The sequence below is a fragment of the Triticum dicoccoides genome, chromosome 4B, assembly GCF_002162155.2.
Source record: "Triticum dicoccoides isolate Atlit2015 ecotype Zavitan chromosome 4B, WEW_v2.0, whole genome shotgun sequence".
Lineage (NCBI taxonomy): Eukaryota > Viridiplantae > Streptophyta > Magnoliopsida > Poales > Poaceae > Triticum > Triticum dicoccoides.
In genome coordinates this window covers 182,194,170-182,266,208 of record NC_041387.1, presented here as the reverse complement: position 1 = coordinate 182,266,208, position 72,039 = coordinate 182,194,170, and the positions used below count along the sequence as shown (strand labels likewise).

Here is a 72,039-nt window from a genome sequence, read left to right as displayed (position 1 = left end):
CTCGGGCTCCCGGGCCTCGGCGGCGGCGATGTGGGCCTCGCCCACGTGGCGGCACCGGAGTGGTCGGGGGCGCCGGCGGACGTGTCCGGTCAGGCGGCGGACATGTCCGTCGGTGGCTGGGAGCTGTTTTTTTTTAGCTAGGGTTTGAGACGAGGGGATCCGGGATTTGGAGGAGGGGGTCTATATATAGGCATAGAGGGAGCTAGGAGAGTCCAAATGAGGTGCGGTTTTCGCCCACACGATCGTGATCGAACGCTCTAGGACATGGAGCAGAGTTTGGTGGGTTTTGGGCCAAATTTGGGGGGTGTTGGGCTGCAACACACACGAGGCCTTTTCGGTCCCTCGGTTAACCGTTGGAGTATCAAACGAAGTCCAAATGATACGAAACTTGACAGGCGGTCTACCGGTAGTAAACCAAGGCCGCTTGGCAAGTCCTGGTCCAAACCGGAAATGTTTAAACCCCACACACGAAAGAAAGGTAGAAATGACCACCGGAGGAGAACGAAGCGCCGGAATGCAAAACGGACAACGGGGAAAAGGCTCGAATGCATGAGATGAACATGTATGCAAATGCAATGCACGTGATGACATGATAAGAGATGCACGAAAAAGAAAAACAACACGCGGAGACAAAAACCCGAACCCGAGAAATAAATATAACTTAGCGCCGGAGACGGCAAGAGTTGGAGTACAATTAGGGAAATTATATCTGGGGCGTTACAAACCCTTTCTTGGACTGATCCATATTGAACTTCTTCAATATCTTATCAAGGTATGTGCTTTGTGAAAGACCTATGAGGCGTCTCGATCTATCCCTATAGATCTTGATGCCTAATATGTAAGCAGCTTCTCCAAGGTCCTTCATTGAAAAACACTTGTTCAAGTAGGCCTTAATGTTGTCCAAAAGTTCTATATTATTTCCCATCAAAAGTATGTCATCTACATATAATATGAGAAATGCTACAGAGCTCCCACTCACTTTCTTGTAAACGCAGGCTTCTCCATAAGTCTTCATAAACCCAAACGCTTTGATCATCTCATCAAAGTGAATGTTCCAACTCTGAGATGTTTGCACCAGCCCATAAATGGATCGCTGGAGCTTGCATACCTTGTTAGCATTCTCAGGGTCGACAAAACCTTCCGGCTGCATCATATACAGTTCTTCCTTAAGATGTCCGTTAAGGAGTGCCGTTTTGACGTCATTCTGCCATATCTCATAATCATAGTATGCGGCAATTGCTAACATGATTCAAACGGACTTTAGCTTCTCTACGGGAGAGAATGTCTCATCGTAGTCAACCCCTTGAATTTGTCGATAACCCTTAGCGACAAGTCGAGCTTTATAGATGGTAACATTACCATCCGCGTCCTTCTCCTTCTTAAAGATCCATTTGTTTTCTATCGCTCACCGATCATCGGGCAAGTCTGTCAAAGTCCATACTTCGTTTTCATACATGGATCCTATCTCGGATTGCATGGCTTCAAGCCATTTGTTGGAATCTGGGCCCGCCATCGCTTCTTCATAGTTCAAAGGTTCACCGTTGTCTAACAACATGATTTCCAGGACAGGGTTGCCATACCAGTCCGGTGTGGAACGTGTCCTTGTGGACCTACGAAGTTCAGTAGCAACTTGATCCGAAGTACCTTGATCATCATCATTAATTTCCTCTCCAGTCGGTGTAGGCACCATAGGAACATTTTCCTGAGCTGCACTACTTTCCGGTTCAAGAGGTAGTACTTCATCGAGTTCTACTTTCCTCCCACTTACTCCTTTCGAGAGAAACTCTTTTTCCAGAAAGGATCCGTTCTTGGCAACAAAGATCTTGCCTTCGGATCTAAGGTAGAAGGTATACCCAATGGTTTCCTTAGGGTATCCTATGAAGATGCATTTTTCCGACTTGGGTTCGAGCTTTTCAGGTTGAAGTTTCTTGACATAAGCATTGCATCCCCAAACTTTTAGAAATGACAGCTTAGGTTTCTTCCCAAACCATAATTCATAGGTGTCGTCTCAACGGATTTAGAGGGTGCCCTATTTAAAGTGAATGTAGCTGTCTCTAGAGCGTATACTCAAAATGATAGCGGTAAATCGGTAAGAGACATCATAGATCGCACCATATCCAATAGAGTGCGATTACGACGTTCGGACACACCGTTACGCTGAGGTGTTCCAGGCGGCGTGAGTTGTGAAACGATTCCACATTTCCTTAAGTGTGTACCAAATTCATGACTTAAATATTCTCCTCCACGATCTGATCGTAAGAACTTTATCTTTCGGTCACGTTGATTCTCTACCTCATTCTGAAATTCCTTGAACTTTTCAAAGGTCTCAGACTTGTGTTTCATCAAGTAGACATACCCATATCTACTTAAGTCATCAGTGAGAGTGAGAACATAACGATATCCTCCGCGAGCCTCAACGCTCATTGGACCGCACACATCGGTATGTATGATTTCCAATAAGTTGGTTGCTCGCTCCATTGTTCCGGAGAACGGAGTCTTGGTCATTTTGCCCATGAGGCATGGTTCGCATGTGTCAAATGATTCATCATCAAGAGACTCTAAAAGTCCATCAGCATGGAGCTTCTTCATGCGCTTGACACCAATGTGACCAAGGCGGCAATGCCACAAGTATGTGGGACTATCATTATCAACTTTACATCTTTCGGTATTCACACTATGAATATGTGTAACATTACGTTCGAGATTCATTAAGAATAAACCATTGACCATCAGGGCATGACCATAAAACATATCTCTCATATAAATAGAACAACCATTATTCTCGGATTTAAATGAGTAGCCATCTCGTATTAAACAAGATCCAGATACAATGTTCATGCTCAAACTTGGCACTAAATAACAATTATTGAGGTTTAAAACTAATCCCGTAGGTAAATGCAGAGGTAGTGTGCCGACGGCGATCACATCAACCTTGGAACCATTCCCGACGCGCATCGTCACCTCGTCCTTCGCCAGTCTCCGCTTATTCCGCAGCTCCTGCTTTGAGTTACAAATATGAGCAACGACACCGGTATCAAATACCCAGGAGCTACTACGAGCACTGGTAAGGTACACATCAATTACATGTATATCACATATACCTTTAGTGTTGCCGTCCTTCTTGTCCGCTAAGTATTTGGGGCAGTTCCGCTTCCAGTGACCCTTCCCTTTGCAATAAAAGCACTCAGTCTCAGGCTTGGGTCCATTCTTTGACTTCTTCCCGGCAACTGGCTTACCGAGCGCGGCAACATCCTTGTCGTCTTTCTTGAATTTCTTCTTACCCTTGCCTTTCTTGAACTTGGTGGTTTTATTGACCATCAACACTTGATGTTCCTTTTTGATTTCTACCTCTGCTGACTTCAGCATTGAAAATACTTTAGGAATAGTTTTCACCATCCCCTGCATATTGTAGTTCATCACAAAGCTCCTGTAGCTCGGTGGGAGCGACTGAAGGATTCTGTCAATGACCGCCTCGTCCGGGAGGTTAATGTCCAGCTGGGACAGGCGGTTGTGCAACCCAGACATTTTGAGTATGTGCTCACTGACATAACTATTTTCCTCCATCTTACAACTATAGAACTTGTCGGAGACTTCATATCTCTCGGCCCGGGCATGAGCTTGGAAAACCATTTTCAGCTCCTCGAACATCTCATATGCTCCGTGTTGCTCAAAACGCTTTTGGAGCCCCGGTTCTAAGCTGTAAAGCATGCCGCACTGAACGAGGGAGTAATCATCAGCACGTGACTGCCAAACATTCATAACGTCTTGGTTCTCTGGGATGGGTGCTTCACCTAGCGGTCCTTCTAGGACATATGCTTTCTTGGCAGCTATGAGGATGATCCTCAGGTTCCGGACCCAGTCCGTATAGTTGCTGCCATCATCTTTCAGCTTGGTTTTCTCTAGGAACGCTTGAAGTTCATGTTGACATGAGCGTTGGCCATTTGATCTAAAAGACATTTTTGCAAAGATTTTAGACTAAGTTCATGATAATTAAGTTCATCTAATCAAATTATTTAATGAACTCCCACTCAGATTAGACATCCCTCTAGTCATCTAAGTGATACATGATCCGAGTCGACTAGGCCGTGTTCGATCATCACGTGAGACGGACTAGTCATCATCGGTGAACATCTCCATGTTGATCGTATCTTCCATACGACTCATGTTCGACCTTTCGGTCTCTGTGTTCCGAGGCCATGTCTGTACATGCTAGGCTCGTCAAGTTAACCTAAGTGTTTTGCATGTGTAAATCTGTCTTACACCCGTTGTATGTGAACGTTAGAATCTATCACACCTGATCATCACGTGGTGCTTCAAAACGATGAACTTTCGCAACGGTGCACAATTAGGGGGAACACTTTCTTGAAATTATTATGAGGGATCATCTTATTTATTACCGTCGTTCTAAGTAAACAAGATGCAAAAGCATGATAAACATCACATGCAATCAAATAGTAGTGACATGATATGGCCAATATCATATAGCTCCTTTGATCTCCATCTTCGGGGCTCCATGATCATCTTCGTCACCGGCATGACACCATGATCTTCATCATCATGATCTTCATCATCATGATCTCCATCATCATGTCTCCATGAAGTTGCTCGCCAACTATTACTTCTACTACTATATCTAACGGTTTAGCAATAAAGTAAAGTAATTACATGGCATTAAATCATTGACACGCAGGTCATACAATAATTAAGACAACTCCTATGGCTCCTGCCAGTTGTCATACTCATCGACATGCAAGTCGTGATTCCTATTACAAGAACATGATCTCATACATCACAATATATCATTCATCATTCATCACAACTTTTTGGCCATATCACATCACAAAGCAATTGCTGCAAAAACAAGTTAGACGTCCTCTAATTGTTGTTGCATCTTTTACGTGGCTGCAATAGGGTTCTAGCAAGAATGTGTTCTTACCTACGAAAAAGCCACAACTTGATTTGTCAACTTCTATTTACCCTTCATAAGGACCCTTTTCATCGAATCCGCTCCAACTAAAGTGGGAGAGACAGACACCCGCTAGCCACCTTATGCAACTAGTGCATGTCAGTCGGTGGAACCTGTCTCACGTAAGCGTACGTGTAAGGTCGGTCTGGGCCGCTTAATCCCACAATACCGCTGAAGAAAAATAAGACTAGTAGTGGCAAGAAAGTTGACAACATCTACGCCCACAACAGATTTGTGTTCTACTCGTGCAAAGAGAACTACGCATAGACCTAGCTCATGATGCCACTGTTGGGGAACGTTGCATCAAATAAAAAAATTCCTATGTTCACCAAGATCAATCTATGAGTTCATCTAGCAACGAGAGAGGGGAGTGCATCTACATACCCTTGTAGATCGCGAGCGGAAGCGTTCAAGAGAACAAGGTTGAGGGACTCGTCGTGATCCAAATCACCGGAGATCCTAGCGCCGAACGGACGGCACCTCCGCGTTCAACACACGTACGGTCAGCGTGACGTCTCCTCCTTCTTGATCCAGCGAGGGGGAAGGAGAGGTTGATGAAGATACAGCAGCACAACGGCATGGTGGTGGATGCAGTAGGGATCCCGGCAGGGCTTCGCCAAGCGTCTGCGGGAGAGAGAGGTGTAGCAAGGGGGAAGGGAAGCGCCAAGTGCAAGGGGTGCGACTGCCCTCCCTCCCCCCTCTTTATATAGGGTCCCCAGGGGGCGCCGTCCCTAGGAGATGGGATCTCCTAGGGGGGGGCGGCGGCCAAGGGGGTGCCTTGCCCCCCAAGGCAAGTGGAGGCGCCCCCTCCCCTAGGGTTCCCAACCCTAGGCGCAGGAGGGGCCCAAGGGGGGCGCACCAGCCCACCAGGGGCTGGTTCCCCTCCCACTTCAGCCCATGGGGCCCTCCGGGATAGGTGGCCCCACCCGGTGGACCCCCAGGACCCTTCCGGTGGTCCCGGTACAATACCGGTGACCCCCGAAACTTTCCCGATGGCCGAAACTGGACTTCCCATATATAATTCTTTACCTCTGGACCATTCCGGAACTCCTCGTGACGTTCGGAATCTCATCCGGGACTCCGAACAACTTTCGGTTTGCTGGATACTTATATCTCTACAACCCTAGCGTCACCGAACCTTAAGTGTGTAGACCCTACGGGTTCATGAGACACGTAGACATGACCGAGACGGCTCTCCGGTCAATAACCAACAGCGGGATCTGGATACCCATGTTGTCTCCCACATGCTCCTTGATGATCTCATCGGATGAACCACGATGTCGAGGATTCAAGCAACCATGTATACAATCCCCTTTGTCAATCAGTATGTTACTTGCCTGAGATTCGATCATCGGTATCCCAATACCTCGTTCAATCTCGTTAAAGGCAAGTCACTTTACTCGTACCGTAATGCATGATCCCGTGACTAGACACTTGGTCACTTTGAGCTCATTATGATGATGCATTACCGAGTGGGCCTAGAGATACCTCTCCGTCATACGGAGTGACAAATCCCAGTCTCGATCCGTGTCAACCCAACAGACACTTTCAGAGATACCCGTAGTATACCTTTATAGTCACACAGTTATGTTGTGACGTTTGGTACACCCAAAGCACTCCTACGGTATCCGGGAGTTACACGATCTCATGGTCTAAGGAAAAGATACTTGACATTGGAAAAGCTCTAGCAAACAAACTACACGATCTTCTGCTATGCTTAGGATTGGGTCTTGTCCATCACATCATTCTGCTAATGATGTGATCCCGTTATCAATGACAGCCAATGTCCATAGTCAGGAAACCATGACTATCTGTTGATCAACGGGCTAGTCAACTAGAGGCTCACTAGGGACATGTTGTGGTCTATGTATTCACACATGTATTACGATTTCCGGATAACACAATTATAGCATGAATAAAATACAATTATCATGAACAAGGAAATATAATGATAATCCTTTTATTATTGCCTCTAGGGCATATTTCCAACAACTTCTCTCTTGAAACAAGTTACTATTGGGCAATTGATAGAAAAGTGCATAGTTATGATGTTATTCATGGCAATGATCATGTATATAGGCATTACGTTCGTGATAAGTATACCAAAATGATTCTGCGTCTACTACTATTACTCCACCAATCGACCACTATCGAGCATGCATCTATGGTATTAAGTTCATGACAAACAGAGTAATGCTTTAAGTAAAATGACATAATGTAGATAGAATAAACTCAAGCAATATGAATAAATCCTGTCATTTTACCCTTAATGGAAACAATGCAAATACATGCCTCGCTACCCCTACTGTCACTAGGTGAGGACACTGCAAGGTTGAACCCATTACAAAGCACCTCTCGCACTGAAGATAAATCAATCTAGTTGGCCAAACCAAATGGATAGATCGGAGAGAAATACAATGCTAACAAACATGCATAATAAAGTTCAGTAAAGACTCAATTACTTTCAATGAATAATCTAATCATAAACCCACAATTCATCAGATCTCAACAAACACACCGCAAAAGAAGATTACATCGGATAGAACTCCATGGAGATCATGGAGAACATTGTACTGAAGATCAAAGAGAGAGAAGAAACCATCTAGCTACTAGCTATGGACCCGTAGATCTGTGGTAAACTACTCACACATCATTGGAGGGTAGCAAGGTTGATGTAGAAGCCCTCCATGATTGATTCCCCCTCTAGCAGAGTACCGGAAAAGGTCTCTAGATGGGATCACGGAAGAACAGAAGCTTGCGGCGGTGGAAAAAGTGTTATGGGTGGCTCTCTGTTGGTTTCGGGATTTATAGGAATTTATGAAGTTGGAATTAGGTCAAACGAAGCTCTGTGGGTCCCACATGCTCAGGGGGCGCCCTAGGGGCGCGCCTGGTGAGCTTGTGGCGCTCCCGTAGCTCCCGCGGTCTCCTCCCAAGGCTCCTAGGGCCCCTTCTGGTCCAGAGAAAATGATCATAAAGTTTTATCGTGTTTGGACTTTGTTGGTATTGATTTCCTGAAAAACCAAAAAGATGCAGAACACAAGAACTCGCACTAGCACTGAGTTAATAGGTTAGTTCTCAAAAATGATATAAAATTGCATATAAAGCATCTAAAACTGATAATACAATAGCATGAAACAATAAAAATTATGGATACGTTGGAGACGTATCAGGTCCCGTTAAGGGGAAGCTCAATAATTGCTTTGAATGAAGTAGATTTTGGTTTTGCATGAAGGCTACCAAGAAAGGAGAACTTGCCTGCCAAGCCGATGTCTCAAAGCCGAAGACATTAGTCCGAGGAAGAGTGTTGACTCCGGCTTCAAAGACTAGTTCAGGGGCTACTAACGGTGTCCTAGACTAAGGGGTACCGACCTAGTTGGCCCACAATCCATGGGCCGAGCTTATGGCCCACCGATCTCGCAAGGAGGGACTTTAGATGCCTCGAACCTCGGCGTAATCAAGATGGGCTCTTCCGAAGGCTTGGCGTGTACTTCAAGGACCACTTCAGTCGTCCATGCATATATTCCTAGCTAGTTGGTAACCAACCATGTGTAACCCTAGATACCCCCGGTGCCTATATAAATCGTGGGGTTAGTCCGTAGAGACACAATCAGAATTACCAGCCTTAGGGTTTAGAACACAACATATGATCTCGAGGTAGATCAATCTGTACTCGATACTCCATCATCAAAATAATCAAGCAGGACATATGGTTTTACCTCTTGGAGAGGGCCCAAACCTGGGAAAATATAGTGTCCCTCGTCTCCTGTTCACCATCAATCCTAGATCCACATCTCGGGAGCCCTAGCCGAGATCAGTCGGTTTTAGTACCGACACCAACACACCCAATACAATAGTAAATTGTATAGGTGCACTAGTTCAGCGAAGAGATGGTGATACAAGTGTAGTATGGATAGTAGATATAGATTTTTGTAATCTGAAATAATAAAAACAACAAGGTAACAAGTAATAACAATGATCACAAATGGTATTGCAATGTTTGGAAACAAGGCCTAGGGTTCATGCTTTCACTAGTGCTATCTCTCAACAGTACTAACATAACTGAATCATATACTAATTCCTCAAAGTGTCTTATCAAAAAAGTAGGATGAAAACATGTATCAACCTCTATGCCTAGATTACCCCAATGTCACCACGAGAATCCGCAAGTTGATTACCAAAACATACATCAAGTGATCTCAATAAATTACCCTATTGTCACCACGGGTATCCACAAGCAAGACATACATCAAGTGATCTCAAATCAAAGTATTTAATTCGATAACAAAAAGACCTCAAAGAGTAATACTCACTTCACCACAAAAGATATAGAGGGGAAGAACTTCATATGATCCAACTATATTACCAAAAATCATGATACATTAAGATCGTGCCAAATCAAGAACACGAGAGAGAGAGAGAGAGAGAGAGAGAGAGATCAAACACATAGCTATTGGTACATACCATCAGCCCTGGGGGTGAACTACTCCCTCCTCGTCATGGAGGCAGCGGGGATGATGAAGATGGCCTTTGGTGATGGCTTTCCCCCTCCGGGTGGGTGCCGAAGCAGGGCTCCAGATGAGATCGCTTTGGAACAGAGGCTTGCGGTGGCGAAAAAACTCATCTAGGTCAACCTTCGGGGGTTTCCGAATATATAAGAATTTTCAATGTTGGATTCACGCCACGGGGTTCGTGAGGACCCCATAAGCTCATGTGGTACGTCCTGGGGGGCGCACCCCTTAAGCTTGTAAGGCCCCTGGGCACCTTCTAGTCCTTCCCTGAAGCTTCCTGGGTCTGTTCTTGTCCATAACAAAATCACTGTAAAATTTTATCGCATTTGGACTTTGTTTGCTTTGGTTTTCTGTGAAACAAATAAATAGGCAAAAAAATAGGAACTGGCACTGGGCACTAGATTAGGTTAGTTCATAAAAATAATATAAAAGTGCACTAAAACCTTGTAAAATTATCATAAACATGGCATGAATACTTCATAATTATAGATATGTTGCAGACGTATCAGCATCCCCAAGCTTAATTCCTGCTCGTCCTCGAGTAGGTAAATGATAAAAAGAAATAATTTATGAAGTGTGAATGCTAGAATAGAACAAAATGTTTGATAACATAGGCGATGATAATCTAATAACAAGTAACCCCATTCCAATAAGTTCAACATGTTATAATGTGGTAATGAAGTATCTCGCAACCTTTCAAGATAATATTGGAAACATAGAGAAAACAATGAATTGAAGATGACAACTAGGTACCCCAATTTAAAGACAACCAACATACTTATACAATGCTCAACAAATTTCTGTTAGAAAAATGCATGCAAAGCTAAGAGAGATCCCCATGCTCAGTATGTGGTGCCAAAAGAAAGACAGATGGAATTAACTCAACATGAAAATGAATAGATGGGTCCTTCACAGAGGGAAGCAAGGATTTTCTTATGTGCTAGAGCTCATTGCTTAAAACAGAGATAATTTCATAATTTGTGGAGTTACAAAAGTATGACTAAAAATTCCATTATTACGTATTGTTCTGTTTCAGACAGATTTTCTTTATTGCATAGTGTGCTTATTCTGATGTTTCTATGGATTGTATCGGGGGGTATAAGCTATAGAGATGATAAAATACAATAGGAATTATGTAAGAACAATTATGAATCTACTTATGACAGTACCTAAGTTAATGATTTATTTTATTATACTAATGGATCTCACGAGGTTTTGTTGAGTTTTGTGTGGTCGAAGTTTTCAAGTTTTGGGTGAGATGATGATGCAAGAAGATAAGGAGCGGCAAGACCCAAATATCGGGGATGCCCAAGGCACTCCAAGGTAATATTCAAGGAAGATCCCAGCATCTAAGCTTGGGGATGCCCTGGAAGGCATCCCCTCTTCCACCTTCAATATATCAGCAATATCACTTGGAGCTATATTTTTATTCGTCTCATGATATGTGTTTTGCTTGGAGCGTATTTTGCTTTTCTTAGGGTTTTTTTTTTGCTTATTTACACAATCATTGTTTCATGATTGCACCTTTTAGGATACACACATTCATCTTAAATTTATAGAATGATCTATGTTCTTCACTTATATCTTTTGAGCACGGCGAGAAATATTTTATAGAAAAAAATTTTGCACTCTCTTGCTTTACTTATATCTTTTTGAGAGTTAAATAGGAAGTGATAATTTGCATGAGCTATATGTTTAATCCAAAAATAATAGGTATATGACGGTGGTATAATAAAAACTTGCATGTAGATCACTGAATATGATGCATGTGATTAACGATATTAAGGTTATAATATGAAGGTTTACTAGTTGATAATCATTGGTTAGTAAAAATATCAATGCTAAGGTTCGTGATGTCCTATTTGTTAAAATTGTTGGAAATATGCCCTAGAAGCAATAATAAAGCTATTATCATATTTTCCCTTTCATGATAAATGTTTATTATCCATGCTAGAATTCCATTGACCGGAAACTTAAATACATGTGTGGATTCTTAAACAACACCATGCCCCTAGTGACCCTCTACTAGACTAGCTCGTTGATCAAAGATGGTTAAAGACATGAGTTGTCATTTGATAACGGGGTCACATCATTGGGAGAATGATGTGATGGACAGTCCCAACTGTAAGCTTAGCATCAGATCGTGTCACTTAGTTTATTTGCTACAACTTTCTTCATGTCAAGTATCTATTTCTTAGACCATGAGATCATGCCACTCCTGAATGCTGGAAGAATACTTTGTGAGTTATCAAACGTTACTTTGTAACTGGGTGATCATAAAGGTGCTCTACAGGTATCTTGGAAAGTGTTTGTTGGTTTGCATAGATCGAGACTGGGATTTGTCGCTCCATGTGACGAAGAGATATCTCTGGGCCCTCTCAGTAATATAACATCATGAATAGCTTGCAAGCATGTGATAATGAGTTTAGTCACGGGATCTTGTATTACGGAATGAGTAAAGGGACTTGTCGGTAACGAGATTGAACTAGGTATGGAGATACCGATGATCGAATCTCGGGCAAGTAACATATCGTCGGACAAAGGGAATTGTATACAAGATTAATTGAATCCTCGCCATCGTGGTTCAACCGATAAAGATCTTCACTGAATATGTGGGAGTCAATATGGGCATCTAGGTCCTGCTATTGATTATTGATCGGAGATGGGGCTCGGTCATGTCTGCATGTTCTCGAACCTCTAAGGTCACATACTTAACATTCGGTAACGCTAGGGTAGTATTGGGATATTCATATGGTGAAGTACGAAAGTAGTTCGGAGTCTCGGATGGGATTCGAGACATCACGAGGAGCTCTGAAATGGTCCGGAGGTAAATATTTATATATGGGAGGTCATATTTTGAGCATCGAAAAAGTTCGAGGGTATGTCAGTAGTGTACCGGAGGCACCGAAGGGTTTCGAGGGTCCACCGGGGGGTCCATTTGCCCCAGGGAGCCACATGGGCTATAAGGGGGGCTGGACTACTTGGGCCAGGCGCACTAGCCTCTCCCCAAAGGTATGTCGACACTCCCCCTCTCATTGCTAGCATCTCCATAGAATAGATCTTGGGTGTTTCATAGGAAAAAAAATGTTGGTCATGGCATGGCCAGGAAGTTGGAACGTAATTTATCCTTGATTGAGATCCTTTGTGTTGTCCAACTCAGGGGGGCATGATGGTTAACTCCTCCCAACCTCCTCCCTAGGGGAATGCAAGTAATACTCTGCTTCAAGGGCTTCTAGACTTTCTGAAAGTGCAACTATCCCTGGGTGGTTTTGGTAATTCCTAACAACATATATCTCATTGAGCTAATGCTATTTCAAGATAAATATTTTAGGAAAGCTCAATGATTGGCATGGCATGGATGAGAAAAGTGGATCCCTCAAAATGCTAAGGACAAAAGGATTGGCTCAAGCTCAAAGCACAATACTCTACATTTTCTATTTTAGTGATCCAAGATCACATTGAGTCTATAGGAAAAGCCAATACTATCAAGGAGGGATGAGGTGTTGCCTAATGGCTTTCTTGCTCAAAATGCTTAGTGGTATGCTCCAAAGCCCTCAACTACTTTCTCATATCCACATATGACCCAAACCAAAAGTCAAACTCGGCCCCACCGATTCTTTCTATCCGGCGCCACCGAGTTCAGATGTCATAGCCACTGCCACAAACCCTAATCAAATCGGTCTCATCGATAGGGATCTCGGTCTCACCGAGATGGGGTTGTAATCTCTCTGTTTCCCTTCGTAACATTTTGGTCCAACCGAGATGAGCGATCGGTCCCACCAAGATTGCAATGCAAACTCTCTGTTTCCCTTTCGTAACGTTTCGGTCTAACCGAGATGAGCGAATCGGTCCCACCGAGTTTGCCTGACCAACCCTCTGTGTGTCCATTACCAAAATCGGTCTCACCGAGTTTGTGTAATCGGTCTCACCGAGATTACGTTATGCCCTAACCCTAACCATATCGGTCCCACCGAGTTGCATGTCAGTCCCACCGAAAATCCTAACGGTCACATTATTTGCTAAATTGGTCTGACCGAGTTTGACGATTCGGTCCCACCGAGATTGGCAAGTTGTGTGTAACGGTTAGATTTTGTGTGGAGGCTATATATACCCCTCCACCCACTCTTCATTCGTGGAGAGAGCCATCAGAACATGCCTACACTTCCAACACACATTTTCTAAGAGAGAACCACCTACACTTGTGTTGAGGCCAAGATATTCCATTCCTACCATATGAATCTTGATCTCTAGCCTTCCCCAAGTTGCTTTCCACTCAAATCTTCTTTCCACCAAATCCAAATCCTATGAGAGAGAGTTGAGTGTTGGGGAGACTATCATTTGAAGCATAAGAGCAAGGAGTTCATCATCAACACACCATTTGTTACTTCTTGAAGAGTGGTGTCTCCTAGATTGGCTAGGTGTCACTTGGGAGCCTCCGACAAGATTGTGGAGTTGAACCAAGGAGTTTGTAAGGGCAAGGAGATCGCCTACTTCGTGAAGATCTACCCTAGTGAGGCAAGTCCTTCGTGGGCGACGGTCATGGTGGGATAGACAAGGTTGCTTCTTCGTGGACCCTTCGTGGGTGGAGCCCTCCGTGGACTCGTGCAGCCGTTACCCTTCGTGGGTTGAAGTCTCCATCAACGTGGATGTACGATAGCACCACCTATCGGAACCACGACAAAAACATCCGTGTCTCCAATTGTGTTTGCCTTCTCAAACTCCTCCCCTTTACCTTCATATGCAATTGTTTTACATTCCGCTGCTATACTCTTAGAATTGCATGTGTAGGTTGATTGCTTGACTTGTGCTAAGTTGCTAAAATCTGCCAAGAACTAAAATTGGGAAAAGGCTAGATTTTATTTGGTCAAGTAGTCTAATCACACCCCCCCCCCTCTAGACATACTTTCGATCCTACACTTTCACAAAAGTACTTGAGTTATTCATGACTATTGTGAGTTTGTGGACTATAAGCACTTCCACCCTTCCATATTTGTCTACCCTCTTCGGTGTCGTGCATTGCTCATTCTCACCTCGAGACTTGGTGCAAACTTCGTTGGTGCATCCAAACCTCGTGATATGATACACTCTATCCCACATAAGACTTACTATATATTTTCTCAAAACGACCACCATACCTACCTATTATGGCATTTCCATAGCCATTACGAGATATATTGTCATGCAACTTTCACGGTTACTATTTACATGATTTGAGCATTCATTGCCGTATTGCTTTGCATGATCATATAGAGCTGACATGGTATTTTGTGGCAAAGTCACCGTTCAATACTGTTATACATGTTATGCTAGATCATTGCACATCCTGGTATACTGCAGAGGCATTCATATAGAATCATATTCTTTCAATTTATCAAGTTGTAAGTAAATAAAAGTGTGGTGATCATCATATTAGAGTGTTGTCTTTACCTGTGAGGATATAAAAAAGAGAGGCCAAAAGAGCCCAACAAAAAATGAAAAAAATGAAAAAGAAAAAAATGAGAGAAAAAGAGAGGGGCAACGCTACTATCATTTTCCCACACTTTGCTTCAAAGTAGCACCATACTCTTCATATAGAGAATATTCATGATTTGTCGCTTTCATATACTAGTGGGATTTTTACATTATATAATTTGCCTTGTATATTCTTATGACAAGCTTCCTCAAATGCTCGAGGTCATCAGGATCAAGCAAGTTGGATGCACACCACTTAGTTTCATATAGAGAGCTTTCCTACAATAATAGCTCTAGTGCATCCGCTGCATGGTAATCCCTACCCCTCGCATTAATATCGATTGTAAGCCTCTAGATTGCCTAACAATCCGCTGAGTTGATACGAGACTTTCTCAAATTTTTGTCTTCCCTTATAAACCCCTATCATCATTCTCCTTGCCATCCACTAAGTCCATGGCTCACGTTCATATATTGAGTGAAGTTGAAAAAACTGAAGCAAGAAAAAGTATGATACAGTTGCTTGGTATGACACCGGGGTGATCATGATTTATACTTTATGTTAGAAAGACCAAGTTATGCCATGCTTACATGATTAAATGAGTAGAAATAACATTCTTTAGCACTTTATTTTAAAGGGTAATGGTTATTTCTAAGTCTTTCATACGTAACAAAAATGTTCTTTAGCTCTAACATTCTTTAGCCATGCCATGCTTGTCTAACACTCAAACATTCTTTAGCTCCCGCACATTTGTCTCTTGAATATCGGAATCTGGACGTCCGGACTGCTAAGTAGACATATGCAGGCCCCCGTTGGATGGCAAAAGTGATCCGGACACTGTGGTCCAAATATATAGTGAAGGTTTGAGGGTCCGCTTTGGTCATGCCCTTAGCACCCATAAATCCATAATCCAATCACACCACCAGCCACGTTGATGTTCAGACCAAAATGTTGACGCCTTATAATTCTTTTTAAAAAAAGTGGAAGCCACGGTCTTTGTGTGTTCACACCCTAGATGTGGAGTTCATCCCTTTCGCATGAAGCATTCAGGTGCACTACAGATCAGCAGTATATTCTCTGAAGGAATCAATATTCTTGAGCCAGAAAAATGGTAATAGCAACAAAAAATGTTATTTCAGCCAACCACAACTAGTCAAGTCACACCAACACATCTGCTTCGTTATCATAATCCTCCAAGGGTTTTACAGCTTCACTCCATTTGGTGTGAGCAGAGGCTCCATCTTTCTACACCCTTTTGATCACCGTCTTATCTTCCTGGTAACCAGCTCGGTAAAATTTCAGTCATTCATCCTGATTTGCTAATATTGCTTACTTCCGTTCAACTACTCTAGGATGGTTTGTTTAAACACTCTCCCACCTGAAACATCAAGTGATCTGATAAATAAAAAATAAGCCTAGTACAGAGAATAAGGATAGAAACAATGAGGTGCGCCCATTGGGAAAGTTTGTTTCAGCTCAACAGGAAGAGCAATGGCATAATGCGCAGAAATGCAACTCTCTTGATTAGGTTACTATTGAATCATGAATGCAGAGTTTCAGTTAACAAATACTGCCAGAGGATACAAAACTAGAAGGCCCGACTAATATAAACCTTATACTGTATGGAAACAAGCTCAATCAATTGAAAATCTCCAGAGTTTCAGGAAAGAGGCCCCATCGAAGATCTAAGAGCTCATAGTAGCATCAAGAACTACACTTCTGACCACCACAAGAATTACATATAGGATAATACCATCAAGATACCAAGTTTTCATCTGGAGAAAGATCATGTCAAGAAAAACTTATCCAAGTTCACAATCCCATATCAGAATTAAATATGGGAGTTGACTACCTTTTGGAGAATTATTAAACAGCCCTGTTTCTTTCGAGTTCAGCTTGCAAACTAGCTTATGAAGATATGCCACACATATACGTCCAGTTCAATCCACGTGGAGCAGTCAGAGAGCACTAATCCATATGGTGTGAGCTGAAGATGAAGGGGATGATTAGGAACGAAATCTCTTGCTCAGGTCTGTCGAGGTGAGCATGTCCAGTAAATCATATCAACCAATGTTGAACAAGTATGGCCTAGCAGAAGATGTTGGGTACATGCCGCCAACGAGAACCAGATGACATAGGAGTGGAGAGCCAGAATGACACTGACAAGCAGAACACGCCGAATGCGGAGGTGGAGAGCGATTGGCCACTTAGGCTCGGTTGGTGAATAGCCGGCACAAAACTATGGGACTAATAGGAACCACAGGTTGAAAGGAATTCAGAACAAAAACTTTCAGCCTGCCCAAGACCAAACTAAAACGTCCTCTTCCACAGCCTGAACCAAACCAAACTATTTCTCATCTGTCCACTCCAGCCCATCCAAATGAAACCATTCCCAAAACAAACCAGAAAAACTATTTAATTTTCAAAAAATGACAAGAAAAATCATTTCAGCCCGGACCATTACCCAACATACCCTCTCAAATCAAATGTATATTACCTTGTCAGAGCATGCACACTTGACTCACCCATGATAATGCTAGCCTTCCTCGCTACTCTCGACGAAAACAACACCCTTATCTTTCTTTTGCCTCTTAGCTCCATCACCACTGTCCTTTCCACTGCCAGTTTCTGACCGCATCACCTCAATGATGTCGCTACCATACTTGTCGGTCTTTACCTTCCCTATCAGCTTTTCTAGCTGCACGAGATAGAAAAAAAATGCACATGTTGGAGATGCACTGGCAATCTACTTAGCTGGCAATAACAAGTTAAACCAAGATTTACCTCGGCAATAGTGGTTGGTGTATGGCAGTTTAGCAGGGAAATTTGCTCCGTGGAAAGAACTGCATGCGGGAATATGCCCCCATTACGAGAAGAGATGGTTCTACGCAGGTCATCCAATTTAGCTTCCAAATTGCTCATCTGATTGCGCTTCGCACTTTTGAATCTATCACCACTATCTTGAGAGTGACTAGCACTAGTTAGCTTCACCGGTCTATTCCCTGCATAGTGAAAGCGTGTTCACACCATAATCCACAAGAATTTTTGTAATTCTTTTAGTAACAGGCCAGCAATGGAGACAGTGGCATGTGTGCCTTTACATGTACTCAATGACTTCCATGGAATGATGATAAAGTAAAATGGACTGTTGCAAGAAAAAGAATCATTTACCTTGCAATGCTGGCTTCCACAGTGGTCCTAAGACAACATATGCATTTGTTGTATATGCAGTATGCTGAAATTCTTCTTTCTGGGAGGGAAAAGGATGAATTTTAGCAATCGTTGCCAATCCAGGTGGGGCAAATAAAAAGATGTTTAACAGCTCAAACAACAATGTTTAGATTGCGAAATGCAGTGGCATTATATAGGTAATTCACCACATTGGAGATGCAACAAGTGGCTGCAGACGTGCAAAGAGCAAAAGATGTGTTGCACCAATTGTTTAAAAGCATAAAAATGTTTTCAGGTAATTTAATAATTTCCAACATTAAAATATAACGCTCAATATGTTTAGCATCATGGTCACAGCTATGACTGGTTTTCGTAATCCTAGTCATGATAGTTCTTATGAAGTTTTTACATATAAATAGACATTTAGCATTACCATGAACACAAAAAGAGAGTCCAGCAGGAGTGATTTGTCGACCAACATAAGATTCGAAAATGGAGATACACATACCAAAACACGGTCAAGTATAAGTTGAACTATCAGCTGCTCAATTTCCTCCTTCTTAAGATCAACTGCTTCATTTGAACAACCTGCTTGAGCATTCCCAATTGTAGTGTCAGCTCGGCTCAGAGGAGATACTTTAAGACTCGTGTGATGCAACATTTACCAGGAAAAGACATAAAATACAGAATTCACCAACTTACTGGAATCAAAAAAGTATTAGTCGAGGACATTTACCTGAATGTTTCCACTTTGTTTTGAACTTATCCACTAGCTGCAGCAATGTAGCTCTTTGGTCATTTTGTTGCATTTCTTGGAGAAGTGAAACAATGATTTTTGTATGGTCTGAACAAGAAGTCAGATAACCCATCATCGACAAGAGGATAACACACACGCACAAAAAACAATATCTCTATTTATTTATTTTTGCTATAATTAAAGAATGTGTAGTTCCGTGTTAAAATGGTAGAATCATCATACAGGTAGCATCTATGTCCTTGAGCTCAATACTGGAAACACAGTTGTCACACATTCCTGCAAGAAACTATGTAAATATCAAGATTTAGAAAGTTCAGATCTTGGATAGACGGAAGTACTGAGAAAATACCGTTGCATTCCTGCACGGCCTCTCCAAAATGTTGAAAGAAAGCACCACGACGGCAGTTTTTCTTAGACTGCAAAAATTTAACAAGCTTGCAATCAGAAATTACTGTCAAATACAACTTGACCAGCAGCAACAAAAGGTAGCACGACATTAATTAAGAAAATCAATATACCTTTCTATCCATTCAAGCAAAGGGGACTGAATGGATAATTTCTTGCACGTTTTTTTGAAATACCAACTCCACCTATGTTGTCTCAACATAGCCGGTCCCAAGCCCGGGTAAAGGAGGATTGTGATAGGCTTGGCGAGCCAACGTAAAATCTCAGCCACTCTTATGGAGATGAAACCCAAAAGATTTTCGTTGGGGCGTGACCCCCTCAGCGACGCGCCACATCGGAACCCGGGTGTGGTGTCAAATGGGCAAGGGCCGGGCCGTCACCCCCCCCCCCTCCCCCCCGGTGGCGCGTCGTACCTTGATCTAGATATGGTGGCAAGTGAGCAAGGATCAGGTCGTCGCATCCTTAGTGGCGCGCTACATCGGCGCCTGGATGTAGTGCAAAATGAACAAGGGTCTTCGCATTTGACTCGACGAGTGCGAAGGGTAAGGAAGCTAGCCGAGCCTAGGAGCCAAGGAGGATCCACTTAGGTACCTAGAACGTAGGGTCTCTAACAGGGAATCTTCAGGAGCTAGTTGATGCAGTGGTGAGGAGAGGTGTTGATATCCTTTGCATCCAAGAAACCAAATGGAGAGGACAGAAGGCGAAGGAGGTGGAGGATACCGGCTTCAAGTTGTGGTACACGGGGACGGCTCTAAACAGAAATGGTGTAGGCATCTTGATCAACAAGAGCCTCAAGTATGGAGTGGTAGACGTCAAGAGACGTGGGGACCGGAATATCCAGGTCAAGCTGGTAGTTGGGGACTTAGTTCTCAATGTTATCAGCGCGTATGCCCCGCAAGTAGGCCTCAATGAGAACACCAAGAGGGAGTTCTGGGAAGGCCTGGAGGACATGGTTAGGAGTGTACCGATTGGCGAGAAGCTCTTCATAGGAGGAGACCTCAATGGCCACGTGAGTACATCTAACACGGGTTTTGAAGGGGTGCATGGGGGCTTTGGCTATGGCATCAGGAATCAAGAAGATGTCTTAAGCTTTGCTCTAGCCTACGCCATGATCATAGCTAACACCCTCTTTAAAAAAAAGAGAATCACATCTAGTGACTTTTAGTAGTGATCAACACTCTAGCCAGATTGATTTCATCCTCTCGAGAAGAGAAGATAGGCGTGCGTGCCTAGATTGTAAGGTGATACCTGGAGAGAGTGTTGTCCCTCGGCATAAGCTGGTGGTTGCTGACTTCCGCTTTCGGATTCGTGTCCAGCGGGATAAGTGTGCCAAAGTCGCTAGAACGAAATGGTGGAAGCTCAAGGGGGAGGTAGCTAAGGCGTTCAAGGAGAGGGTCATTAAGGAGGGCCCTTGGGAGGAAGGAGGGGATGCGAACAATGTGTGGATGAAGATGGCGACTTGCATTCGTAAGGTGGCCTCGGAGGAGTTTGGAGTGTCCAGGGGAAGGAGAAGCGACTCTAAGGATACCTGGTGGTGGAATGATGATGTCTAGAAGGCGATTAAGGAGAAGAAAGATTGTTTCAGACACCTATACCTGGATAGGAGTGCAGACAACATAGAGAAGTACAAGATGGTGAAGAAAGCTGCAAAGCGAACTGTCAGTGAAGCAAGGGGTCGGGCGTATGAGGACCTCTACCAGCGATTAGGCACGAAAGAAGGCAAAAGGGACATCTATAAGATGGCCAAGATCCGGGAGAGGAAGACGAGGGATGTTGGCCAAGTCAAATGCATCAAGAACGGAGCAGACCAACTCTTGGTGAAGGACGAGGACATTAAGCATATATGGCGGGAGCACTTCGACAAGCTGTTCAATGGGGAGAATGAGAGTTCTAGCATTGAACTGGACGACTCCTTAGATGATACCTGGGGTGTTTTGTGCGGCGAATCCAGGAGTCTGAGGTCAAGGAGGCTTTAAAAAGGATGAAAGGAGGCAAGGCGATGGGCCTTGATTGTATCCCCATCGAGGTGTGGAATGGCCTCAGGGACATAGCGATAGTATGGCTAACCAAGCTTTTTAACCTCATTTTTCAGGCAAACAAGATGCCAGAAGAAGAATGGAGACGGAGTATATTAGTACTCCCTCCTTCCATTTTTAGAGGGCCTAACTTTTGAATATCACATACTCCCTCTGTCCTAAAATTCTTGTCTTAAATTTGTCTAGATATGGATGTATCTAATACTAAAACGTGACTTGATACATCCGTATTTAGACAAATCTAAGACAAGAATTTTGAGACGGAGGGAGTACCAAGGCAGTCTATCAAAGCTAGAGAAAATTTAGGGATTCACCCGTCATCAAAGCGTCGATTAATTGTGAAAATATGTTCCTCTTTCCTCGTATTAATTTCGCTCCTGTAATTATGCTCTGCGTTCTTCATTTTTATTCTCTCACAGGTCAAATCTGACATGCATTGGCGTGGAGGCCAAAAGAAAACGGCTCGCATGCATGCCATTAAGTGCCTTCTATACTTAACGCTGAACACTCCTTACGAGAGAGGATTAAATGTTGCATGCATCGATTAGCTCGTTTGGCCTTCTATAGATGGAAAAATGAAATTCGGGGTTAGGCCTTATATAGATGGAAGGAGGGAGTACCAATCTTCAAGAACAAGGGGGATGTTCAGAGTTGTACTAATTACCTGGAATTAAGCTGATGAGCCATACAATGAAGCTATAGGAGAGAGTCATTGAGCACCGTTTAGGAAGAATGACAAGCGTGACCAAATATCAGTTTGGTTTCATGCCTGGGAGGTCGACCATGGAAGCCATTTTCTTGGTACGACAACTTATGGAGAGATACAGGGAGCAAAAGGACCTGCATATGGTGTTCATTGACTTGGATCAGGCATATGATAAGATACCGCGGAATGTCATGTGGTGGGCCTTGGAGAAACACAAAGTCCCAACAAAGTACATTACCCTCATAAGGACATGTACGATAATGTTGTGACAAGTGTTCGAACAAGTGATGTCGACATTGATGACTTCCCGATTAAGATAGGACAGCATCAAGGGTCAGCTTTGAGCCCTTATCTTTTTGCTTTGGTGATGGATGAGATCACAAGGGATATACAAGGAGATATCCCATGGTGTATGCCCTTTTGCGGATGATGTGGTGCTAGTTGACGATAGTCAGATGGGAGTCAATAGGAAGTTAAGAGTTATGGAGACAAACCTTGGAATCGAAAGGTTTTAGGCTTAGTAGAACTAAAACCGAGTACATGAGGTGCGGTTTCAGTACTACTAGGCACAAGGAGGAGGAGGTTAGCCTTGATGGGCAGGTGGTGCCTCAAAAGGACACCTTTCGATATTTGGGGTCAATGCTGCAAAAGGATGGGGGTATTGATGAAGATGTGAACCATCGAATCAAACCCGGATGGATGAAGTGGCGCCAAGCTTCTGGCATTCTCTATGACAAGAGAGTGCCACACAAGCTAAAAGGCAAGTTCTATAGGACGGCAGTTCGACCCGCAATGTTGTATGGCGTTGAGTGTTGGCCGACCAAAAGGCGACATGTTCAACAGTTAGGTGTGGCGGATGTGTGGCCACACGAGGAAGGATCGAGTCTGGAATGATGATATACGAGATAGAGTTGGGGTAGCACCAATTGAACTGAAGCTTGTCCAACATCGTCTGAGATGGTTTGGGCATATTGAGGGCGGCCTCCAGAAGCTCCGGTGCATAGCGGACGGCTAAAGCGTGCGGATAACGCCAAGAGAAGTCAGGGTAGACCGAATTTGACATGTTGTATTGAAAAGGGGGGTTAATAGTTACAATCCTCCTAGGAGGCGGTTACAACTCTGGATGGTAATCCTCCTTGATCTTCATGAGCAGCTCAGTAACCGAAGGGCGGCCATGGTTGAAAACGCAGTCATTGCGGTGCTTCCATAGCATCCAAGGAACGAGCAGGACCGCAGAGGCGAGGCCTTTGCGCATGGCCTTGGGCGCGAGCGGCCTCGTGGATTGCCACCATTCGTTGAGACAGGGCTCGTGGGCAAGCAGGGGGCATGGGGCCCGAAGCCAGCTGAGCGTCTCGTGCCAGGTCTGCCGGGCGAAGGGGCAGGCGAGGAGGAGGTGGTTCATTGTCTTGGGCGCCTGGTCGCAGAGTGGGCAGCGCACGGGGTGTGGTAGGCCGCGTCGGGCGAGGCGGTCCGTTATCCAGCAGCGATCCAGGTGCGCTAGCCAATGGAAGAACCGGACACGCGGCGGCAGCCAGCCTTTCCAGGTGAGCTTCCATGCGTCACAGGTGACGGAGCCGTGGAATGTGGCGAGGTAGGCTGATCGGGCAGAGTAGGTGCCGTTCGCGCTCCACTTCCAGCTTAGGCGGTCCGGCTCGGCGAAGAGGGTGGTGTGCTCGATCTTGTGCCAAAGCTGTAGGTACTGCCCAATTTCCTTGACTCCCCCGGTGCCCTGGATGTCTTGCGCCCATCGGTTGGCGAGGAGGCCGTCCGCCACGGTCCGGAGCTTACGGCGGCGTTTGGGGATGCACGCGTATAGGATTCACAGGGGTCCGTGATCACCTGCCCGTCGACCACAAGGCTGTGAATCCTATTCTTTTGCCGCCGATATGTGCACTGCCGGTGGAAGAAGGACGTGTTGGCTTCGCCCTCCTTGAGGGAGGCGAGGCGGGAGCGCTGCCGGGCAATAATAGTCCGCTCGAGCGAGGCGAGGCCGAGGTAGGAGGCCTTGATTTGCCGGCACAACCAGTCCTCGTGAGGAGACAGGGCTCTGTGATCTTGCACGGTGTCAAACCTTAGGAGGAGCTCCCGGGAGATCGTGAGTTTGAGGCACACCGTTTTGACGCTCCAACTTGTGAGCCATGAGCCCGCGCGCGGTCGCCTGCATGCGCGGCATGAGGCGGCGGAAGGGGTCGATGTCGCTCACGGATTGCCAGGTAGCCTCCACGGTGTCATGGAACCCGTCCATGCGCGTCCAGAAGTCCTCGAAGCGGAAGCGGCGATGCGCCGGCGGCATCGGCAAGCAATCAAGCAGCAAAGGACTGTGGTCGGAGACGACCGAGGCAAGGCAACGGAGGTGGCATTCGCCATGCAACTCCTCCCGGTCCGCGGTGCAAAGGACGCGGTCGAGGTGGACTAGTGTCGGGGGCGACTGCTCGTTCGACCACGTGTAGCGGCGACCGTTGAGGTATACCTCCTTGAGCGCTAGGTCGTTGAGGGTGCGCCGGAAGCGACCCATCATCCGCCGGTTGACGTTCCCGTTGTTCTTGTCCGCGTCACGATATATGAGGTTGAAGTCCCCGCAGATCATCCAGGGCCCGGTGCAATCCATACGTATGTCGCGGAGCTCCTGCAGGAAGGCGATCTTGGCCTCGTCCGGCTGTGGTCCGTAGACGACGGTGATCCACCATGGTGTGCCAGCACCGGTGGGGGTGGAAACGCGGGCAGACAAGGCGTTCGCGGTGAATAGGGGGTCAGTGATGACTACCTCCCTACTCTTCCAGGCCAACAGAATGCCGCCACGTGTTCCAAGCGCGGGCAGGTACATGTAGTCCTCGAATTCCGAGCCGAGGGCTTCGAAGACAGTCGACGAGCAGATCAAAGCCATCTTAGTTTCTTGCAAACAGACCAGGGACGTGTTGGCGGTTACAACAAGGGATCTGACAGCAGTACGATGTGCGCACGCGTTGAGGCCGCGCACGTTCCATATCAGGATCTTGGGGTTGTGCTCCATGGGGACGAGGTCGACGAAGGGTGCAGGGGCGCAGCTAGGCCTCGATCAGGTTGCCCGCAACCAGCGTGGTGATCAGCGCGACGGCGGGATCAGCGGGGAGCTCGCGATCCACCAATGCGGCAATGGCCGATAGGACCAATAGGGGGATGGGCGCAACGAAGAGGTCGTCATATGCCTTCATCTCAGCGGCTTTGATCCACTGGTTCACCCCAACGATGCCGAGGATGCGAAGGATGTGGACTTGGGCGCGCCTCTCGGCCGTGGGAGGGGCAGCGGCCTTGCAAGCTGCGGTCGACGCCGAGCGCCCGCAGCGTGGAGAGAAGTTGGGCGGGCATCGCCGTGGCCGCCTGCCGAGGGTCGAGAGGGCCGCGTCGATCTGCTTGGTAGTAGCAGCGAGGAAGTCGCCAAGGGTCCATGCCGTCGTGGCCGCCGCACAGGGGCGGGATCGGCGCGTCGTGATGGGCGGCGACGCAAAGCATGTGGCCGGGCTTGGGGTAGCGGGCACGCTGAATGGGCATCGTCATCTACGAGCGCGCCATGTTGGGCCTCCAGACTCTCTTCGGCGGGTTGCGCTTCATGCTGGGCCTCATGCAGGTCCACAGGGGGCTAGGCCGCGAGGGGGCCCGAGGTATTCTTGCTCAGCACGCTACAAGCGGGATCTCCCAGAGGGGCCGGGTCCTGAGTAGCGTGCAAGGTGGGCACCAACGTGGGGCGGCTCTCCGTGGACTGGTCAACATGTGACGAGGCGCGGGCAAGAGAGGGCGGAGACAGAGTTCCGCTTTGCCCCGACAGCGGATCAGGTGCGGGGACCGAGGGCTGGGAATCCGGGACCTCGCTATCCATCGACAGGCGGTCCGTGGAGCCAACCGGATCCTCATGCGCGCTGGGATTGGCCACTTCTGGCACAGCCGCAGCACGAGCGAGGTCAACCACGCAACACGATGAGGGCGGCCTGGCTAATGCTGCAGCGTCGGGGCGCGCGGCGGGGGAGCCAGGGCCAGCGGGCGTCAAGACGCGCGTGTCGGGGCGCGCAGGTGAGCCAGTCAGTGAGGAAGTCGTAGGGGGTGCAGCTCTGGCCCGACTGGCCGCTTCTTCGGCGTCCTGCGCTTGCCTCCCCGCTTTCCCCTTTTGGAAAAGCGGGGCGGCTCAGCACGTTGGCAGAGGGCCAGGGGTCCATGGTACGGCCTTCGGAGCGCCTCGACGTTGGCGCCGCGTCGACCGCACGGCGACGGGGGGCGGCCCAGCCATCATTGACAGCGATCCCATCGGCCGACGGCGGTGGGCGGGGGCGCGCCAGCCGGAGGAGTCAACGGCCATGCCATCGGCGCGACCACAGGGGTCGCCGGAGGTGCGTCGCCGCTTGCGTCCGTGGCGGCGGCCGCGGTTGCGTCCCGCATCGTGTCCACGGCCAGCATCCCCCTCGTTCCCACCAGGCGCGTTGTCGCTCGGGCCCTGGCCGCGGCGGGAAGGGAGCATGGCCGTTTGGCTGGCCGGAGCACTGGCGAGCGTGATGGTCACAGGGTAGGAGAGGGTGCGGATGGTGGGGGGCCGTGGTCGCGGGCGGGGACCGACTCCACAATCTCCAGGGTGGCTGCACGGCGAATGGTGGCCGGGTCGTGGGTCCGTGCCGTCAGCCGGAAGGTGGCGAGATCTGCGCAGGAGCGCGTGCTTGGATGGAGTCGCTCAATCCAGCAGTTGTTGCGGAGGAGGTGCTCCGCCGTGGACAGGTGCCTTGACTGTGCCAAGATGCCTCGGAGCTCCAGCTGGACGTTGTGGTCAAGGGAGTCGACGATGGCATGGGCTAGCTTGTTCCAAGGGCGGAGCGACATGGTGAAGTCGGCCTCGTTGATGAAGTGGTCGCCGGCGAGATGGTCCATGAGCTCGCGGGTGGAGAGGATGACGAGGAAGTCCTCGGGATGGTGCGCGTGAATGGTGAAGTCGCCGGGTTGGAGGCGGAGGGAGGAGTACAGCACCTCCTCAACATCTCCTGATGCGACCGCCGGCCTGGCCCCGGTGATGGACACGACCATCGCACGACGCAGGACCACCTCGGCCTCCATCTCCACAGAGCGCGACAAGATGACGCGTACCAGGTCGACAGGCGAGGCAGGGGGTGCAGGCGGGGTCGGTGAGCCGCGGCGCGGCGCCTCCGGCGCCACCATGGTGGGAGCAGCCACGACGGCGAGGGCAATGAGCAGAACGCCCTTGTGGTATTTCTTGCAGTCGCGCGAGCCATGGCCGGGGTAGAGGCAGCGACGGCAACGGATGCCATTGGTGCAGTCACACACGGGGTGGCCCGGGTCGAGGCAGCGGAAGCAGAGGCCGGCAGTCGCCTCCGGGGACGGGCTGCAGCGGCGCTGCAGCTGGGAGCTTGAGGCGGCAGCGCGTCGAGTGCCACGGCGCCGGTTCCTGCGGCGCAGGTCTACCTCCGCGTCAATGCCGCCCCAGAGGTAGAAGCATGCTGATAATGTCAAAGAGAGGTCGGGGTAGACCAAACTTGACATGGGAGGAGTCCGTAAAGAGACATCTGATATCACCAAAGAACTAGTCATGGACATGGGTGCGTGGAAGTAAGCTATCCACGTGCCAGAACCATGAGTTGGTTTCGAAGATCTTATGGGTTTCAGCTCTAGCCTACCCCAACTTGTTTGGGACTAAAGGCTTAGCTGTTGTTGTTGTTGTGGACATTGTGCACAGTTTATCCCGCACATGTTCAGCAGTAGTTATTGTAATGAATATCCAGATAGGATACCCAGTAGACCAAAATCATATAGGAAGGCTTTGTTTACAGTTGTTAGTATGGAAGGGACTAAAATCCATGAAATTGGTATAGGCAGGATCAAAAAAAGAAAATCAAGTGTTAAGAGTACTTCCTACTATCTTCTGGCTTCTTAAAAATTGACAGTGTCATGATTGTGAAATGTACCTGACAATATCGTGCTATGTCATAAAGATTTTGCAGACCACAGTTTTCATAGAAGACCATTGAACTCTGTTCATTGAACATAACAAGAGGGAATCTGGGATTATGAAAATGGGAACTCGCAGAACTCACAACAAAGAAAAAACAAGACGGTTTAGCCTCACTTGGCGGGGAACGTCACCAGGCCGATAATATAGAACACATTCTGAAGGCAGTCCATCTCTCCCTGCCCGACCACTTTCCTGAAGTCACGGAATTCTATTTTAAGGGACCACATCGTGAGTGTCAGACAACTGAAAAACATAATACTTAGATGTACCTGGTAGTATGTCTCCATAGATTTGCTAAGGCTATGATGAACCACAAACCTGACTGCAGAACCAAATGAAATATGTATTTAGTTTCCTAGATAGTATAGTTGCAAACATAATAATCCTAGTTGCTCCATATCACCAGTCTAACGGCTTCAGACTCAACAATGAGTATCCCAGTAATCTTGTTCAAATTATACAGGAGGAATTGCACATAATTGAATATCCTATATTCAAATATCCCACGACAACTGGAAAGGCACGAGCACATCCAGTAAATGACTAAAGGGAATGACTAAATCATTCCTGAACTAGGCAAAAACAAGAACAAATAAACAGTACCAATTAATTATTTTAAGGATTATCAAAGAGAAAGGACATGAATATCAAAGAGTAAAGGGAATGACTAAAGGGAATGACTAAATCATTCCTGAACTAGGCAAAAACAAGAACAAATAAACAGTACCAATTAATTATTTTAAGGATTATCAAAGAGAAAGGACATGAATATCAAATAAACAGTAAATGACTAAAGGGAATGACTAAATCATTCCTGAACTAGGCAAAAACAAGAACAAATAAACAGTACCAATTAATTATTTTAAGGATTATCAAAGAGAAAGGACATGAATATCAAAGAGTATCGCACCATAGGTCCCTTAATATGCGAAGGTGGTGCAAGAAGGTGAATGAACTCAGAAAGATATTTATACCCACAAACATGTATAAGTGGTTCAAAGATGTGATTTATCTGATGTGGTTGTCCTCCTAAGAGGCTTAAGAGTCAATTCTACATCTCAAATGAAATACAACCCAAACTCTATCCCTAGCAAATAGCGATCCAATGTATCAAAGTCTAAGGCTTCTTTGTTTCGTAATATTCCACGAACGCAGTAATAGGGAAAATGCTGGATTGCATTGGCATAAGAGAACATAGGAACTTGCTAAGAGATTGTGCGGTGGCTCATAAGGATAATTTACTAATTATAAGGTTTATAGTCCTACAGATCAAACATCAGCCATTCAGCCTCAACTCCCCCGCGTTCTTACTCAATTTAACTGTGTCAGTACTGTGTCAGGAAGGGGATGTAGAGCATAAATGGCGGAGAGTTGTGGAGATGGTGGAAACCGCTACTATCGATATAAATCTACAAGAAAAAAGATAAGACGGAATATAGAGTGAGGAGTTGCCGGGAGGGTGGAGAGAGGAACAGTACATGGATGACATGTGCCAGTACCACATAAGTGCTAGTGCAACATGGATGCCTTGATAACTAGGCAGAAACTGGGTACGGGTACATAGTCCAAGCTTATGGGCTAACTTTTCATCAGTTTTTGGAAACTTGAGGCATCAAGATAATTATAGATTAGTTAAGTATAGATCTACATCTTGAACAGATGTCATCATTGTGATCAAAGTCCAAAACTGCACGTACCGTCTGGTTTATTGATTCCCATTCCGAACGCCACCTACATAATGTAACGGGCAATTAAATGGTAGGAGAGGAGGGGGGGGGCAGAGGGGGAGAGAGAGCACATACTGTTCCAACAATGACCTGTGATTTGCTTTTACTCCAACTGTTGAAAAGAAACAGTGGACTAGTTATATGCAACCATAAGAGAGATAGCAGCTCAAAATGCAGATTTACACACGAAAAACAATTTAATAATGCCGTGTCCTTAGGGTTTGGAGCTTAATCTCCACTTTCTGGTTTATCAATAGCGGGTACGATTACATGGCTATTCCTTTGTGTATATGGAGAGATGGGAGAAAAGGAAGGCTCAAACCATAAGGCAGGCACTAACAAACTTGGAAACTAATTGGCATGGGATTCCCTAGGTTATCGAGGAATCAAGCAGCCAGCTGCTTGTCCTTATCCTTGTGCGTGTGGCACCCTGCCCAACATGACAAACAAAGTGATACTTAATACCAGAATAATTCTTACATCAACATTTACATGGCTCGGATACTCAAAGAGAGGTCAGCAACACAACTCTGTAATTTCCAACTAAATTAAGATTCAGAAACATGCTACACATGTTCAGGGGTTCACTGTTCAGAACAGTGATTGATCAGTTGGACATGCTGTGGTTATTAGTCAAAGTGTTTTTTTTATTGAACTGTAGACTTTCATTCTGATATTAGTTCTTATGTATTTTTCATGGGCAGGGCAGGTATCGCTAAAAAAACTTTATATGGCATTTGTTTCCCAAATAAATGGGTGTTAAAAGAGTAGGTTTGTCCCTCCCAAAGTCAGTGGGCTTTGACTTCAACTGGTGCAGATTATACAAAATGTTCCATTTGATCTTTCAGATAAACGCAGAGGCACCTTAGTTATAAGGATCCAGAATGGGTATAAATGACATCAACTTCTGGAGAACTATCACTATCAACATGATATGAGAAGAATTCAGAGTTATGCAAGGAAACTCATTTTGTTCATGCAGGGAGACTGCCATAAAGTTGATAAACAGAATTCTTCAAACATATCCTAATACATCTAAGGTACATACTAATGTTGTGATAAGCATGTGATCAATTTGGAATGAGAGTAACAGAAAATCCATCATCGAAGAGAAAACTTCAGCTCAGAGAAAAAATGAATAAAAATTGTCAACGCACCGCATATGAACTTTCTCACGAGCAACAACATCCATATCTGCATGATAATAATCTGCTGAAATACCCCTTCCACGCAATTCTTTGGCAACCTGTTTGTCAGTAAAGTGCATGATTTCAACAAAACGTGCAAGAGCACAAAGGAAAATTGTGCTGGTCCAGACTGCAGAAAATGATTGCCACTTTAAACTACAAGAGCGAGTCATGTTCGACTGGCAGATCTATCAACAAATACTAGCATATGAAACTCAAATACTCAATATTACAATATAATTTACGAAAAAATGCTTACTTCTGAGTAACACTCGTTTTTTCATATGCCATTGAATAATTCCCTATTCATTATATGCTGTACATTTCCAAAATTTACTTCACCATCTACCATCCCAGCTCATTTTGCCCTTTTGTGAAGTAGTGCACCAATAATCATGTCCATGCCAACCAACCAATGGACGTTTTGCGAGAATGTTATGTATTCATTTCATAATGTGTACTCTTGTCTACGTATTCAGTTGCCATTCCATTTATTCAGAATTTTCTTTGGAAACAGTTATTCAGATTATGCTACTACACAAATGCATCTTCGCTACACCTAACCGTTGAACATGTCGCCTTTTAGTCAGCCAACACTCGGCACCCTACAACATTGAGGGTCGAATTGCCGTCCTATAGAACCTGCCTTTTAGCTTTTGTGGCACTCTTTTGTCACAGAGAACGCCAGAAGCTTGGCACCACTTCATCCATCCGGCTTTGATTCGATGGCTCACACCTTCATCGATATCACCATCCTTCTGCAGCATTGACCCCAAATATCCAAAGATGTCCTTCTGAGGTACCACCTGCCCATCAAGGCAAACCCTCCTCCTCCTCGTGCCTAATAGTACTAAGATCGCACCTCATGTACTCAGTTTTGGTTCTACTAAGCCTAAAACCTTTCGATTCCAAAGTTTGTCTCCGTAGCTCTAACTTTCCATTCTCCATCTGAGAGGGCATTTGTGAGCATGGATGTTACATTCCGTGAATCGGAACCTTTTTATGGTAAGAAAACTAATATAGGTGTCATGTTTTTAGGACTTGATTAATGTCTCCAACCGGAGGTTGGTCAAGAGGGGAGAGTAGTAGCACACAGCAGATGCAGATGCAATAGTCACTAGGCGAACTAGGCGGCTCAATATTAACTCCTGTGGCTCCTGTGATACAAGCATCGACTTCCACCGGTGATGTGCAGGTTGGTGCATCGGCTCAAATTGGTAGTGTGCCCAGGTGGACAACAGAGGAAGAGGAGCAGCTAGCTGAAGGCTCTATGTAAGAACAAGACATGGGTACTAACACCCCTCCCAACATGAAAGAAGGCAGTCAGCTGCAAGTGGGTGTACACTGTGAAGCAGAATGCAGAAAGAAAGACTGAAAGGTAGAAAGCAAGGCTTGTAGCGAGGGGTACAACCAGACATACGGCATTCAGTACGATGAGACTTTTGCCCCAGTAGCGAAGATGAACACTATGAGGATTCTGATCTACTGTGCAGCAATTCGGGTGGTCTTTACATCAACTTGATGTGAAGAATGTTTTCTTGCATGGGGACTTGCTGGAGGTGGTCTACATGGAAATCCCACCTGGGTTCTCGACTTCTGAGACTGCTGGCAAGGTTTGCAGGCTAAAGAATGCCCTTTACGGATTGAAGCAGTCTCCAAGAGCTTGGTTTGACAAGTTTAGACGGGTGGTGTATGACATGGGGTATGGTGGGAAGATTATTATGCCTGTGTCACACACGACCAGATATTGAATGTGCAGTAAGGGCCAGTTCTTTTGGGTGGCTTAAAAAATAAGCTACCTCTCCCCAGCTTCAAAAATAAGCCGCTTCATAAATTTGTTGAGGCTTCTAAATTAGTCATCCTATAACTAGTGCAGAAGCCCCAATGAATGAGAGAGGGGGCTTATGGGAAAAGCTGGGGATGAGGAGGCTTAAAAAAGAACTAGCCCTAAGTGTTGTGAGCAGATACATGCATGAGCCTAGAAGTGAACATCTTAAGGCAGTACATAGAATCTTGAGATACTTGAAAGGTACTCATGGGAAAGGACTGTTGTTCAAGAGTCATGGACACCTTGTTGTAGATGGTTATTGTGATGTTGATTGGGCTAGCTACCTGGAGGTCAAGCATTCAACTTCAGGACATTGTGTTTTTGTAGGAGGAAATCTAGTGTCTTGGAGAAGCAAGAAACAACCTGTTGTTTCCAAATCAAATCAAAGGCTGAATACAGAGCCATGTCTCAGGACAATGAACCTATTAGAAGAGCTGAATATATTTAAGACCAGTTGCATGAATGTATGTTGTGACAACAAGTCGGCAATTAATTATAGGCTTATAGCAAACAACCAAGCTCAACATGATAGAACCAAACATGTGGAGACAGGCAGATTCTTTATCAAAGAAAAGCTGGATGCTGGGATTATCAAGATAGAGCATGTGAGTTCAGGGCAACAAATTGCAGATTACTTGACTAAAGGCTGGAACCAGAGAATGCAGCTTAGCGTGTGATAAGATGGGAATGATAGATATCTACCACCTCTCTTGAGGGGGGGTGTTGTATGTGTGGCCCATCCCTGCTGGCCCATGAGGCCCAGGCCCAGGCCCATACTGGTCAAGTGGCTGGCTGACCTAAACATAGTGCTCGACACTGTCTGACCCTGAGCGTCGCCAGTGCTCTAGAACCCTGCGGTTGGTATGCCCCTCCCAAACCCACAAATATCTCAAGCATTGAGTCAACTAGTTTACCTATTTGACAAATCAGATCATATGACGTAACAGATAGCGTAAAGTCTGAAAGAATGTAAACCACACATTAAAACTAAATGGAGAGGTTACAGTTACAGCTATTGGAATGACAGATATTGATTTACATGCCAGCAAACAATTGAAATGAAAGCATCTCAGTATGTGTGGTCTACGAACCTGTTCACATTCTTTCCTGGAAAAACAATACACTATCCCGGATTCGTTATTTGGATATGATTCGCTTATGAAATTTGCAATCTCATCAATAACAACCTTTCCAACTGATGACTTCTCATATACCTACATGATGAGCATCAGCATGTAAATTGGTTAAATCCTATGTTCCCCTCCTGTGTGCTTCTGCAATACACTTTCTCATGGTTGTATCAAGAAAAGTAAACTAAAGCATACTCTATAGAAAAGGTTGGGTCTGTTAACAGTGCTGACAAACTTGACAGATCTTGGGATATGAAGCATCTCTATCAGATCCATTTGCACTTTACTTGTTGCAGTTGCCTACAAAAAACAAAAGTTTCTGCTTCACAAATTTTTACTTCTTCTAACTTGAATTCACTTGCATAACTCACAGTTAAAGCTATCATGGGAACACTGGGAAACTGGATCTTCAATATGCCCAGATTCTTGTAGTCTGGACGGAAATCGTGCCCCCATTGGCTGCAGCAGTGTGCCTCCTACATGATAGTTGTCAGTGGGTAACTCTAGATAGATAATATTGTGCTTGAAAGCACGGGTTGATCTTATAATTCTTACATGAGGTACAAACTACAAATAATATGAGGTGATGAGCAGCTTAGAAAATGTGGATAGTCAACAGAATAATCAAGATTAATTGCTCTTCTTGTGTGAGTACATGTCACAAATTATTAGAGCAAACCATACTTTTTTTGTGCATCTCTTATTTTAGTCTGTGAGGGGAAGTTCAGTATTTTAACAGGCAAAGTACACATATTTGAATAGTAATATTGTTAGAGACAGACTGAATAAACATGGACATTATCGACATTAACCAGCACAAAGTAAATAGTAAATTCTTAGACACTGCAAGTATCACACAAGATCCAACTTTAGCCAGTCAAAAGGTGATCATTACGTGGTTCATAATGTAAAAGTGTTGCAATCATGTATAGTTCAATGAAACCAGCAGATTAGATAATCAAAAAATAAACAAAAGACTACAGCATATATTTTGGCATTGGCAACGAAGGGAGAAAATATCATCACTCACATCTATTGCAACAAGAGAAAGACGCCCAGCATGATGGCATTTCTCAAGCTTAGACATGAACCTTTTACTTTTGGATATCTTTTCAGGTGTCACATACAATATCTTCAATTCCCCTTCACCTTTTTCAAGTGCCTTATAAATGAACTTCTCGATTTCCTTGTTGGTAGTGGAAGTCAACATGTGAGCTGGTATACCTAAGGCCGCCAGTCCCATGACCTACAATAGCACAAATCCTCAAGAGTGAGAACGAGCATATATAGGGCAAGAAAAGAACAGAAAAGTCTTAAACACCTGGTCCTGAATAAGCGAAAGCAAAGGACTGACGACAAGTGTAATTCCATCACGAAGTACAGCTGGAAGTTGATAACACAGACTCTTCCCTCCACCAGCAGCCATTATAACCAGAACATCTTTTCCGCTCATGATGGAGTTAATTATCTGGAATGACAGCATGCTTAAAGAATGCAAAACAAGAAAAAACTACACAATTCTAACAATACTGAGATAGTTTTTGGTATATAGCATTAGGTTCAACACTACCAAGAAATGGGAGATAAAAAATAAAAAGACATCAAAGGGCATTGAGCAACAGATAACGGATAAAACAATTGACATGCTACAAAGCAGTATCTTACGTATATGAAGAATTTCAAACGTAAGATTCTTCACAAAATAAAGCTATTATAAGATGTCACTTGTGGTGTTAAAAATTATATATATATCCTGGATAATTTTTGCGGGTTAATAAGCAGTTCATCAAAGAGTAAACATCAAAATTAAAAATAAATATATTATTTCTGCTACAAACTTACTTCTCGTTGATTTGACCTGTAGGAAGAAATACCAAATACATTGAATCGAGTGTCATCAACCTGAGAATCCCATGAGAACTTTCCAGACCAATCTTCCAGAGGAACTGAAGGGGCACTATTTGATGTATCTCTGGAAGTTTTAGATATTTCCAGCAAAGCCTTCAACTGTGCTTGGCGCTCATACAATTCTTCTTGCTGATCAAGTAATGTCTTGATTTTGTCTGCATATAATAATTTTAAGAGGAAAACTAGCTCAGTAGCACTCAAACAGGTTAAAGGTGTAATTAAGAAAAAAAACACCAGAAAAGACAGCTGGTGACATCTGATTCTATGTTTGAACTAACTCCACTTGCTGGAAAATAAGAAAATGCCCTTTAACATCAATTGAAGAGGACAAGAGGGAGCGAGGGCCAAGTGCACTAATAGTGGCGACATTAGCCGCCTCCATATACGTACATGGAATAAGTTGCCATGTTCAAAACTATACATTTAGAAGTATGAATGTGGTTCATGATATGTATTTATCAGTTAACTAAAGAAGGTGTCATTGCTTATCCTTGGGACCATACGACTAATAGACCATTTGGGGTTGTTGTACAGGCAAGTGTGGCTGGCCCGTTTCCACACAGATGGCATGCAATTGGAAATTAGATATGCTGTATGTCAACTTCCTGCCCTGCATTCTTGGCTCTACCGTGGTTATTCTACAAATTAGTTGTTATGGGCAAAGGATACAGATAACGAACTCATTTAACTGAAATATTTATGGAATATGGATCAATGGTGGATGATGATTATAGCGATGACCTTGTAGTCCATTGAGTTGAGACTCCACCAGCAAAAGTTCTTCCTCGATGATTTCTTCCTCCTCCATGCCTCTTCACCTATATTTTTGAAATATACAGAGTGTGATTTTTGCAGATTAATTGGAGTACATAAGTGGAAGGATTTGATGATAAACTAGGAAAAGAAGATAGCAGAGGCAGGGGCGCGGAACTAATGCCTGTGGGTTGTATCCGAGAGTGAAGAGCAGAACAGCAGGGATACCAAGACGAAGGCCGGTGTAGATGGGTGTCGAGGTCACCGGTGCAGATGGAGAAACACGAGGGGTCGTGGATGACCTGCGGGCGGGGAGGCACGAGGTAGAGGACAGCGGAACTAATGCCGGGGCGACGGCGGGATGACAGGCGGGAGCTCTGGATTCGGTAAGTTCGTGCTGGTGGCGGTGAAGGCGGCGCTCGCCGGTGTTCAGAGGTTGGGACTGGGGAGGAGAGGAACCGGCAGGAAGGGTTCTTTGGAGCATTTACGGAAACATCCTCCAGCTCTGTTATAACTACACGCTGTTTCTTGTCCTTCAATGTTTTTTTTGTTTTTTCTTTTTGAGAGAATTGTCCTTCAATGTTTTGCTAAGCCGTTTTCGATTCGGATGATTGGCATGTATGGTGCCATAATGCCATTAGAGCATCTTCAGTGGCAGCTCTAAAATATGAAACGGGAAAGATTTATAGAGCACTAAAAAATACTTTCTCCGTCCAAAAATATTTGTCGGAGAAATGAATAAAAATGGTTGTATTTAGAATTAAAATACGTCTGATACATCAATTTCTCTGACAAGTATTTCTAGACGAAGGGAGTAAGTTTTGTGGTATCAGAAAATTTTCTTCTCCAGCAGTAAAAACTCTAATAACTATCCTAAAATAGAACACTACAATTGCATACATATTGAAACAAATAATATCAAACTCATCCCAAATAAATCCAAAACAAATAAAAAACAAATAGTACAAGCATAACTCAAATTCAACAATCTACAAAATCAATTATTACATAGTTCATGAATCCACAACATCAAATTCAACAATTGTTCATCACACCTAACGACAAAGTCCACACATGACATGTACACATAGAGATAAAATTAGTGGTCTTGTTGCCCATGCCATTGACCATCACTCCTCAATGAGAACTTTTTTAAGATATTCATGTGTATTAGAATCTCGAATGCCCTGGTACCCGAAGAAAGCATCGGATTCGGTCTTCCCTTCCATCGGCCGCACCGGTTGTCCATGAGTTCATAAAAGTTGCAATCCAAATCTTTTCTCACGCTCATTCTCAATTACCATGTTGTGCATGATCACGCGGGCAATGATAATGTACCAAAGGATCTCTTGATCCCAAAACCTAGTTGGTCGCATAATAGCAAATTGGGCTTGCAAAATTTCAAAAGCCCTCTCCATGTCTATACTAGCAGTTGCTTGAGCATTACGGTAGTAAACTTCTTTTTTACCTTGGGGGCTTGAAATTGGCTTCACAAAAGTAGCTACTTTGAATATATCCCATCTACAAGGTAGTACTCCGTGTTGTATGGGTCATTTACTTGGAACTACACTGGTAATGATTCCCCATTGGCTAACTTTGCAAAGAGAGGTGGCCTCTGGGGCACATTATGTCATTGCAAGATTCCGGGATCCCAAAATATGCATGCACCTCAAGAATGATTGCGGCACCCTTATTGTGTCACTTTGATTGTCCATGTCATGATGCAGGGCAGTTATTTCACTTTTTAGTGGATGCAATAAATGGAACCAATCATACCTAGAACTCATATGTTTTGTCCATCTCCAAAAGCCTTGCCATGTCCTGAGCATTCGTGCTCTCAAATACTATGACCTGAACACTTCAACCACCGCCTTTGCAAAATTCTTGACGTAAAAGATTCAAGTGCTCTCTCCATTGCCAAGTTATTATCAATGAAATCTACCGGAACGCCACATGTGTTAGGACCACCCTTACTAGAGAACCTAACAAGATGGACCTAGCCAAGGCGGGCCCAGCAGATAGTGATAGTTGATCAAGCAAGACTGCAAGTGAGGTGGAGGCTATGACAAGTCGAGCGGCGGTGATTGGCTAAAGCAGGCCAGTGTGGTTGGAGTCTTCTTATAGGCCTAGAGTTTATGTAGAGGATTATGAAATGTTATTGTAAACACCGCCAAGAGCTGATCTCCTCTGGAATCCTTCCTCACCTACCCTATTCCCTTTCTTCCTCCACACGAACTACTCGCCCTAGATCCGTCGAGAGGCGAGGAAAGTTACATCTGGTATCAGAGGTCCATCGATATTGCGATTTGGAAACTGCATACCCAAAGCTGTGCTACCAGACCAAGCAGGCGGAGCAGGTGTCGGTGTCAAAAACGGCGGATCTCGGGTAGGGGGTCCCGAACTGTGCGTCTAAGGCTAATGGTAACAGGAGGCGGGGGACACAATGTTTACCCAGGTTCGGGCCCTCTCGATGGAGGTAATACCCTACTTCCTGCTTGATTGATCTTGATGATATGAGTATTACAAGAGTTGATCTACCACGAGATCATAGAGGCTAAACCCTAGAAGCTAGCTTATGATTATGATTGTTCTTGCCCTACGGACTAAACCCTCCGGTTTATATAGACACCGGAGGGGGCTAGGGTTACACAGAGTCGGTTACAGAGAAGGAAATCTTCATATCCGAATTGCCAAGCTTGCCTTCCACGCAAAGGAGAGTCCCACACGGACACGGGATGAAGTCTTCAATCTTGTATCTTCATAGTCCAATAGTACGGCACAAGTACATAGGTCGGCTGTCCGAGGACCCCCTAATCCAAAACTCCCTCAGTAGCCCTTGAACCAGGCTTCAATGACGACGAGTCCGGCGTGCAAATTGTCTTCGGCATTGCAAGGCGGGTTCCTTCTCCGAATACTCCAAGGTAGATTTTGAACACACGAATCGTGTCCGGCTCTGCAAAACAAATTCCACATACCACCATAGAGAGCACAAAATTGCACAAATCTAATCTGCTGACAACTTTTCATAGTGTGACATCACGCCACGGCCTGGTCATTATGCGAACCGTTTTTCTCAACCTGCTACTGCACATATTGCGAGGCGGTTTTATTGGCACATCTTGTCGAAGCAGAGATCGTGTCCCCTTATCACGGGATTCTCATCAATACGGGTGTGGGTAACCCAACCGCGCCATCAACGCGGCGCTTGGGGAATAAGCGAGTTTATGGGGCAAGTGGGGAGGCGCACAGTTTCTACCGCCTTTATAAAGAGATAAGGATTCCCCCTTTTCACCCAAGCCCTCTTCTTCCTCCGCTCATCCATTCTCGCTCGAGCTCCAGCGCCCAAGCTTTCACCTTCTCCGCAAAGTCATTCCAAGCATGTCCGGAGCGGGAGGCAAGTGGATGGCCTCCTCCGTCACGGAGGAGGACATTATGAAGCTTCGGGAGGCCGGATACCTGTCCGCAAACATCGCGCACCGGCTTTCGGCCGAAGGGCAGATCGTCCCCACCCCGAAACCCCAGGAGAGGGTAGTGTTCCTCGCTCACTTCGTAGCGGACTGGGTTTCCCCCTCTACCCGTTTGTCCGCAGGCTGATGTTCTACTACGGGCTGGACTTCCATGATCTGGCCTCCAATTTCATCCTCAACATCTCAGCGTTTATCGTCGTGTGCGAGGCCTTCCTCCGCATTATGCCTCACTTCGGCCTATGGCTGAAGACTTTCAACGTGAAACCGAAGGTGGTGGTTGGCTGCTACGTCTTGAGCTTGCGTTGGTTTTCCTTGAAGAGGAAAGGGTGACGCAGCAATAGTAGCGTAAGTATTTCCCTTAGTTTTTGAGAACCAAGGTATCAATCCAGTAGGAGGCTCCTCAAAAGTCCCACGCACTGATGTCTACTACACAACCTTCTTCTTGTAGATGTTGTTGGGCCTGCAAATGCACAGGTTTGTAGGACAGTAGCAAATTTCCCTCAAGTGGATGACCTAAGGTTTATCAATCCGTAGGCGGCGTAGGATGAAGATGGTCTCTCTCAAGCAACCCTGCAACCAAATAACAAAGAGTTTCTTGTGTCCCCAACACACCCAATACAATGGTAAATTATATAGGTGCACTAGTTCAGCGAAGAGATGGTGATACAAGTGCAAAATAGATAGTAGATATAGGTTTTTGTAATCTGAAATAATAAAAACAGCAAGGTAACAAGCGGTAAAAGTGAGCGTAAACGGTATTGCAATGATAGGAAACAAGGCCTAGGGTTCATACTTTCACTAGTGCAAGTTCTCTCAACAATAATAACATAGATAGATCATATAACAAGCCCTCAACATGCAACAAAGAGTCACTCCGAAGCCACTAATAGCGGAGAACAAACGTAGAGATTATGGTAGGGTACGAAACCACCTGAAAGTTATTCTTTCAGATCAATCTATAAAAGAGTCCGTACTAGAATAACACCTTAAGACACAAATCAACCAAAACCCTAATGTCACCTAGATACTCCATTGTCACCTCAAGTATCCGTGGGCATGATTATACGATATGCATCACACAATCTCAGATTCATCCAACCAACGCAAAGTACTTCAAAGAGTGCCCCAAAGTTTCTACCGGAGAGTCAAGAACGTGTGCCAACCCCTATGCATTGAAGGAAATATGCCCTAGAGGCAATAATAAAGTTATTATTTATTTCCTTATTTCATGATAAATGTTTATTATTCATGCTAGAATTGTATTAACCGAAAACATAATACATGTGTGAATACATAGACAAACATAGTGTCACTAGTATGCCTCTACTTGACTAGCTCATTTATCAAAGATGGTTATGTTTCCTAACCATGGACAAAAGAGTTGTCATTTGATTAACGGGATCACATCATTAGGAGAATGATGTGATTGACATGACCCATTCCGTTAGCCTAGCACTTGATCGTTTAGTATGTTGCTATTGCTTTCTTCATGACTTATACATGTTCATGTAACTATGAGATTATGCAACTCCCGTTTACCGGAGGAACACTTTGGGTGCTACCAAACGTCACAACGTAACTGGGTGATTATAAAGGAGTACTATAGGTGTCTCTAAAGGTACATGTTGGGTTGGCGTATTTCGAGATTAGGTTTTGTCACTCCGATTGTCGGAGAGGTATCTTTGGGCCCTCTCGGTAATGCACATCACTATAAGCCTTGCAAGCAATGTAGCTAATGAGTTAGTTACGGAATGATGCATTACATAACGAGTAAAGAGACTTGCCAGTAACGAGATTGAACTAGGTATTGGATACCGACGATCGAATCTCGGGCAAGTAACATACCGATGACAAAGGGAATAACGTATGTTGTTATGCGGTTTGACCGATAAAGATCTTCGCAGAATATGTAGGAGCCAATATGAGCATCCAGGTTCCGCTATTGGTTATTGACCGAGAATAGTTCTAGGTCATGTCTACATTGTTCTCGAACCCGTAGGGTCCGCACGCTTAAGGTTTCGATGACAGTTATATTATGAGTTTATGAGTTTTGATGTACCGAAGGAGTTCGGAGTCCCGGATGAGATTGGGGACATGACGAGGAGTCTCGAAATGGTCGAGATGTAAAGATCGATATATTGGACGACTATATTCGGAGTTCGGAAAGGTTCCGAGTGATTCGGGTATTTTTCGGAGTACCGGAGAGTTACGGGAATTCGCCGGGGAGAAGTATTGGGCCTTATTGGGCCATACGAGAAAGAGAGAGGGGCTGCCTAGGGCAGGCCGCGCGCCCCCCAAGGCTTAGTCCGAATTGGACTAGGGGGGAGGGCTGCGCCCCCTCCTTCCTTCCCTTCCCTCTCCCCCTTCCTTGACTCCTACTCCTACTACTTGGAAGGGGGGGAATCCTACTCCCACCGGGAGTAGGACTCCTCCAGGGCGCGCCATAGGGGTCGGCCCTCTCCCCATCCTCTCCTCCTTTATATACGGGGGCAGGGGGCACCTCTAGACACAACAACAATTGATCCTTGAGATCTCTTAGCCGTGTGCGGTGCCCCCCTCCACCATAGTCCTCGATAATATTGTAGCGGTGCTTAGGCGAAGCCCTGCGACGGTAGAACATCAAAATCGTCACCACGCCGTCGTGCTGACGGAACTCTTCCCCGACACTTTGCTGGATCGGAGTCCGGGGATCCTCATCGAGCTGAACGTGTGCTAGAACTCGGAGGTGCCGTAGTTTCGGTGCTTGATTGGTCGGGCCGTGAAGACGTACGACTACATCAACCGCGTTGTCATAACGCTTCCACTTTCGGTCTACGAGGGTACGTGGACACACTCTCCCCTCTCGTTGCTATGCATCACCATGATCTTGCGTGTGCGTAGGAAATTTTTTTTTAAATTACTACGTTCCCCAACATGCATAGGTTCCCAATGTCACGAAACCCGCAAGTTGATCACCAAAACATACATCAAGTGGCACATGATATCCCATTGTCACCACAGATAATCACGGCAAGACATACATCAAGTGTTCTCATAAAAGACTCAATTCGATAAGATAACTTCAAAGGGGAAACTCAATTCATCACAAGAGAGTAGAGGGGGAGAAACATCATAAGATCCAACTACAATAGCAAAGCTCGGGATACATCAAGATCGTGCCATCGAGGGAACACGAGAGAGAACACGAGAGAGAGAGATCAAACACATAGCTACTGGTACATACCCTCAGCCCCGAGGGTGAACTACTCTCTCCTCGTCATGGATAGCGCCGGGATGATGAAGATGGCCACCGGTGATGGGTTCCCCCTCCGATAGGATGCCGGAACAGGCTCCCGAGAGGTTTTTGGTAGCTACAGAGGCTTGCGGCGGCGGAACTCCCGATATATCTTCTTTTTTGGAAGTTTTAGGGTACGTAGGTATATATGGGTGCAGGGGGTACGTCGGTGGAGCTACGGGGGCCCCACGAGGTAGGAGGGCGCGCCCGGGGGGGCACCCTCGTGGGCAGCCCGTATCTTCCCTGATGTGCACTCCAAGTTCCCTGGGTTGCTTTCCTTCCAAAAATAACTTCTCCAATTGATTTCATTCCATTTTGACTCCGTCTGATATTCCTTTTCCTCGAAACACTGAAATAGGCATAAAACAGCAAATCTGGGTTGGGCCTCCGGTTAATAGGTTAGTCCCAGAAATAATATAAAAGTTGATAATAAAGCCTAATGTTGCCTAAAACAGTAGATAAAGTAGCATGGAGCAATCAAAAATTATAGATACGTTGGAGACATATCAAGCATCCCCAAGCTTAATTCCTGCTCGTCCTCGAGTAGATAAATGATAAAAAAGAATTTTTGATGCGGAGTGATACTTTGGCATAATTTCAATGCAAATCTTCTTAATTGTGGCATGAATATTCAGATCCGAAAGATTCAAGACAAAAGTTCATATTGACACAAAAGTAATAATACTTCAAGCATACTAATCAAAGCAATCATGTCTTCTCGAAATAGCATGGCAAAAGAAAGTTCATCCCTACAAAATCATATAGTTAGGCTATGCTTCATTTTCGTCACACAAAGATGTTCCCAACTTCTATACCCCCGATGATAAGCCAAGGAATTGTTTCATACTTAAATAATCTCAAACTTTTTCAACCTTCACGCAATACATGAGCGTGAGCCATGGATATAGCACTATGGGTGGAATAGAATATGATGGTGGGGATTGTGTGGAGAAGACAAAAAAGGAGAAAGTCTCACATTGACGAGGCTAATCAACGGGCTATGGAGATGCCCATCAATTGATGTCAATATGAGGAGTAGGGATTGCCATGCAGCGGATGCACTAGAGCTATGTATGCTCAACAAAAGAAAACTAGTGGGTGTGCATCCAACTCGCTTGCTCATGAAGACCTAGGGCATTTGAGGAAGCCCATCGTAGGAATATACAAGTCAAGTTCTATAATGAAAAATTCCCACTAGTATAAAAAGACAACTTATGAGACTCACTACATGAAGAACAAGGTGCTACTTTGAAGCACAAGTGTGGAAAAAGAGATAGTAGCATTGCCCCCTTTTTCTTTTTTTTTCTTTGGCCTTTCTTTTTTTTGGCCTTTCTTTTTTTTTGGGCAATGCTCTAATAATGATGATCATCACACTTCTATTGATTACAGCATAAGGATTACAACTCGAAACTTAGAACAATATATGACTCTATATGAATGCCTCCGACAGTGTACCGGGATGGTGCAATGAGTCAAGAGTGGCATGTATGAAAAGTAATGCATGGTGGCTTTGCCACAAATACAATGTCAACTACATGATCATGCAATGGCAATATGACAAAAGTAATGTATGTCATGATGATGATGATGGAAGTTGCATGGCAATATATCTCGGAATGGCTATGGAAATGCCATGATAGGTAGGTATGGTGGCTGTTTTGAGGAAGATATAAGGAGGTTTATGTGTGATAGAGCGTATCGTATCACGGGGTTTGGATGCACCGGCGAAGTTTGCACCAACTCTCAAGGTGAGAAAGGGCAATGCACGGTACCGAAGAGGCTAGCAAAGGCGGAAAGGTGAGAGTGCGTATAATCCATGGACTCAACATTAGTCAAAAGAACTCATATACTTATTGCAAAAATTTAGAAGTCATCAAAAATCAAGTACTACGCGCATGCTCCTAGGGGGATAGATTGGTAGGAAAATACCATCGCTCGTCCCCGACCGCCACTCATAAGGATGCACAAGCCAGGTACACTTCATGTTTCAAATTTGTTACACAACTTTAACCATACGTGCATGCTACGGGACTTGCAAACTTCAACACAAGCATTTCTCAAATTCACAATTACTCAACTAGCACGACTTTGATATTATCACCTCCATATCTCAAAACAATTATCAAGCATCAAACTTATCTTAGTATTCAATTCACTCAAAAGAAAGCTTCACATATCTTGAATACCAAGTATATTAACATTAAGCAAATTACCATGCTATTTAAGACTCTCAAAATAATATAAGTGAAGTATGAGAGTTCATCTATTTCTTCAAAATAAAACTACCACCATGCTCTAAAAGGTATAAGTGATGCACTAGAGCAAATGGCAAACTACTCCGAAAGATATAAGTGAAGGTCAATGAGTAGCTAAATAATTATGCAACTATGAGAAGACTCTCCCATTTAATAATTTCAGATCTTGGTATTGTATTAAAACAACAAGCAAAGCTAAATAAAACTATATTTCAAGGATAGCACAACTTATGTGAAGAAGTAAAAACTTAGGCTCAACCGATACTAACCGATAGTTGTTGGAGAAAGGTGGGATGCCTACCGGGGCATCCCCAAGCTTAGATGCTTGAGACTTATTAAAATATTATCTTGGGGTGCCTTGGGCATCCCCAAGATTGAACTTTTGTGTCTCCTTAATTCCTCTCATATCATGGTTTCTCTTTTTATCAAAAGCTGCATTCACAACAAACTCAACAAGAACTCGTGAGATAGGTTAGTATAAACCAATGCAAAACCTTATCATTTTCTACTGTAACAAATCACTAAAATTATTATTCAACATTTCATACTAAATGCCTCTGCGTATTTAATACTCCTATCATCAAATAGAATCATTAAACAAGCAAACATATGCAAACAATGCAACCATAACAGCAATCTGCCAAAACAGTACAGTCTGTAAAGAATGCAAGAGTATCAATACTTCCCTGACTCCAAAAATTATGAAATAAAATTCCCACTATAATAAATTTATCAGAGCTCAATATGCAAAAAGATTCAACATTATACCACTCTCTTACTTTTCTAGGGAATTTTTGCAACAGCGGTAAACTTTCAGTTTTTCAAACAGCAACATGTATACTAGCAAAATAAGCATGGCAAAGGCTATCCTTGACTTCTTTATTGAAACTAAAGATGCAAAACATTATTCTAACTAATAGCAAGCAAAAAATAACAAAAGTAAATGACGCTCCAAGCAAAACACATATCATGTGGTGAATAAAAATATAGCTCCAAGTAAAGTTACCGATGAACGAAGACGAAAGAGGGGATGCCTTCGGGGCATCCCCAAGCTTAGGATTTTGGCTATTCTTGAATATTATCTTGGGGTGCCTTGGGCATCCCCAAGATTAGGCTCTTGCCACTCCTTGTTCCATAGTCCATCGAATCTTTACCCAAAACTTGAAAACTTCACAACACAAAACTCAACAGAAAACTCGTAAGCTCCGTTAGTATAGGAAAATAAAACAACCACTTAGGTACTGTAATGAACTCATTATAAATTAATATTGGTGCAATATCTACTGTACTTCAACTTATCTATGGTTCATACCCTTTGATACTACTCATAGATTCATCAAAATAAGCAAACAACACACGCAAAACAGAATCTGTCAAAAACAGAACAGTCTGTAGCAATCTGTATCAAACGTATACTTATGGAACTCCAAAAATTCTACCAAATTAGGAAGACCTGAGCAATTTGTGTACCAATCCATAGCAAAAAGAATAAGATCAGAAGCACGTTCTGTGAATTAATAAAACTAATTTACTGGGTGTAAAAGTTTCTGATTTTCAGCAGGATCAACACAACTATCACCGTAAGCTATCCTAAAGGTCTTACTTGGCACTTTATTGAAACAAAAGCTATAAAACATGATTACTACAGTAGCATAATCATGTGGACACACAAAAACAGTAGTGAGAAATATTGGGTTGGCTCCCAACAAGCGCTTTTCTTTAATGCCTTTTTAGCTAGGCATGATGATGATAATGATGCTCAAATAAAAGATAAGAATTGAAACATAACGGGAGCACCATGAAGCATATGACTAGCACTTTTAAGTCTAACCCACTTACTATGCATAGGGATTTTGTGAGCAAACAACTTATGGGAACGATAATCAACTAGCATAGGAAGGTAAAACAAGCATAGCTTCAAAATTTTCAACACATAGAGAGGAAACTTGACATTATTGCAATTCCTACAAGCATATATTCCTCCCTCATAATAATTTTCAGTAGCATCATGAATGAATTCAACAATATAACCAGCACCTAAAGCATTCTTTTCATGACCTACAAGCATAGAAAATTTACTACTCTTCCAAATCCACTTTAATATTCATCACAATAAGATTCAACATCCTCCAAAATAGTGGGATCATTACTTCCTAAAGTTGACACTCTTCCAAACCCAATTTCATCAATATAACCATCATAAATAGGAGGCATGCTATCATCATAACAACTTTGCATATCAAAACTTGGGATGCTAAAAATATCATCTTCATTAAACATAGCATCCCCAAGCTTGGGACAAACATTAATTCCAGCAAATATATTCTCAAATATTTCATCCTCATCAAACATAGCTTCCCCAAGCTTAGGCCCTTTCATATCATAAGCATAATCACTCTCATCATTAAAAATATTGATAGCACCAATAGTATAGCAATTATCATCATCATAATGCGTAATGGGAGCAACATAATTTGGGAGGGATACCTTTCTACCTTTGTTGTTCCTTCTTTTCTTTTTCTTCTTCACATTATGTGTGGGTTCAACCTTCCTCTTTGAGCTCCTTATTGATGAGATTGGTTGGATAGAAGACTCCTCCTCTTTACCTGATTCATCATAAGAAATAATAGGAGGATATTGGGAAGTCTCTTCCCTTTCGTTAGCATTCTCTTCATCTTCTATCTGTTTTCTTTTCTTTATGTAATTGGCAATATAAGGATTTTCAATGCAATTCACCGCACAATACATATAAATCTTCTCTAGATCAAAATCAAGAAATCTATCAAGATTAAATTTTGGAATACCCTCAATTATACATTTCATTTCTTCATAACCCAAAAGAAGGCTAAGCTATTTATGATGCTCAAGGGTAATCAAATTATCACAATATTTGGAAACGACTTGATCATGAAACAAATAGCATTGGAGCTTTAAATGACCATGTTCATTGCAAAGTTCACAAGGGGCGCGAAAAATATTGAATCTTTCAGCACATTCATCTAGCTCTTCTTGCAAAAAATTGGTTTCTAAGTACTTATGCCTCTTGCAATAAATGTCTTCTCTATTTGGTGTGTTCATGCAAACATGCACTCCACAAAAGTTGACATGCTCATAAGAGATATTTTCATCATAACTAGTGCAATCATCATTAGCATCATGGATATTCAAAGAATTCGTACTAACAACATTGCAATCATGCTCATCATTCAAAGATTTAGTGCCAAACAATTTAGAGATTTCTTCTTCTAGCACTTGAGCACAATTATCCTTTCCATCATACTCACGAAAGATATTAAAAAGGTGAAGCGTATGAGACAAACTCAATTCCATTTTTTAATTTTCTTTTATAGACTAACTAGTGCTAAAACAAGAAACAAAAAGATTCGATTGCAAGATCTAAAGATATACCTTCAAGCACTCAACTCCCCGGCAACGGCGCCATAAAAGAGCTTATTTGACAGGGTGTGAGTGAATGCCCTTTACCTAGCCTCCCCGGCAACGGCACCAGAAAAGAGCTTGATGTCTACTACACAACCTTCTTCTTGTAGACGTTGTTGGGCCTGCAAGTGCACAGATTTGTAGGACAGTAGCAAATTTCCCTCAAGTGGATGACCTAAGGTTTATCAATCCGTAGGAGGCGTAGGATGAAGATGGTCTCTCTCAAGCAACCCTGCAACCAAATAACAAAGAGTCTCTTCTGTCCCCAACACACCCAATACAATGGTAAATTGTATAGGTGCACTAGTTCGGCGAAGAGATGGTGATACAAGTGCAAAATAGATAGTAGATATAGGTTTTTGTAATCTGAAATAATAAAAACAGCAAGGTAACAAGCGGTAAAAGTGAGCGTAAACGGTATTGCAATGATAGGAAACAAGGACTAGGGTTCATACTTTCACTAGTGCAAGTTCTCTCAACAATAATAACATAGATAGATCATATAACAAGCCCTCAACATGCAACAAAGAGTCACTCCAAAGCCACTAATAGCGGAGAACAAACGTAGAGATTATGGTAGGGTACGAAACCACCTCAAAGTTATTCTTTCGGATCAATCTATAAAAGAGTTCGTACTAGAATAACACCTTAAGACACAAATCAACCAAAAACCTAATGTCACCTAGATACTCCATTGTCACCTCAAGTATCCGTGGGCATGATTATACGATATGCATCACACAAGCTCAGATTCATCTAACCAACGCAAAGTACTTCAAAGAGTGCCCCAAAGTTTCTACCGGAGAGTCAAGAACGTGTGCCAACCCCTATGCATAGGTTCCCAATGTCACGAAACCCACAAGTTGATCACTAAAACATACATCAAGTGGCACATGATATCTCATTGTCACCACAGATAATCACGGCAAGACATACATCAAGTGTTCTCATAAAAGACTCAATCCGATAAGATAACTTCAAAGGGGAAACTCAATTCATCACAAGAGAGTAGAGGGGGAGAAACATCATAAGATCCAACTACAATAGCAAAGCTCGGGATACATCAAGATCGTGCCATCGAGGGAACACGAGAGAGAACACAAGAGAGAGAGAGATCAAACACATAGCTACTGGTACATACCCTCAGCCCCGAGGGTGAACTACTCTCTCCTCGTCATGGATAGCGCCGGGATGATGAAGATGGCCACCGGTGATGGGTTCCCCCTCCGATAGGATGCCGGAATGAGCTCCCAAGAGGTTTTTGGTGGCTACAGAGGCTTGCGGCGGCGGAACTCCCGATCTATCTTCTTTTCTGGAAGTTTTAGGGTACGTAGGTATATATGGGTGCAGGGGGTACGTCGGTGGAGCTACGGGGGCCCCACAAGGTAGGAGGGCGCGCCCGGGGGGGCACCCTCGTGGGCAGCCCGTATCTCCCCTGATGTGCACTCCAAGTTCCCTGGGTTGCTTTCCTTCCAAAAATAACTTCTCCAATTGATTTCATTCCATTTTGACTCCGTCTGATATTCCTTTTCCTCGAAACACTGAAATAGGCATAAAACATCAAATCTGGGTTGGGCCTCCGGTTAATAGGTTAGTCCCAAAAATAATATAAAAGTGTATAATAAAGCCCAATATTGCCTAAAACAGTAGATAAAGTAGCATGGAGCAATCAAAAATTATAGATACGTTGGAGACGTATCACGCACCTACACAAACAAACAAAGAACTCACAACCAACGCAATAAAGGGGTTGTCAATCCCTTCATGGCCACTTGCGAAAGTGAGATCTGATAGAGATAGTATGATAAGATAAATATATTTTTAGTATTTTACAATATAGATGCAAAAAGTAAAGATGCAAATAAAAGTAGATTGAAAGGTTATATGATAAAAGATAGACCCAGGGGCCATAGGTTTCACTAGTGGCTTCTCTCAAGATAGCATAAGTATTACGGTGGGTGAACAAATTACTGTTGAGCAATTGATAGAAAAGCGAATAATTATGAGATTATCTAGGCATGATCATGTATATAGGCATCACGTCCGCGATAAGTAGACCGACTCCTGCCTGCATCTACTACTATTACTCCACACATCGACCGCTATCCAACATGCATCTAGAGTATTAAGTTCATAAGAACGGAGTAACGCATTAAGAAAGATGACATGATGTAGAGGGATAAACTCAAGCAATATGATATAAACCCCATCTTTTTATCCTCGATGGCAACAATACAATACGTGCCTTGCAACCCTTTCTGTCACTTGGTAAGGACACCGCAAGATTGAACCCAAAGCTAAGCACTTCTCCCATGGCAAGAAAGATCAATCTAGTAGGCCAAACCAAACTAATAGTTCGAAGTGACTTGCAAAGATAACTAAATCATACATAAAAGAATTCGGAGGAGATTCAAATGTTTTTCATAGATAAACTTGATCATAAACCCACAATTCATCGGATCTCGACAAACACACCGCAAAAAGAGTTTACATCGAATATATCTCCACAAGAGAGGGGGAGAACATTGTATTGAGATCCAAAAGGAGAGAAGAAGCCATCTAGCTAATAGTTATGGACCCGAAGGTCTGTGGTAAACTACTCACAACTCATCGGAGGGGCTATGGTGTTGATGTAGAAGCCCTCCATGGTCGATTCCCCCTTCAGCGGAGCGCCGGCGAAGGCTCCAAGATGGGATCTCGTGGATACAGAAGGTTACGGCGGTGGAAATTGTTTTTCGTTGGCTCCCTGGATGTTTTCGGGGTACATGGGTATATATAGGAGGAAGAAGTACGTCGGTGGCCGCTCGTGGGGCCCAGGAGACAGGGGCGCGCCCAGGAGGGGTGGGCGCGCCCTCCTATCTCCTGGCCACCTCATTTTCTTCTTGACTTGCACTCCAAGTTCTCCGAATCACGTTCGTTCCAAAAATCACGCTCCCGAAGGTTTCGTTCCGTTTGGACTCCGTTTGATATTCCTTTTCTTCGAAATACTGAAATAAGCAAAAAAACAGCAATACAGGCTGGGCCTCTGATACGTCCATTTTGCATCATGCTTTTATATCAATACTTATTGCATTATGGGATGGTATTACACATTATATCTCAATACTTATGGCTATTCTCTCTTATTTTACAAGGTTTGCCATGAAGAGGGGGAATGCCGGCAGCTGGAATTCTGGCTGGAAAAGGAGCAAACGTTGGAAACCTATTCTGCACAACTCCAAAAGTCCTGAAACTCCATGAAACAACTTTTTGGATTTAATAAGAATTTATGAGTGAAAGAAGTAGGCCAGGGGGCCCACACCCTCTCCAGGAGACAGGGGGTGCCCCCCCCTATAGGGTGCGCCCCCTATCTCCTGGGCCCCCTGGTGGGCCTCCGGCGTCCATCTTCTGCTATATCATCACTTTTACCCTGGAAAAAATCGTGCGAAAGCTTACGGGACGAAACTCCGCCGCCACGAGGTGGAACCTTGGCGGAATCAATCTAGGGCTCTGGCGGAGCTATTCTGCCGGGGATACTTCCCTCCAGGAGGGGGAAATCATCACCAACGTCATCACCAACAATCCTCTCATCGGGAGGGGGTCAATCTCCATCAACATCTTCACCAACACCATCTCCTCTCAAAATCCTAGTTCATATCTTGTATCCAATCTTGTTTCAAAACCACAAATTGGTACCTGTGGGTTGCTAGTAGTGTTGATTACTCCTTGTAGTTGATGCTAATTGGTTTACTTGGTGGAAGATCATATGTTCAGATCCTTTATGCATATTATTACTCCTCTGATTATGAACATGAATATGCTTTGTGAGTAGTTACGTTTGTTCCTGAGGACATGGGTGAAGTCTTGTTATTAGTAGTCATGTGAATTTGGTATTCCTTCGATATTTTGATGAGATGTATGTTATCTTTCCTCTAGTGGTGCTATGTGAACGTCGACTACATGACACTTCACCATTATTTGGGCCTAGAGGAAGGCATGGGGAAGTAATAAGTAGATGATGGGTTGCTAGAGTGACAGAAGCTTAAACCCTAGTTTATGCGTTGCTTCGTTAGGGGTTGATATGGACCCATATGTTTAATGATGTGGTTAGGTTTACCTTAGTACTCCTTTTTGTAGTTGTGGATGCTTGCAATAGGGGTTAATCATAAGTGGGATGCTTGTCCAAGTTAGGGCAATACCCAAGTACCGGTCCACCCACATATCAAATTATCAAAGTACCGAACGCGAATCTTATGAACCTGATGAAAACTAGCTTGACGATAATTCCCAGTGTGTCCTCGGGAGCTCCTTCTTCATTATTAGAATTTGTCCAGGCTTATCCTTTGCTACATAAAGGATTGGGCCACCTTGCTGCACTTTATTTACTTTATTTACTTTTTGCTCGTTACTATTTATCTTATCACAAAACTATCTATTACCTACAATTTCAGTGCTTGCAGAGAAAACCTTGCTGAAAACCGTTGGGTTCGACATTCTTACTTATCGAAAGGACTACGATAGAACCCCTACACTTGTGGGTCATCAAGACTCTTTTCTGGCGCCGTTTCCGGGGAGTGTAGCGCTTGTGGTGAGTGGAACTTGGTAAGGAAACATTTATATAGTGTGCTGAAATTTTCTGTTACTTGTCACTATGAAAACTAATCCCTTGAGGGGCTTGTTTGGGGTATCTTCACCCCAACCAGAAGAGCGAAGAGATGCTCCTCAACCTACTGAACTTTATGAAAATATTCACTTTGATATTCCTTCGGGTATGATAGAAAAACTGCTAGCTAATCCTTTTGCAGGAGACGGAACATTGCATCCTGATTTACACCTTATCTTTGTGGATGAAGTTTGTGGATTATTTAAGCTTGTAGGTATTCCCGATGATGTTGTCAAAAGGAAGGTCTTCCCTTTATCTTTGAAGGGAGATGCAATGACATGGTATAGGCTATGTGATGATACGAGATCTTGGAATTATAAGCGATTGAAGTTGGAATTTCACCAGAAATTCTATCCTATGCATCTTGTTCATCGTGATCGTAATTACATATATAATTTCTGGCCTCTCAAAGGATAAAGCATCGCTCAAGCTTGGGGGAGGCTTAAGTCAATGTTGTATTCATGCCCCAATCATGAGCTCTCTCGGGAAATGATTATTCAGAATTTTTATGCTCGGCTTTCTCTTGATAATCGCAACCTGCTCGATACTTCATGTGCTGGTTCTTATATGCTGAAGACTATTGATTTCAAATGGGACTTATTGGAAAGAATTAAACGCAACTCTGAAGATTGGGGTTCCGACGATGGTAAGGAGTCAGGTATGACACCTAAGTTCGATTGTGTTAAATCTTTTATGGATACCGATGCTTTCCATGGATTTAGCTCTAAGTATGGACTTGACTCTGAGATAGTAGCTACTTTTTGTGAATCTTTTGCTACTCAAGTTGATCTCCCTAAAGAGAAGTGGTTGAAATATAATCCTCCTATTGAAGTGAAAGTAGTTGCACCTATTACAGTCGAAGAAAAGACTATTACATATAGTGATCCCATTGTTCCTACTGCTTATGTTGAAAAACCTCCGTTTCCTGTTAGAATAAAAGATCACGCTAAAGCTTCGACTGTCGTTCGTAAGAGTAATACTAGGACCTATACACTTCCTGAGCAAATTAATGTTGAACCTAGTATTGCTATGGTTAAAGATCTCTTGGATGAGGATTTAGATGGGCATGTTATTTCTTTCTTGGGTGAGACTGCTAATATTGCTAGACCTGATACTAAGACACGTAGACCTATTGTAGGCATGCCTGTTATTTCTGTTAAAATAGGAGATCATTGTTATCATGGCTTATGTGATATGGGTGCTAGTGCTAGTGCGATACCTTATGATCTTTATAAAGAGATTATGCACGACATTGCACCTGTTGAATTAGAAGGCATTGATGTTACTATTAATCTTGCTAATAGGGATACCATTAAACCTATTGGGATTGTTAGAGATGTTGAAGTTTTGTGTGGAAAGGTTAAATATCCTGCTGATTTTCTCGTTCTTGCTTCCCCACAAGATGATTTTTGTCCCATTATTTTTGGTAGACCCTTCTTGAATACAGCTAGTGCTAAGATTAATTGTGAAAGGAATATTGTCACTATTGGCATAGATGGTATGTCTCATGATTTTAATTTTGCCAAGTTTAGTAGACAACCTCGTGAAAGGGAACCATCTAGTAAGGATGAAATTATTGGTCTTGCTTCCATTGCTGTTCCTCCAACTGATCCGTTAGAACAATATTTGCTAGACCATGAAAACGATATGTTTATGAAGGAAAGGGAAGAAATAGATGAAATGTTCCTTAAATAGGAACCTATGCTGAAACATAACCTTCCAGTTGAAATTCTTGGGGATCCCCCTCCACCCAAGGGTGATCCCGTGTTTGTGTTGGGGAACGTAGCAGAAATTCAAAAAAATTCTACCATCACCAAAATCAATCTATGGAGATTCTAGCAACAAGAGAGGGAGAGTATGAGCATCTTCATACCCTTGAAGATTGCTAAGCGGAAGCGTTACAAGAACGCGGTTGGTGGAGTCGTACACGCAGCGATTCAGATCGCGGTCGATTCCGATCTAAGCGCCGAACGGACGGCGCCTCCGCGTTCAACACATGTATAGCCCAGGGACGTCTCCTCCTTCTTGATCCAGCAAGGGGGGAGGAGAAGTTGAGGGAGAACTCCGACAGCACGACGGCGTGGTGATGGTGGAGCTCGTGGTTCTCCAGCAGGGCTTCGCCAAGCACTACGGAGGAGGAGGAGGTGTTGGAGGAGGGAGAGGGCTGCACCAGGGGAGAGGTACCGCTGCCCTCCCACCACTCCACTATATATAGGGGCAAGGGGAGAGGGGGAGGCGCCCTAGGGTTTCCCCTAGGGGGCGGCGGCCAAGCAGATTGGATCTCCCTAGGGAAAATCCTAGGAAGACTTGCCCCCCAAGCCAAGCAGGTGGAGGATTACCTCCCAAGCTAGGTGGAGGCGCCCCACCTCCCCAACTAACGTGGGAAAGGGTGTGGGGGGCGCACCACCCCTTAGTGGGCTGGTTTGCCCCTTCCCCTTTGGCCCATGAGGCTCTCCAACACTTGCGGGGGCTCCCGAAACACCTTTCGGTCATGTTGGCCATAGCCTGGTACCCCCGGAACACTTCCGGACTCCAATACCCTTCGTCCAATATATTGATCTTCATTGCCGGACCATTCCGGAACTCCTCGTGACATCCGGGATCACATCCGGGACTCTGAACTACCTTCGGTAACCACATACTATTTCCCATAACAACTCTAGCATCACCGAACCTTAAGTGTGTAGACCCTACGGGTTCGGGAATCATGCAGACATGACCGAGACATCTCTCCAGCCAATAACCAACAGCGGGATCTGGATACCCATGTTGGCTCCCACATGTTCCACGATGATCTCATCGGATGAACCACGATGTCAAGGATTCAAGCAATCCCGTATACAATTCCCTTTGTCAATCGGTACGTTACTTGCCCGAGATTCGATCGTCGGTATCCCAATACCTCATTCAATCTCGTTACTGGCAAGTCACTTTACTCGTTCTGTAATGCATGATCTCGTGACTAACTACTTAGTCACATTGAGCTCATTATGATGATGCATTACCGAGTGGGCCCAGAGATACCTCTCCGTCATACGGAGTGACAAATCCCAGTCTCGATTCGTGCCAACCCAACAGACACTTTCGGAGATACCTGTAGTGCACCTTTATAGCCACCCAGTTACATTGTGATGTTTGGTACACCCAAAGCATTCCTACGGTATCCGGGAGTTGCACAATCTCATGGTCTAAGGAAATGATACTTGGCATTAAAAAAGCTCTTAGCAAACAAACTATACGATCTTGTGCTATGCTTAGGATTGGGTCTTGTCCATCACATCATTCTCCTAATGATGTGATCTCGTTATCAATGACATCCAATGTCCATGGTCAGGAAACCATAACCATCTATTGATCAACGAGCTAGTCAACTAGAGGCTCACTAGGGACATGTTGTGGTCTATGTATTCACACATGTATTACGGTTTGCAGTTAATACAATTATAGCATGAACAATAGACAATTATCATGAACAAGGAAATATAATAATAACTATTTTATTATTGCCTCTAGGGCATATTTCCAATAATCTCCCACTTGCACTAGAGTCAATAATCTAGTTCACATCATTATGTGATTGTAATGAATCCAACACCCATGGTGTTTGATCATATCTCGCTTGTGAGAGAGGTTTATTAGTCAACAGGTCTGAACCTTTCAGATCCATGTGTGCTTTACAAATCTCTATGTCATCTTGTAGATGCAGCTTCCACGCGCTACTTGGAGCTACTCCAAACAACTGCTCTACTATACAAATCCGGTTTACTACTCAAAGTCATCCAGATTAGTGTCAAAGTTTGCATCGACGTAACCCTTTACGACGAACTCTTTTACCACCTCCATAATCGAGAAAATTCCTTAGTCAACTAGTTACTAAGGATAAGTTTGACCACTGTCATGTGATCCATTCCTGGATCACACTTGTATCCCTTGACTGACTCATGGCAAGGCACACTTCATGTGCGGTACACAGCATAGCATACTTTAGAGCCTACGTCTAAAGCATAGGGGACGACCTTCGTCCTTTCTCTCTCTTCTACCGTGGTCAGGTCTTGAGTCTTACTCAATAATCACACCTTATAACACAGCCAAGAACTCATTCTTTGCTGATCTATTTTGAACTCCTTCAAAATCTTGTCATGGTATGTATTTTGAAAGTACTATTAAGCGTTTTTGATCTATCCTTATAGATCTTCATGCTCAATGTTTAATTAGCTTAATCCAGGTTTCCATTGAAAAAACACTTTTCAAATAACCCTATATGCTTTCCAGAAATTCTACATCATTTCCGATCAGCAATATGTCAACAACATATACTCATCAGAAATTCTATAGTGCTCCCACTCACTTCTTTGGAAATAAAAGTTTCTCATAAACTTTGTATAAACCCAAAATCTTTGATCATCTCATCAAAGCGTATATTCCATCTCCGAGATGCTTACTCCAGTCCTTAGAAGGATTACTGGAGCTTTGCATACTTGTTAGCATCTTTCAGGATTGACAAAACCTTCTGGTTGTATCACACACAACCTTTCCTCAAGAAAATCGTCGAGGAAACAATGTTTTGACATCCTATCTGCAAGATTTCATAAATAATGCAGTAACTGCTAATATAATTCCAACAGACTCTTAGCATCGCTACGAGTGAGAAAGTCTCATCGTAGTCAACTCCTTGAACTTCTCGGAAAACATCTTAGCGACAATTTGAGCTTTCTTAATGACGGCACTTACCATCATTGTCCGTCTTCCTTTTAAAATCCATATGTACTCAATAGCCTTACGACCATCAAGTAGTTCTTCCAAAGTCTATACTTTGTTTTCATACATGGATCCTCTCTCGGATTTTATGGCCTCGAGCCATTCGTCGGAATCCGGGCCCACCATCGCTTCTCCATAGCTCGTAGGATCATTGTTGTCTAGCAACATGACCTCCAAGACAGGATTACGTACCACTCTGAAGTAGTACGTATCCTTGTCAACCTACGAGTTTTGATAGTGACTTGATCCGAAGTTTCATGATCAATATCATCAGCTTCCACTTCAATTGGTGTAGGCGCCCCATGAACAACTTCCTGTGCCCTGCTACACACTAGTTGAAGTGACGGTTCAATAACCTCATCAAGTCTCCACCATCCTCCCACTCAATTCTTTCAAGAGAAACTTTTCCTCGAGAAAGGACCCGTTTCTAGAAACAATCACTTTTGCTTCCAGATATAAAATAGGAGGTATACCCAACTGTTTTGGGTGTCCTATGAAGATGCATTTATCCGCTTTGGGTTTGAGCTTATCAGGCTAAAACTTTTCCACATAAGCGTCACAGCCCCAAACTTTTAAGAAATGATAGCTTAGGTTTCTCTAAACCATAGTTCATATGTTGTCATCTCAACGAAATTACGTGGTGCCCTATTTGAAGTGAATGTGGTTGTCTCTAATGCCTAACCCATAAACGATAGTGGTAATTCGATAAGAGACATCATGGTATGCACCATATCCAATAGGGTGCAGTTATGATGTTCGGACACACTATGGTGTTCCAGGCGGTGTTAGTTGTGAAACAATTTCCACAATGTCTTAATTGTGTGCCAAACTCATAACTCGGATATTCATCTCTATGATCATATCATAGACATTTTATCCTCTTGTCACGACGATCTTCAACTTCACTCCGAAATTACTTGAACCTTTCAATAATTCAGACTTGTGTTTCATCAAGTAAATATACTCAACATCTACTCAAATCATCTGTGAAGTAAGAACATAACGATATCCACTGCGTGCCTCAGCACTCATTGGGCTGCACACATCAAAATGTATTACTTCCAACAAGTTGCTTTCTTGTTCCATTTCACTGAAAACGAGGCCTTTCAGTCATCTTGCCCATGTGGTATGGTTTGCATGTCTCAAGTGATTCAAAATCAAGTGAGTCCAAACGATCCATCTGTATGGAGTTTCTTCATGCATATATACTAATAGACATGGTTCGCATCTCTCAATCTTTTCAAAATTGAGTGAGTCCAAAGATCCATCAACATGGAGCTTCTTCATGCGTTTTATACCAATATGACTCAAGTGGCAGTGCCACAAGTATGTGGTACTATCATTACTATCTTATATCTTTTGGCATGAACATGTGTATCACTACGATCGATATTCAATAAACCATTCATTTTAGGTGCAAGACCATTGAAGGTATTATTCAAATAAATAGAGTAACCATTATTCTCCTTAAGTGAATAACCGTATTGCGATAAACATAATCCAATCATGTCTATGCTCAACACAAACACCAAATAACAATTATTTAGGTTTAACACCAATCTCGATGGTAGAGGGAGCATGCGATGCTTGATCACATCAACCTTGGAAACACTTCCAACACATATCATCATCTCACCTTTAGCTAGTCTCCGTTTATTCCGTAGCTCTTTTATTTCGAGTTACTAACACTTAGCAACCGAACCGGGTCTTAATACCCTGGTGCTACTAGGAGTACTAGTAAAGTACACATTTAATATAATGTATATCCAATATACTTCTGTCGACCTTGACAACCTTCTCATCTACCAAGTATCTAGGGTACTTCTGCTTCAGTGACCGTTCTCCTCATTTCAGAAGCACTTAGTCTCGGGTTTTGGTTCAACCTTGGGTTTCTTCAATAGAGCAGCAACTGACTTGCCGTTTCATGAAGTATCCCTTTTTGCCCTTGCCCTTCTTGAAACTAGTAGTTTTACTAACCATCAACAACTAATGCTCCTACTTGATTTCTACTTTCGCGGTGTCAAACATCGCGAATTGCTCAAGGATCATCATGTCTATCCCTGATGTGTTATAGTTCATCACGAAGCTCCAGTAGCTTGGTGGCAGTGACTTTGGAGAACCATCACTATCTCATCTAGAAGATAACTCCCACTCAATTCAAGGGATTGCAGTACTCAGACAATCTGAGCACATGCTCAACGATTGAGCTTTTCTCCCTTAGTTTGCAGGCTTAAGAAACTTGTCAGAGGTCTCATACCTCTTGACGTGGGCACTAGCCTGAAATACCAATTTCAGTCCTTGGAACATCTCATATGTTCTGTGACTTTTCAAAAATGTCTTCGGTGCCTCAATTCTAAACCGTTTAACATTACTGAACTATCACGTAGTCATCAAAACATGTATGTCAGATGTTCGCAACATCCACAGACGACGTTCGAGGTTCAGCACACCGAGTGGTGCATTAAGGACATAAGCCTTCTGCGTAGCAATGAGGACAATCCTCAGTTTATGGACCTAGTCCGCATAATTGCTACTATCAACTTTCAACTAAATTTTCTCTAGGAACATATCTAAAACAGTAGAACTAAAGCGCAAGTTACGACATAATTTGCAAAGATCTTTTGACTATGTTCATGATAATTAAGTTCATCTAATTTAATGAACTCCCACTCAGATGGACATCCCTCTAGTCATCTAAGTGATACATGATCCGAGTCAACTAGGCCGTGTCCGATCATCACGTGAGACGGACTAGTCATCATCAGAGAACATCTTCATGTTGATCGTATCTGCTATGTGACTCATGTTCGACCTTTCGGTCTCTTGTGTTCTAAGGCCATGTCTGTACATGCTAGGCTCGTCAAGTCAACCTAAGTGTTTTGCTTGTGTAAATCTGGCTTACACCCGTTGTATTCGAACATTAGAATCTATCACACCCGATCATCACGTGGTGCTTCGAAACAACGAACCTTCGCAACAGTGCACAATTTGGGGGAACACTCTCTTGAAATTTTAGTGAGGGATCATCTTATTTATGCTACCGTCGTTCTAAGCAAATAAGATGTAAAAACATGATAAACATCACATGCAATCAAATAGTGACATGATATGGCCAATATCATTTTGCTCCTTTTGATCTCCATCTTCAAGGCACCATGATCATCATTGTCACCGGCATGACACCATGATCTCCATCATCATGATCTCCATCATCGTGTCTTCATGAAGTTGTCTCGCCAACTATTACTTCTACTACTATGGCTAACAGTTTAGCAATAAAGTAAAGTAATTACATGGCATTATTCAATGACACGCAGGTCATACAATAAATTACGACAACTCCTATGGCTCCTGCCGGTTGTCATACTCATCAACATGCAAGTCGCGACTCCTATTACAAGAACATGATCAATCTCATACATCACATATATATCATTAATCACATCCTTTTGGCCATATCACATCACACGGCATATGTTGCAAGAACAAGTTAGACGTCCTCTAATTGTTGTTGCAAGTTTTTACGTGGCTGCTATAGGTTTCTAGCAAGAACGTTTCTTACCTACGCCAAAACCACAATGTGATATGCCAATTGCTATTTACCCTTCATAAGGACCCTTTTCATCGAATCCGATCCGACTAAAGTGGGAGAGACAGACACCCGCTAGCCACCTTATGCAACTAGTGCATGTCAGTCGGTGGAACCTGTCTCACGTAAGCGTACGTGTAAGGTCGGTCCAGGCCGCTTCATCCCACAATGCCGCCGAGTCAAGATAGGACTAGTAACGGTAAGCAAATTGTACAAACCATCGCCCACAACTACTTGTGTTCTACTCGTGCAATGAATGTACGCAATAGACCTAGCTCTAATACCACTATTGGGGAACGTAGCAGAAATTCAAAAAAATTCTACGCATCACCAAGATCAATCTATGGAGATTCTAGCAACAAGAGAGGGAGAGGATGAGCATCTTCATACCCTTGAAGATCGCTAAGCGGAAGCGTTACAAGAACGCGGTTGGTGGAGTCGTACACGCAGTGATTCAGATCGCGGTCAATTCTGATCTAAGCGCCGAACGGACGGCGCCTCCGCGTTCAACACACGTATAGCCCGGGGACGTCTCTGTTGGAAATATGCCCTAGAGGCAATAATAAAATGGTTATTATTATATTTCCTTGTTCATGATAATTGTCTATTGTTCATGCTATAATTGTATTAACTGGAAACCGTAATACATGTGTGAATACATAGACCACAACATGTCCCTAGTGAGCCTCTAGTTGACTAGCTCATTGATCAATAGATGGTTATGGTTCCTGACCATGGACATTGGATGTCATTGATAATGGGATCACATCATTAGGAGAATGATGTGAAGGACAAGACCCAGTCCTAAGCATAGCACAAGATCGTGTAGTTCGTTTGCTAAAGCTTTTCTAATGTCAAGTATCATTTCCTTAGACCATGAGATTGTGCAACTCCCAGATACCGTAGGAATGCTTTTGGTGTACCAAATGTCACAATGCAACTGGGTGGCTATAAAGGTGCACTATAGGTATCTCCGAAAGTGTCGGTTGGGTTGGCACGAATCGAGACTGGGATTTGTCACTCCGTATGACGGAGAGGTATCTCTGGGCCCACTCGGTAATGCATCATCATAATGAGCTCGATGTGACTAAGTAGTTAGTCACGGGATTATGCATTATGGAACAAGTAAAGTGACTTGCCGGTAACGAGATTGAACGAGGTATTGGGATACCGACGATCAAATCTCGGGCAAGTAACGTACTGATTGACAAAGGGAATTGCATACGGGATTGCTTGAATCCCCGACATAGTGGTTCATCCGATGAGATCATCGTGGAACATGTGGGAGCCAACATGGGTATCTAGATCCCGCTGTTGGTTATTGGCCGGAGAGATGTCTCGGTCATGTCTGCATGATCCCCGAACCCGTAGGGTCTACACACTTAAGGTTCGGTGACGCTAGAGTTGTTATGGGAAATAGTATGTGGTTACGAATGTTGTTCGGAGTCCCGGATGAGATCCTGGACGTCACGAGGAGTTCCGGAATGGTCCAGAGGTAAAGATTTATATATGGGAAGTCCTATTTTGGCCATCGGAAAATGTTCAGGATTTTTCGGTATTGTACTGGGAAGGTTCTAGAAGGTTCCGGAGTGGGGCCCATATGCATGGGGGACCCACATGAACGTGGGTAGTGGGGGCAAGGCCCCACTCCCCTGGTCAAGGCACACCAAGATCCCCCCTTAGAAGGAATAAGATCATATCCCGAAGGGATAAGATCAAGATCCCTAAAAAGGGGGGATAACAATCGGTGGGGGAGGAAATGATGGGATTTCTTTCCTCCCACCTTTGCCAACGCCCAAATGGACTTGGAGGCTAAGAAACCAGGCCCTCCACCCCTATATATAGTGGGGAGGCGCATGGGAGCTTCACTCCTTCCCCTGGCGCAGCCCTCTCCCTCTCCAACACCTCCTCCTCCTCCGTAGTGCTTGGCGAAGCCCTGCTGGAGAACTGCAAGCTCCACCACCATGCCATTGTGCTGCCGGAGCTCTCCCTCAACTCTCCCCTTGCTGGATCAAGAAGGAGGAGATGTCCCCGGGCTGTACGTGTGTTGAACGCGGAGGCACCGTTCTTCGGTGCTTAGATCGGATTCGGCCGCGATCTGAATTGCTTCGTGAACGACTCCACCGACCGCGTTCTTGTAACGCTTCCGCATAGCGATCTTCAAGGGTATGAAGATGCACTCCCCTCTATCTTTTTGCTAGTCTCTCCTTAGATTGATCTTGGTGATGTGTAGAAAATTTTGAATTTCTGCTACGTTCCCCAACAGTGGCATCATGAGCTAGGTCTATTGCGTAGATTCTATGCACGAGTAGAACACAAGTTGTTGTGGGCGTTGATTTTGTTCAATATGCTTACCGTTACTAGTCCTATCTTGTTTCGATGGTATTGTGGGATGAAGCGGCCCGGACCGACCTTACACGTACACTTACATGAGACAGGTTCCACCGACTGACATGCACTTGTTGCATAAGGTGGCTAGCGGGTGCCAGTCTCTCCCACTTTAGTCGGATCGGATTCGATGAAAAGGGTCCTTATGAAGGGTAAATAGCAATTGGCATATCACGTTGTGGTTTTGGTGTAGGTAAGAAACGTTCTTGCTAGAAACCTATAGCAGCCACGTAAAAAACTTGCAACAACAATTAGAGGACGTCTAACTTGTTTTTGCAGCATATGCCGTGTGATGTGATATGGCTAAGAAGGATGTGATGAATGAAATATATGTGATGTATGAGATTGATCATATTCTTGTAATAGGAATCACGACTTGCATGTCGATGAGTATGACAACCGGCAGGAGCCATAGGAGTTGTCTTTAATTATTGTATGACCTGCGTGTCACTGAATAATGCCATGTAATTACTTTACTTCATTCCTAAACCGTTAGCTATAGCAATAGAAGTAATAGTTGGCGAGACAACTTCATGGAGACACGATGATGGAGATCATGATGATTGAGAACATGGTGTCATGCCGGTGACGATGATGATCATGGCGCCCCGAAGATGGAGATCAAAAGGAGCAAAATGATATTGGCCATATCATGTCACTATTTGATTGCATGTGATGTTTATCATGTTTTTGCATCTTATTTGCTTAGAGCGACGGTAGTAAATAAGATGATCCCTCATAATAGTTTCAAGAAAGTGTTCCCCCTAACTGTGCACCGTTGCGAAAGTTCGTTGTTTCAAAGCACCACGTGATGATCGGGTGTGATAGATTCTAACGTTCACATACAACGGGTGTAAGCCAGATTTACACACACGAAACACTTAGGTTGACTTGACGAGCCTAGCATGTACAGACATGGCCTCGGAACACAAGAGACCGAAAGGTCAAACATGAGTTGTATAGTGGATACAATCAACATGAAGATGTTCACCGATGATGACTAGTCCATTCACGTGATGATCGGACACGGCCTAGTTGACTCGGATCATGTATCACTTAGATGACTAGAGGGATGTCTATCTGAGTGGGAGTTCATAAGATGAACTTAATTATCCTGAACATAGTTAAAAGGTTTTTGCAAATTATGTCGTAGCTCGCGCTTTAGTTCTACTGTTTTAGATATGTTCCTAGAGAAAATTTAGTTGAAAGTTGATAGTAGCAATTATGCGGACTGGGTTCGTAAACTGAGGATTGTCCTCATTGCTGCATAGAAGGCTTATGTCCTTAATGCACCGCTCGGTGTGCTGAACCTCAAACGTCGTCTGTGTATGTTGCGAAAATCTGACATACACGTTTTGATAACTACATGATAGTTCAGTAATGTTAAACGGTTTAGAATTGAGGCATCGAAGACGATTTCGAAACGTCGCGGAACATGTGAGATGTTTCGAGGGCTGAAATTGGGATTTCAGGCTCGTGCCCATGTCAAGAGGTATAAGACCTCCGACGAGTTTCTTAGCCTGCAAACTAAGGGAGAAAACCTCAATCGTTGAACTTGTGCTCAGATTGTCTGAATACAATGATCACTTGAATCGAGTGGGAGTTAATCTTCCAAATGAGAAAGTGATGTTTCTCCAAAAGTCATTGCCACCAAGCTGCTAGAGCTTCGTGATGAACTATAACATATCAAGGATAGATATGATGATCCTTGAAATATTCGCAATGTTTGACACCGCGAAAGTAGAAATCAAGAAGGAGCATCAATTGTTGATGGTTAGTGAAACCACTAGTTTCAAGAAGGGCAAGGGTAAGAAGTGATACTTCATGAAATGGCAAATCAGTTGCTGCTCTAGTGAAGAAACCCAAGGTTGAACCCAAACCCGAGACTAAGTGCTTCTGTAATGAGGGGAACAATCACTGAAGCAGAACTACCCTAGATACTTGGTAGATGAGAAGGCTGGCAAGGTCGACAGAAGTATATTGGATATACATTATATTGATGTGTGCTTTACTAGTACTCCTAGTAGCACCATGGTAATAGATACCAGTTCAGTTGCTAAGTGTTAGTAACTCAAAATAAAAGGCTACGGAATAAACGGAGACTAGCTAAAGGTGAGATGATGATATGGTTTGGAAGTGTTTCCAAGGTTGATGTGATCAAGCATCGCATACTCCCTCTACCATCAAGATTGGTGTTAAACCTAAATAATTGTTATTTGGTGTTTGCGTTGAGCATAGACATGATTGGATTATGTTTATCGCAATACAGTTATTCATTCAAGGAGAATAATGGTTACTCTGTTTATTTGAATAATACCTTCAATGGTCTTGCACCTAAAATGAATGGTTTATTGAATCTCGATCGTAGTGATACACATGTTCATGCCAAAAGATATAAGATAGTAATGATATAGTGCCACCTACTTATGGCACTGCCATTTGAGTCATATTGGTATAAAACACATGAAGAAGATCCATGTTGATGGATCTTTGGACTCACTCGTTTTTGAAAAGATTGAGACATGTGAACCATGTATATTGGTATATACGCATGAAGAAACTCCATGCAGATGGACCGTTTGGACTCACTTGATTTTGAATCACTTGATACATGCAAATCATACCACATGGGCAACATGACTGAAAGCCTCATTTTCAGTAAAATGGAACAAGAAAGCAACTTGTTGGAAGTAATAAATTTTGATGTGTGCAGTCCAATGAGTGCTGAGGCACGCAGTGGATATCGTCATATTCTTACTTCACAGATGATTTGAGTAGATTCTGAGTATGTTTACTTGATGAAACACAAATCTGAATTATTGAAAGGTTCAAGTAATTTTAGAGTGAAGTTGAAGATTATCGTGACAAGAGGATAAAATGTCTATGATAAGATCATGGAGATGAATATCTGAGTTGCGAGTTTGGTACACAATTGAGACATTGTGGAAATTGTTTCACAACTAACACCGCCTGGAACACCATAGTGTGATGGTGTGTCCGAACATCATAGATGCACCCCATTGGATGTGGGGCATACCATGATGTCTCTTATCGAATTGCCACTATCGTTCATGGGTTAGGCATTAGAGACAACCACATTCACTTTAAATAGGGCACCACGTAATTCCGTTGAGATGACACCGTATGAACTATGGTTTAGAGAAACCTAAGCTGTCGTTTCTTGAAAGTTTGGGGCTGCGACGCTTATGTGAAAAAGGTTTTCATCCTGATAAGCTCGAACTTAAAGCGGATAAATACATCTTCATAGGACACCCAAAACAGTTGGGTATACCTCCTATTTCAGATCCGGAAGCAAAAGTTATTGTTTCTAGTAACGGGTCCTTTCTCGAGGAAAAGTTTCTCCAGAAAGAATTGAGTGGGAGGATGGTGGAGACTTGATATGGTTATTGAACCGTCACTACAACTAGTGTGTAGCAGGGCACAGGAAGTTGTTCCTGTGACACCTACACCAATTGAAGTGGAAGCTGATGATAGTGATCATGAAGCCTCGGATCAAGTCACTGCTGAACCTCGTAGGTCGACAGGGATGCGTACTACTTTAGAGTGGTACGTAATCCTGTCTTAGAGGTCATGTTGCTAGACAACAATGAACCTACGAGCTATGGAGAAGCGATGGTGGGCCTGGATTCCGACGAATGGCTCGAAGCCATAAAATCCGAGAGAGGATCCATGTATGAAAACAAAGTATAGACTTTGGAAGATCTACTCGGTCGTAAGGCTGTTGAGTACAGATGGATTTTAAAAGGAAGACGGACAATGATGGTAAGTGTCACCATTAAGAAAGCTCGACTTGTCGCTAAGATGTTTTCCGACAAGTTCAAGGAGTTGACTACGATGAGACTTTCTCACTCGTAGTGATGCTAAGAGTCTGTTGGAATTACATTAGCAGTTACTGCATTATTTATGAAATCTTGCAGATAGGATGTCAAAAACATTGTTTCCTCGACAATTTTCTTGAGTAAAGGTTGTATGTGATACAACCAGAAGGTTTTGTCAATCCTGAAAGATGCTAACAAGTATGCAAAGCTCCAGTAATCCTTCTAAGGACTGGAGTAAGCATCTCAGAGATGGAATATACGCTTTGATGATATGATCAAAGAATTTTGGTTTTATACAAAGTTTATGAGAAACTTGTATTTCCAAAGAAGTGAGTGGGAGCACTATAGAATTTCTGATGAGTATATGTTGTTAACATATTGTTGATCGGAAATGCTGTAGAATTTCTGGAAAGCATATAGGGTTATTTGAAAAGTGTTTTTCAATGGAAAACCTGGATTAAGCTACTTGAACATTGAGCATCAAGATCTATAAGGATAGATCAAAAATGCTTAATACTTTCAAATGAATACAAACTGTGACAAGATTTTGAAGGAGTTCAAAATAGATCGGCAAAGAATGAGTTCTTGGCTGTGTTATAAGGTGTGATTATTGAGTAAGACTCAAGACCTGACCACGGCAGAAGAGAGAGAAAGGACGAAGGTTGTCCCCTATGCTTTAGACGTAGGCTCTACAATATGCTATGCTGTGTACCGCACCTGAAGTGTGCCTTGCCATGAGTCAGTCAAGGGGTACAAGTGTGATCCATGAATGGATCACAGCACAGCGGTCAAGGTTATCCTTAGTAATTAGTGGACTAAGGAATTTTCTCGATAATGGAGGTGGTAAAAGAGTTCGTCGTAAAGGGTTACGCCGATGCAAACTTTGACACTAATCCGGATGACTTTGAGTAGTAAACCGGATTCGTATAGTAGAGCAGTTATTTGGAATAGCTCCAAATAGAGCATGGTAGCTGCATCTAGGAGATGAAATAGAGATTTGTAAAGCACACACAGATCTGAAAGATTCAGACCCATTGACTAATAACCTCTCTCACAAGCGAGATATGATCAAACCCCATGGGTGTTGAATTCATTACAATCACATAATGATGTAAACTAGATTATTGACTCTAGTGCAAGTGGGAGACTGTTGGAAATATGCCCTCGAGGCAATAATAAAATGGTTATTATTATATTTCCTTGTTCATGATAATTGTCTATTGTTCATGCTATAATTGTATTAACTGGAAACCGTAATACATGTGTGAATACATAGACCACAACATGTCCCTAGTGAGCCTCTAGTTGACTAGCTCATTGATCAATAGCTGGTTATGGTTTCCTGACCATGGACATTGGATGTCATTGATAATGGGATCACATCATTAGGAGAACGATGTGATGGACAAGACCCAGTCCTAAGCATAGCACAAGATCGTGTAGTTCGTTTGCTAAAGCTTTTCTAATGTCAAGTATCATATCCTTAGACCATGAGATTGTGCAACTCCCGGATACCGTAGGAATGCTTTGGGTGTACCAAATGTCACAACATAATTGGGTGGCTATAAAGGTGCACTACAAGTATCTCTGAAAGTGTCTATTGGGTTGGCACGAATCGAGACTGGGATTTGTCACTCCGTATGACGGAGAGGTATCTCTAGGCCCACTCGGTAATACATCATCATAATGAGCTCAATGTGACTAAGTAGTTAGTCACGGGATTATGCATTATGGAACGAGTAAAGTGAATTGCCGGTAACGAGATTAAACGAGGTATTGGGATACCGACGATCGAATCTCGGGCAAGTAACGTACCGATTGACAAAGGGAATTGCATACGGGATTGCTTGAATCCCCGACATCGTGGTTCATCCGATGAGATCATCGTGGAACATGTGGGGGCCAACATGGGTATCCAGATCCCGCTGTTATTTATTGGTCGGAGAGATGTCTCGGTCATGACTGCATGATCCCTGAACCCGTAGGGTCCACACACTTAAGGTTCGGTGACGCTAGAGTTGTTATGAGAAATAGTATGTGGTTACCGAATGTTGTTCGGAGTCTCGGATGAGATCCCGGACGTCATGAGGAGTTCCGGAATGGTCCGGAGGTAAACATTTATATATGGGAAGTCCTATTTTGGCCACCGGAAAGTGTTCGGGATTTTTCGGTATTGTACCGGGAAGGTTCTAGAAGGTTCTGGAGTGGGGCCCACCTGCATGGGAGGACGCACATGAACGTGGGTAGTGGGGGAAAGGCCCCACACCCCTGTTCAAGGCGCACCAAGATCCCCCCTTAGAAGGAATAAGATCATATCCCGAAGGGATAAGATCAAGATCCCTAAAAAGGGGGGATAACAATCGGTGGGGAAGGAAATGATGGGATTTCTTTCCTCCCACCTTTGCCAACGCCCCGATGGACTTGGAGGGCAAGAAAACAGCCCCTCCACCCCTATATATAGTGGGGAGGCGCATGGGAGCTTCACCCCTTCCCCTGGCGCAGCCCTCTCCCTCCCCAACACCTCCTCCTCCATAGTAGTGCTTGGCGAAGCCCTGCCGGAGAACTGCAAGCTCCACCACCATGCCGTCGTGCTGCTGGAGCTCTCCCTCAACTTCTCCTCTCCCCTTGCTGGATCAAGAAGGAGGAGACGTCACTGGGCTACATGTGTGTTGAATGCAGAGGCACCGTTGTTCGGTGCTTAGATCGGATTCGGCCGCGATCTAAATCGCTTCGTGAACGACTCCACCGACCGCGTTCTTGTAACGCTTCCGCATCACGATCTTCAAGGGTATGAAGATGCACCCCCCTCTCTCTCGTTGCTAGTATCTCTGTAGATTGATCTTGGTCATGCGTGGAAAATTTTGAATTTCTGCTACATTCCCCAACAGTGGTATCAGAGCTAGGTCTATTGCGTAGATTCTTTGCATGAGTAGAACACAAGTAGTTGTGGGCGATGGTTTGTACAATTTGCTTACCATTACTAGTCCTATCTTGATCCGGTGGCATTGTGGGATGAAGCGGCCCAGACTGACCTTACACGTACACTTACGTGAGACAGGTTCCACCGACTGACATGCACTTGTTGCATAAGGTGGCTAGCGGGTGACAGTCTCTCCCACTTTAGTCAGATCGGATTCGATGAAAAGTGTCCTTATGAAGGGTGAATAGCAATTGGCATATCACCGTTGTGGCTTTGCGTAGGTAAGAAGCGTTCTTGCTAGAAACCCATAGCAGCCACCTAAAACATGCAACAACAATTAGAGGACGTCTAACTTGTTTTTGCAGGGTATGCTACGTGATGTGATATGGCCAAAAGAATGTGATGTATGAGATTGATCATGTTCTTGTAATAGGAATCATGACTTGCATGTCGATGAGTATGACAACCGGCAGGAGCCATAGGAGTTGTCTTATTTTTTGTATGACCCGCGTGTCAATGATAACGCCATGTAATTACTTTACTTTATTGCTAACCGTTAGCCATAGTAGTAGAAGTAATAGTTGGCGAGACAACTTCATGAAGACACGATGATGGAGATCATGATGATGGAGATCATGGTGTCATGCCGGTGACGATGATGATCATGGAGCCCCGAAGATGGAGATCAAAAGGAGAAAAATGATATTGGCCATATCATGTCACTATTTGATTGCATGTGATGTTTATCATGTTTATGCATCTTATTTGCTTAGAACGACGGTAGTAAATAAGATGATCCCTCATAATAATTTCAAGAAAGTGTTCCCCCTAACTGTGCACCATTGCGAAAGTTCGTTGTTTCGAAGCACCACGTGATGATCGGGTGTGATAGATTCTAACATTCACATACAATGGGTGTAAGCCAGATTTACACACGTGAAACACTTAGGTTGAC

The 72,039-nt window shown here is 43.8% G+C and overlaps 1 protein-coding gene across 2 annotated transcripts; it reads right to left on the bottom strand.

Annotated features, from left to right (window-relative positions):
• Positions 1–15,985: 15,985 nt before the first annotated feature.
• LOC119295685 (ATP-dependent DNA helicase Q-like 2) lies at positions 15,986–36,985 on the bottom strand. Of its 2 annotated transcripts, XM_037574131.1 has the most exons (22): positions 36,699–36,985; positions 36,503–36,579; positions 35,696–35,916; positions 35,175–35,321; positions 34,884–35,099; positions 34,225–34,329; positions 34,049–34,153; positions 33,815–33,937; positions 30,866–30,954; positions 29,784–29,820; positions 29,679–29,712; positions 28,251–28,303; positions 28,096–28,173; positions 27,935–28,000; positions 19,201–19,267; positions 19,074–19,127; positions 18,831–18,938; positions 18,603–18,682; positions 18,095–18,173; positions 17,708–17,925; positions 17,421–17,621; positions 15,986–16,301 (listed from the first exon to the last, which is right to left on the bottom strand). In XM_037574131.1, exons 2-21 carry the CDS (start codon positions 36,567–36,569, stop codon positions 17,460–17,462), a joined length of 2,109 nt encoding a protein of 702 aa, XP_037430028.1. In that variant the 5' UTR covers positions 36,570–36,579; positions 36,699–36,985; the 3' UTR covers positions 15,986–16,301; positions 17,421–17,459. The 2 variants fall into 2 exon arrangements, with proteins under 2 accessions (XP_037430028.1, XP_037430029.1); XM_037574132.1 differs by lacking the exon at positions 27,935–28,000 and having other exon boundaries at positions 19,074–19,137; positions 28,064–28,173.
• Between the last annotated feature and the right edge of the window lie 35,054 nt (positions 36,986–72,039).

Coding starts and splice junctions, on each gene's coding strand:
- LOC119295685 (XM_037574131.1), bottom strand. CDS start 36,569: ATGGAGGAGGAAGAAATCATCGAGGAAGAACTTTTGCTGGTGGAGTCT. Junction 34,154..34,224: donor TTCCCATGATAGCTTTAACT/GTGAGTTATGCA, acceptor TGTTTTTTGTAG/GCAACTGCAACAAGTAAAGT. Junction 28,174..28,250: donor CTATGGAGACATACTACCAG/GTACATCTAAGT, acceptor CCGTGACTTCAG/GAAAGTGGTCGGGCAGGGAG.